This window comes from Macrosteles quadrilineatus, unplaced genomic scaffold (genome assembly GCF_028750875.1).
Source record: "Macrosteles quadrilineatus isolate MER2022 unplaced genomic scaffold, UCM_ALF_1.0 Scaffold_6__1_contigs__length_79288215, whole genome shotgun sequence".
In the NCBI taxonomy this organism is placed as follows: Eukaryota; Metazoa; Arthropoda; class Insecta; order Hemiptera; family Cicadellidae; genus Macrosteles; species Macrosteles quadrilineatus.
The window spans coordinates 16,634,704-16,706,792 of record NW_026542599.1 but is presented as its reverse complement, the minus strand read 5'-3'; the positions used below and the strand labels follow the sequence as shown (position 1 = coordinate 16,706,792).

The window sequence follows — 72,089 nt, the reverse complement described above, 5'->3', positions numbered from 1 at the left end:
GCTTGCCCTCCATGTGATTGCAAAACTATGTTACAACTAAGTACATAATTTACAGTTTCACATGACAAAATTAATATGCAGTATAAAAAAGGGAGCACCACGTTGGTGCGGTTGCAGCTATTTCCTTCCTAGAACCTGAGTTCAAATATCGTCAACTACTAACAGTATTGGATAGGTGGTCTCTTCTTGCCCGTTTTTTACTTAGGAGCCTCTATAAAATTCGTCTCAAGTAAATTTATTTATATTTGAGAATTTGCTTTACTAACATAAACGAAATAAAGAAGTAAGAATGAATTAAAAGAAAAAATTGAGTATGATACAGACTAATTTGCGACAGAAGCTGGAACAGAGAATGCGTTACATTGTTGTAGTGTACTATACTTAGTTATACCAAATATAAACATAGATTAAAACAGTTAGACCCTATGTCAATTCAATAAACCAAAAGTGAGACTTCGAAAGTAAACGGGCTGTCACAACAGCGTTGCTTAGTTTGGGACCCGAGAGAGAAAGTTTGTGTCAACTTTGGAGTAAAGACTTTATTGGATAAACTTGACATCTCAAATAGCTTTATGTGTATTGATATCACGTTTATTTTAACTCTGAAGATAATATCTGCTGGTTTGAATTGATCTGCTCCAAAGAGTGAAAGTTTTTCCAACATATAATAATATGTAAGCCTATTTGTTTGTATACATTTATCACGACCATTAAAAATATAATTTTACAATGCAGTTTTAATGAAAAACACTGAACAATGTTAGTGCTTTGTCAGGTCCCGATTTTGATTCAAAATTACGAATGAGTTTTAGGATTTTCCAAAGATTCATATCCCCAAAGTAAATCGACTGTTTTAGGTACCCTTAAATCGTCTTCCACAAAAAACATTAGTATTATGTTTATATATCTTCGTGGCAGTTTCTTGATTGAAGGTAATGTTGAGAAATATATTGTTTTAATTGGTTATTAAATCTAGTCTTTAAAATGCAAAACTGTTTGTGTGCGATTACAAAGTAAAATACAGCCCGGGATTGGCCGCGATAAGGCATGAAGCTAATTTAACACGGTGTTTACTTTAACCAAAGCATGCTGGTCCATGTTGTGGAGCTAGATTAGGTTTGGCTGTGTAAAAACGTAGTGTATACGTATGAGCGTGTAACTTTCATTCTTTAAACTATTACCACAACATGTATTGAACAACATTATCCTCAAGTAATCCTAAGGTGTCCGAGTCATCTATGATAACGGGAGTCAAAAAATGTTATTTTTACAATTCTTCTGGTTGTAATAAAATTAGAATTGTTCTCAATTCCTGTAAAAGGATTAATTACCGAAACAAATCAAACTTAGAAACAATTAAACATTGTACGGTTCAACTTTTGTGGAAATTAGACCTTTCGAACTAAATCACAGAAAAAATCAATTCTTTTTTAAATGTAACATTTTCATCATTGTTTTATTCTAGAAAACTTACATAAATCAACTGCCAAAATTATACAATTAAAATACAGCTGATTTTCAAATTTATAAAATATTAAGCATAAGTCCAGTCAAATATGAGCGTCGATCATAACTTCATCAGTCATTTTCACATACTCCCACCTTGAGGAACGTAAGGTAACTTGTTCCTCAACACAAGGTTTTTATTGGAGAAACCGTTTTGGTTGTTTAACCATCCGTCCACTTCTAGTCACAGTTTTCTTATCTATCACTTTATTATCCTTCTTCGTTTTGTTCTTAATTTTTTCATTTAGCAGGAACTCTTCTTTCTCACAATTTTGTATTTCAAGAGGGTAAATTTTTTGGATAGTCCGCAAAATTATTCCTGAATTCGTCTTGAGTTTTGCGAGACGAATTTTACCATCTCTACCCGGTATGAGTTCTTTTACGACTGCCAAAGGCCAATTTAGACGTCTTTTGTCGTCCGTCTCCACAATGACAACTTCTCCAGCTTGTATGCTTGGGAAATGAAATCATTCAGTTCACTTTCAGAGCTCACACTTGTTACACAATTGTCGACATAGAAACTATGCACGAGCTGTTCGACATAAGGCTTGGAATATCCATTTCCCCTTATAGCAAAACTTAAATGATAGTTAATAGTAGCTGCCAGTAAAAATGGACAGCAGGTCACACCAAAAACTACTCTTTTGTGTCTATAAATTTTGAGGTTTCCATCATCATCATACCACAAAAATCTTAGGAAATCTCTATCGGACTTAGACAAACTGATTTGCAAAAAAGCTTTCTTAATGTCAGAAATGACACCTATTTCTTTTAATCTGAAGCGAAACAGAATGGAAGGAATTAATTCAATCAAATTAGATCCCTTACTGAGACAGTCATTCAATGAAGGTTGATTATACTCCTTAGCGGATGCATCAAAGACAGGTCTTACCTTTGTTGTACTGTTTTCCTTGTAGACGGGCCGATGAGGCAAATAATGTCCCAACTTACCAAAGTCAGCGGTGTATGGGACTTCTTCAATTATACCTTCTTGTTCCCATTCTTTGAACGTGGCATCATAAACATCATATGTTTTCTTTTCCTGGAGTTTTTTCACTGTTGATTCAAGTCTCTTGACCGCTATGTTGACATTGGTCGGCAAGGGTGGATGCCCTTCTCTCCAAAGTAAAGGCACCTCATAACGTCCGTCATCGTTGATCTGAACAGATTTGTTGAAAAACTCTGTAGCTTCAACTTCTTCTTCAATCTTGTTCTTCCTTGAATTCGGATCTTCAATTCCAATGACATCTAATTCCCACAGCTGTGAGATTGGTTTGTCCTTCAGCAACATTGTATGAGTAGTCATGACGTTAGGGGAGTCTGTAGATACCACTGCTGTAGATGGAGTCTTTCCTAACAAGGTCCATCCTAACAAGGTTCTTACTGCAACGAGACCTGAACTCAAAATTATTCGCTCATCCATTAAAAGTTTTCCAGCGACATCTGCACCAATCAAAATATCAATTGGCCCTGAATGAGTATCAGAAATTGTTACCCCTATCTCCTGTAACTCCTTCATCCAATTCCCCAGTCCCGCAACTGGTAAAGCATTGCATATTTTTATTTTATCTAGAACTTCAAAATTGCAAGCGTAGTTGGTCTCTGGGTTACTAAGTCTGACTCTATAACAAGTGTGTTCTTCAACTTCACTACTAACCCCACCGAACAGTGAATGTTGTAGCCTCTCTTTTCGAATGGCTTTATACTTCATTTCTTTTGCAAGATTCTGAGATATATAGGATCGCTGCGATCCTGTGTCAATTAGCGCTCGCACGAACTTAACCTTATCATCGCTTTTGATGCATACACTTAGCGTTTGCAATAAGACCTCTGATCTCGTATTAGCAGACAATGAATTTTCAACTTGGGCTTCAGAGACTTTATTGCCACTGTCATCTTGCTTAGGCCTAACTCCCTGCCTACACATTAAAGGGACATGTCTTCCACCGCAAATGTTGCATTGCAATTTGGCTTTGCAATATTTGGCTAGATGTTTTGGTTTCAAACATAAATAGCAAAATCCCCTTTTCTTAAGAATATTTGACTTTTCATCATAGGAGAGTTTTCTAGCACTAAAGCAATTCTCACTACCATGTGAACCTTCACAAAATATACATTTCAGAGTTGATTTAGACGGTACATCAACTAAGTCTGAAGCGGATGGAATTCTAGAGTCATTAGTTGTACTAGGTGAATTTAAGTTTGGTCTTCCTACTGATTTACCCGTACTTTGTGTCAAATTTGATTTATTCCTAATAGAACCACTCCTATGCTGACTTACCGACTGACAAGATTCAAAGCCATCCATAGCTAGTCTTATTCTTTCTTCTGATTCAACTTCACCTTTTAGAAAGAGAACAAGGGACTCTAACTTTGTTTTAAGATCTATAGGTTTATCCCCTGAACTACAAAGTGATCTTTGCCATGCCCTAAGACGTTCCTCAGAGAGACATGACTCAACTAAGGGGTACAGTAAGGCTGCACACTTTTCAGTAGTTACACCCAAAGTATCTAAAGCTCTAAGTTGAGTTTCAATCCTATCATACAAAGTTGAAATGGGAATCTTTTCAATAGAGTTTTGAAAAGTTATTTTCAAAAGTTCCCTAACATAGATTTCCGTTTGTAAGTCTTCTCTCCCAAACCTAGACTTCAGACATTCAATTACTTTGGGGTAATTGTCAGCTATAGGTGGAAAACTAATGACTATTTCCCTAGCCCTAGATTTGGGTTCAGTAGCTTGAATAAGATATTGAAATTTATCTTCATCTTTAAGTTCAGAGTCTAAATGAATCTTTTGGAATTGGCTCCAAAAGTGTAGCCAATTTTTCAAATTTCCATCAAATTCAACAAACTCGATTTTAGGAAGTTTTATTCTAGCTTTTGAGGTATTCGGTTTACTTGAACATGATTTACTACAACTTGAAGCTACATCCTCATTAGATTTCAAAGTCAAACTGTCAAATTTAGCTTTTATCAGAAAGAACTTATTTAAATACTCATCCGATCCGCTGAGTTCTTCGGTGAGTTGCTCCTCCGGACAGTCTGATTCGAGAAGTTTTTCCAGTAGCTTATCATTGAGTTCATTAAGTTGGTCGTTCTTTTTCTCTAATAGTTTCATACTTGCTTCGATTTCAGGGTAATCATGGTCGTTGGAATTCAATCTGTCCAAGATACTTTGCGAAAGAGTTGTAAACGATCTCCGAATTACCGTTCTCTGTTTCTTAAGTCGATTTATTTCGATCATTTCTTGTCCTGTCACGGTCGCCATGTTTTACAATTCTTCTGGTTGTAATAAAATTAGAATTGTTCTCAATTCCTGTAAAAGGATTAATTACCGAAACAAATCAAACTTAGAAACAATTAAACATTGTACGGTTCAACTTTTGTGGAAATTAGACCTTTCGAACTAAATCACAGAAAAAATCAATTCTTTTTTAAATGTAACATTTTCATCATTGTTTTATTCTAGAAAACTTACAAAAAGTCAACATAAATCAACTGCCAAAATTATACAATTAAAATACAGCTGATTTTCAAATTTATAAAATATTAAGCATAAGTCCAGTCAAATATGAGCGTCGATCATAACTTCATCAGTCATTTTCACAGTTATTCTGAAATCCTAGCTGGACCAAAGAATCAATAAACTAGTCATAAAAGAGTAGGAGATATGATTCCAGCAGTATCTAAACATATGGTATTGGTTATGATAATAGCTGCAACAGATACGTCATCAAAACGCGTTACAGGACTTAAACTCCATCAGGCCTGAATGACCAAACTCATACCTGAGCTGTAATGTAGCACAAGAGCTCACAAAACTGTTCAAAACCGTAGTAGTAATCGTAAATCATGGTAAATACACAAGTTTATACTAGTCAAACGAAACATTGTTACATTTTAATACTTTCTAATAAACCCCCAAAAAGATTATTGACTTGTTAAAAACCAATATATCGATTGAATGAAGGTACAATACCATTTAATATACGTTACAGTTCACCATAGGAGAAATAAATTGTAGTTATACTAAAGAAAAAAAAACAATCTGAAAGGAAAACAAATCTCATTAAATAAACAAAATAATCACAAATTGGAAACACACGACACACAATCACATATAATTGCCTCCATGCGCCATTAAACCACAATAAGCAACCCGCAATGCTACATGATGGCATCATTATAACTTTTATTGTTGTACTTGAATAAGCTATTAGGAACATTATGCCTGCTGTTATCATAAGCTATGAGTACGTTTGCATTTAATTTAATTAGTACAGCTTGTAAAAAAAAAACTAAAATTATAATTATAAGTTCACTAGAAATGTAAGTTATTGATTTTTCTAGCACTAGCATACGATTAGTACCTGAGAGTAAATAAAATTCTTATTTTCACGATAATTATACTCTTTACGATTCCACAAGATATTACAGTTGTATTCGATCTTTTGCATTACAATTATTTTACAGCGATGTTATGTTAACGTAGAACGTATTACAGATTCTGAACTCGATTAGAGAAGTTATTAACATAGCTTTTTTGTATTCAAGCCAGAGAAAAGTCTGTTACATAAACATGATACGATAATCTCAACCCTTGCAATTTGTTGGGTGAAATGAGGTTTCTTTTCTCTTTTTAAGCACAAAACCCCTTTTTTACATTAAAATAATTTTAACGAAGGGATATTTAGTTTTCATTCTTGCAACACTGACCATACCAAATTAAAATACCCCCACCGCAGCAAACCTGCCGACTAAGCGAATTTCCATTTGTCTGAATTGATTTTCATTTAAATATATTTTAACAACATTAGGTTTAACGAGTACCTAGGTTCGCTGCTACAAGGAAACTAATAAAGTGTGTTTTTGAGTAAAATATTGATAGCTTAGAACAAAATAAATAAATTTGCCAAGATTGATCAAAATATATCCATAAACAAGCAAACTACAACATTTGACAATATTCTCCATAAGATTAACATGGGAATTTTAAATTTACAATTTTTTTAATTTTCTCCGTTACTAATAATCGAACAAAAATACTTTTATATACTAAATTATTTGTTTTTTTAAGCTCTTTAAAAAGGTCTAAAGAGAAATCGGGAAATTTTGTGTTTTGAGGGTCGAAAGTGAGAAAAACCAATTTTTACCCCATAAAACCCCCCGTAAAGCCCTGTTCCCATGGTTCGATCGTGCTGGTTCGCGAACTCATTCAAGTTTATCCCGCTTTACACCTTTAAACCAAATTTCATCAAAATCGGACAAAAATTACTCAAGTTATCGCGTTCACGGACGTATATATATATATATATATATATTAATAAATAATATGTAAAATAACATGAGTACCCTTTTTTTATATTCTTTTTTATTTAATAAATCACAACATGTTTCGTCTCTAAGGACATTTTCAAGTGTGTTAACCTAATTTCAAACAAAAATATTATGTTATGAATAAATACAGCTGATATTTATAAATAATTTATAAATATATATATATATATATATATGTCTATATATATATATATAAATTTGAATGAATGGTGTTTTTGGCCTCTGGGGACATCAAAATGAAAAAGTAAATCGGTCCCGGGTCTAGGTCTTACCGTGCCACCTACGGTAATAGCTACTTCCCTATAGGGAAATTCGCTAAAAACCATGTCATTCAAATAACAGAATTATCGTTTACAAACGGAACGCGTAAACAATTTTATCTATTCGACTTAACATAGTGATTTTTTTTTAGTTTTGCAGACAATATTCCTTTGCATTATAATCACAACTTTGAAATAAGTTGGGAAAGTATTATTTTCCACGTTAAATACGTCAACTATTCAAGGGAGCTAGAAAAACGTAAGGTTGAAGGAGTAAAGGGATTTTCTTCGTAATATTTGCAAGTTTTTTGTACATTCTATGGTTTTCTAACGTAAGTTAAAGTCATCATGAAATTGTTAAGTTTTTATTGAAAATATACGTCATTTAAATGACACTGTTGCAATATACATTATTTCGGTGTAATTTATATTTAATTTTTACTTCACCAATTGTTCAATTGTCGTGTCTTTGAACGTAGTGAGTTTTTCAATAAAAGAAAATTAATAAAACTGAGGAAAACGAATATTCCTTTTTTAAACAATAATTACATTTACAGTTAACGTAAAAAAAAGAATTGTGAGTAACTTAAAAACATTTATTTTTTTTTAATCAAATATTATTGCCTAAACACCCTCATACATTTCGTAGCCATAAAAGGCAACTCACCACATAATAATTAATTATAAGTTTACATTTTTGGCTAATCTTACATCCCTAGGAAATACGTATATTTGAGATTATCTCCATAAAAAAAACCCTCTACCAACATTTACATAAAATTATACTTTACGTGTGTTTCAGCTTGTAATATGAAACAATGGGCTACAACGTTGCTTCATTTATGTTTTTGGAGCTTCAGTACAACTTTACTGGTAGCATCACATTTTACAAACAAAATATACTTCTTTAAAACTTCTTAATATTTTAAGGTGGAACATATTTCCTAAATATTTCATATGATAAATAATATGTATATATTCCACAAATTTCACATTTTTTTTAAATTAACTATTTTTAACGTAAATAAGCCATCATACAAACTTAAAGGTAATATAATATTTCAAACAACATTTCTGTTTTATATCGTATTCAAACATGTAAAACAACTGTGTAAGTTTTTTAAGAACATGGATGGTTTTTTTATCATTATTATTTTATTTAAAACTGTTTTTTCTTTGTTGCTATATGGGTCGTCACGAAGCTTTTTAAAACATAATTGTATTAGATATGTTACTGTAATGTTGCTCAACCGTATTACTTTGATATTTTTGAAGTGCATTCTTATTATAGTTGTTCATTGTTATTTACTTTCATACCTTTAGTTACTCAAAGTAATTTACATAAATCATAATTTATTTAAATGACTCAATATAACTTATTTATAAAAAAAAGTTTGTTAAATTTCTATAATAGGTTGAATGAGCCAATATCCATATCGTCGAAGTGTCTTGTATTCAAATGATAAGGGAACGTAAAATAGAGAATTTTCTTCTCGAAATTAAATTAAAAACACCACTCCGGTTATTTCTCCAAAGCCATTTCCGTTTGCAACTTCCCCTAACAACCGTTGGTTGCAAAAAGATTTCGTATTGGAGGAGCAGCCTTTTAGAGGCAACTGGCTTATTTGTCTATATTTTTATTTTTATTTTTTTTTATATTACACACTCTGAAATTTAATTTTAAGAGTAGGGCCGTATGTTTGTTTGTTAAAGTTTAATTCTAAATAGGGAAAATATAAGATAAAACATGTTAAACTATGTCAATCGATTCTTATCTTTAGAAATAAAAGAAAGAAACCGTTGTTAATTATGTAAGGCCATAAATTTACTATAACGTAACCGTTTTGCCTTAATCCAACATTTATATTTTTTTAATTTATTATTTAAACTATAACGGTTTTTTTACAGATTTATATGCAAAGTAGTTACCCAATGTTTTATTATGATTATGTTAGTATCCATAATATACCAATCTTTTTTATTTATTATAATTGACTTTTAGAATTAAATTAAATGTATATTAATTTATTACTAACCATTACAAACAAAATTCACAAAGATGTACATTCAATGATATTTTCTGTAAAAGAAAGGTAACAAGCAATAACCATTCGAAATTATATATTCAATTTGTTATATATTAATGCTGTGTATGTGTTTATACCAATATACTATGAATACCAATACAAACTATAGGGCTTATTTAATGGGAAAAACATAATAAGAGCATTATTATTTTAATAGAAGGGTGAAATACTTAAAGGGTCAACTGTTAGTAGAGATTAACTGTCTTTTTGATTATTTCTTCTTTTAAAAGACCAAAGGCTACTTTTTATAAAACAGTTTATGGTGCCTGTCTTATAGGCTACTACAAAAACTGTGAAATTAGTGACGGATAAAGGAACCTTTTTGCTCATACTAAAAGCCATTTTGCTAGTACTTACTAATATACTATATTTTTAGGTTGAATATTATTTTTAACTTCAATGTTAAGACACTAAAAGAAATGTTCCAAATAAATTTACTAACCAAGATGTGTTGTTATTATATAAAAAAAATTCTAACAAACATTTAAAGAGATTTAATAAAATCGTATAGGCGGCTAAGTCCCACAAACTTACGCTTTTTACCTTAATTGCTTTCGGATACGGTATATTTAGTGCAAGTATTAGTGTATGTGCTATTTTAAGTCTACGTTCTCCAAATTATTATGTATCATTTTCACTAATCAATGCAACAGAAAACCGTAAAACGATATGCGAAAGAAATTTGAAATTGAAAATTAATAAATACTCCCAAATTATTAAAACTAGTAATCTTATAATTTAATTCCCAATTGTCATAAATTATTTTTCACCACACTATAATGTTTTTGGCTGTATTACATACGTTAATTGGTGGCTGAAAGTTACGTTTTGCTGACCATGCCAGTTGTCATCGTAATTTGGGGACCGAGCAGGTTTTTACAGGCTGGGGCCGCAAAATCAGCTGTCCGCTTACTTAAAACATGAATGCATTTTAAATACACAATCAAAATCCATAGCATTGCAATAGAATTGTGTTATTGTCACCGTTGCCTAGCAACTATTTATTTTTATTTTTGCTGATTCCTCAAATTATTTTTTCACATAAGTTGGAGTTGTGTTGACTATCAGTGTGCATTATTATAGTGGTGAATAGTGGTGATAGGGTAAAGTGTGGTGAAAAATAGCGTTCGTACCACGGACCGAAATGGTTTTACAGCTCTCGATCGACTTCGTCTTGAACTTAAAAACTATTTCGAGACGGCAAAACCTCATTTTTTGGCCCTAGATACGAAATATACTTTTACACACATTGTTGTCTAGAGATCCTCTCGATGAAAAGTCTACAAATCTCAACGAGAAAATTTGCGCATAATGTTTGACCATTGTGTATTGAAAAAAAATCATACTAAATTTTTATAATTATTTCACATTATTTTATCCTGTAAGTCTTTCAATCCATTTTCCAAGAGTATTTAGATTGATTATGAATTATTACATTTGTACATTTAAAAATTAATAGTCAACTGTTTCAAACCGTGTCTGTATGTGCTTTTTACAAAAACATTCATAACTCCCGGTTTGAGCTATAGCGTTGAAATTCAGTAAACATGTTTACGCCACACTACATTATTTTGACGAACTTCCCACGCAAGAATTTAGTCCAGAAAACAGCTGTTTGCCGCCAGCTTAATCAAATGGGGCTTCATTACGTACTAATGTACTGTAATGAGTTTTACCGGACACCAATCAGCTGATTATACTGTATTTGGGTGGCAATAAGAATAAGTGGTTATAAACAAAGACATAACCTCGCTTAGAGGTTATGACTAGTGACTTTTAGTCCTTTAGTTGGTGGTAATATATAAGGATTTGTATAGATTTAGTAGTATGACGTAAATTATCGTACATAACTCGTCCAAAATGTGTGTGCCGGACTCGTATGGTAATCCCGTAATCGACTTCGTCCCGCACGGGAACGAACGCGCTCGTCCGGTAAACACTTATTTTCAGGACTAGTAACGTAATATACTATTATCGTTATGCCCATGGTGGAAGTAAATATTTACTTAAATATTTAAATATTATATTTATATTATATTATTTAAATATTTACTTCCACCATTGTTATGCCCTCTACCGTTGTGTAAAATATGAATCAAAGATGCATTATTGTATCAAAATGGCGGCCATTTTTTAAAGATATATTTATTTTTAGATATTAAGCTTTGAAACAAAAAAAATAGCCGCCATTTTGAAACAGTAAAAATAGCCTCCATTTTGAAACAATAATACATTTTTTTATTAATATTTTACACAATGGTAGGGGGCGTAACGATAAACTTTTTTGGCTGAATTTCAACGCTATATCTCAAACCATCAAGGAGTTATCAATGTTTTTTGTAAAAAACACATACAGATGGACAGACGCTAAACGGTTTGAGGTAGGACACATATTGTATTGAGTTTTTTGTTGTTTTTACCCCCCAAATATCCGATAAAGTTTGTCCTAGTCGAAGCTGGACACCCTGTATATATATAATTAATATATTTTTCTAATTTTTACACAAAAAAGGTAATACGTTTTCAAAATAATTCAAGGGAGTAATGTAATCGCAATAATTATGGGTGAACACAACAAAACACTCTTGCAACAATTTACTGCCTCGTTTACCCCAAAAGCTTTTAATTGGAATTAATTAGAACTTAATTGGCGTATCAGTTTCTAAAAGCTTTAACCCCATCCAAACAAAACGTTCTGATAAAACTTAGTCTGAATAATAAAAAAAATCTTTAATAAATTGAAAACAAATACTAAAAGTTAAACATATATATATATATACATTATAGGCTACACTAAACGAGTCTTTTTCAAATCTATCGATGTAGTTTGCAAATTTGCAGACATAATGAATATTGAATTAATATTCAATTTATTTTCAACGCTAATTTTAAAATTTGCAGACATAATCAATGAATATTGGATTAATAGTCAATTGAATTTCAACGCTAACTTTTAAATTTGCAGACATAATTAATAAATATTGAATTGATAGTCGATTGAATTTAAACGCTAATTTTTGTAACACTTTTATTTCGTAACACTTAACGAAATGTTTCCTTTGTATTGTACTACGTACATACAAAGGACAGACATAATCAATGAATATTGAATTAATATTCAATATGATTTCAACGGTAATTTTTAAATTTGTAGACATAATTAATGAATATTGAATTGATAGTCGATTGAATTTAAACGCTAATTTTTGTAACACTTTTATTTCGTAACGCTTAATGAAATGTTTCCTTTGTATGCACGTAGTACAATCGGGTTTCCTAATCAATGCATTACCTAATCAACTATTATCAATTAACCATTGATTAATATACATACAAATGGAAATCAATTATACTTACAACTAAAAATCATCAGCCTTAATGCATTGCCTACCAGACATCACACTTTCTCTTAATGTGTGGTACAATATAAAATGTATGATTAACAAAAAAAATTTAAAGTCCTTCGATGTTATAGTTTGTACATTTTATTTGATGTTGTATATTTATTGTTACTGCGATCGTAGAAAAATAGACCTATTATTGTTGTTTTATTATTTCTGACAGTTTTGTCACGAAAAGCTGCCAACATTTTAAATTTACTATCAAACGAGGAATGTCAATAATCTAAATCTCTTAAACTGTATTTAACACTTCCACATTCATTTGATGTATTTTTTTACCCATGTCCAAAATTTATTTTAATTTCAAACCTTCCAATAAAATAGATTACTTTGCATTGATGTGTTTTAAACAAAACAAAAATAGTTTATTTTAACAATATTACTGGGAAAATACATTTCCCAGGAGAATTAGTGTTGGCAGGAGGAAAGTTAAAGTTTTATAGTTCCTCAGGGAAATGGTAACTCCTCTTGTTCAGAACTCCACGGAACCATACACTATGTAAAATGTTGACACAATTCCTCGGGACAGGTTTTTTGTAGATAAAAACGAAAAAAACATTGGAAGAAATATATACATGTCCTATGGTCTGAGAATAAAAAAGAAACATTTGCCTAAGGGTCGATTCACACACATCAGTCCAGTAATGGTTCAGTTTCATTTGCATCAACTGTCCGTCAGTAGGTTTCTGTCAGTGTTCCGTCACTTTATTTACAGTTATGTTACAGTGAGGCATTTGTTTTATTGAAACATAATATTGTATAATTTTGTCATCGTCCTTCTTCTTGATGATTGTTAAGACAAATGCACTAGTTTTTAATGTCGAACTATTTTTTAATGACACGTCCGTCAGGCGTCCGAACAACCCTGAAATATTAGTGGGAAGATATCTAAAATTTATTGACTTAGTGACTGACGGACCTGTGGCAAAACCATTCCGGGTGAGTGTAGAAAGCGCAAAAGAAACCATTGAAACTTTTTTTTACTGATACGTGACATAACCATAGAACACGTTTGAGTACGTTGATACAGGCTTAGTTTTAATCTGAATGCCACTGTCGGAATGATGGTGTTAATTCCCTTCTTGGGCAATAAAGATAATATCCGCATTAAGGTTTGCCAAGGTCCAGCCTGTGGACATGAATCCATTCGTTTACTTTGAGCATGTTTCCAGTAAAATGTAAGTTCTTTCATTTTAATACCCATGCATTAAACATGTCAAAAGGAGCCTGGAATTATTTGCCTACGCAGTGAGATCGTAGTCGTACGAAGAATTAGCGTTAGAACCGTACACTATTTTCTATTTCATGATTGGGCAATGGTAAGGCTCTCCTACTAAAAGAGTTCCCTATCCTTTAGAATTCCTGACTGGATAATCAAGATGTATTTGGAACAATTTAGTTATGACGTAAAATTAAGGTTTTATGAGCTAAATTAAATATTTCATGATTAAGTAAATATTTTACTAATCCAAAAAACTGAGGAACTTGAGGAAGAAATTGAGTAAATTATTTATGCATCTTTTTAATGACTAAAGCCTTGAAGTAAATTTTTAATTCAGGGTTAAGCTGTATTTTTTCCAAACAATTAAAGAGTTTGGGAAGCCGAGCGCCAATTTAGTTCTAATTAATGATAATTAAAAGACGTTAGGGGTAAACGGCGTAGTTAATTGTTGCAAACTTGTTTGTGATAGTTTGCTAGAGAAAATTTACTTATATAATTTAGAAATATTATCATCTGCATCGTTAATCTTAGCATTATTTAGGGAGGGGGGGGGAGCTGGTCTATTAGTAGTACGCGGGTATTTGGTCTGTGAGCTCCCGGGTTCACATCCCACCAAACCACCAATGGATTTTATAAGTGATAATGCCAAATAACTTAGGTCTAGCCTGAAGTAGTGTGAAAACAATTTCGGACTCGTGCCTAGCATCATAGGACAAATAATCTAGATATTAATTTTTCACCACACTACGGTGTTTTTAGCAGTTTTACAAACCCTTATTGGAGGCCAAAAGCTACGTATTACTGTATATGCCAGCTGTAATCGTCATTTTGGGGACCGAGCAGGTTGTTATTTACCGGGTTATTTTGTTATTATATCGGGTTATAGTTATGTTAGTTACCGGGATATTTCGATCGTACGTGATTTTTTCAAACGAAACAGAAAGTGTGCCATGTGGCCGCCATTACGGCGAGTCACACTTGTGGCGAAAACGAAGTCGCCATCGAGAGAATTTCACTTACCGATTTAACATTTTTTGGCCTCTGTTGTTTAAAAATATTACTTTACTTCTGAAAGATTATACTTATTTTTATGGGAGAGTGTGCAAAAAAACGTTGGGGAATTTATGAAATTGCATTTAACTTAGGGAGCTTGGGGCCCTACAATAAACTATCGAGTTTTTACGCCTCTGATATTTTTCATGTTGAAAATGAATTGGTCAATACTTTAACTAGCATAATATGATTGAATAGGTTTAGACTGAAATCGCTGAAATTTGTGTGTGTAATCAATAAAAAACACTCTGTTGACAGAATCACTTTGTTGTGAATTTTATTCTAAACTGAATCTTTGATATAAACAGTCGATGTTTTAATTAATGAATGTAATATTTATACCAGTTTATAATTTTATGTTTATAATGTAGTCCTATTTATACACATTAATCTAATACTTTTTTAACTGCAGTATTTATCAATAAAGTACAGAATATTTTGGCACTTTGAATGTCGATTGCAATATTGCTTAGTTAACATTACAAATGAAATTCTAAATCCTATAACAAAAGGTTATTAGAACATAAATAAACTTCCCAAAGCAATATTGAATGGCTGCGAGTTTAGTGCAAACGCAGACATTTCAGTTCCCGTATTGTTCCATTTTGTAAACGTAGCGTCGTACTCGTGAGAGCTCGTTGAAAACGTTTTGAATTCATACAAATTTCAAACTTTTTTCGTAAGGTTTTTAACATATATTTTGTGACAGTGAACTGTTATTTCCAAGATATAGTTTAACAATGTTAGGCAAATAATGCTAGTAGATGTACTTTAGGTTAAAATATGAAATATTCTAATTCATATTGTTATAACGTCTTTCGTTTCGTTTATTTTTTATTATTACAAAATATAATTTATTCTTGATTAATCGCACTGTTTACTTCTAAGAGTCTAAAACTATTCATAATTGGGTAATAAAAGCTAAAACTAAATTTGAATTAAATTTTGAATTTAAAGTCAATAGCTTTTTAATCAGATTTATTCTACAAGGTTACCTAGCAAAATTATATTATGTCATCATCTTGGGAATATTCAGTTATGCACATCCAGTGAAGATGACACCCTGTTAGGTACAGTTAAGGGGAGTTAAGCCTATCGAATTATCTACCGCTTGCACTAGTCTGGTATAATTGAACTCAACCTCAACCAGTTTAACATTATTGCTTGAAAATATTTGTTTTTTTTATTTAACTACTCTCCTTTTGGAACGATGTTTTTTCGTACATACTTTTAGATTCTACATTAATTTTGCGTATTTCTACTCCAGAGGTACTTATAAGTTTCATTGATGTTTTTTTTTCGGTTACATGTATAATCATTATATGTTACTCTACCAAAAAAAGTTATGTGTATAAGTTTGTTCGCAGAAAACTTAAAACTAGTGTTTTTTTATTATTATTATTATTTTTTTTTATTTTTTTTTATAAAACCCCTATATGTGTGGCTATAAAACGCAAAAACAACGAAAAATGTATCCCACCTATCTACTTTATTACACAACTATTCATTAAAGCAAACGATTATAGTATTATTAAAATATGGGAACCTTATAAGTCTATTTTTTACTCCAAAATAGCCATATCAAGTACTGTATCTAAGTAAAAACCCAAAAAAGAATGCTTGTTTATCAATCTAAAATTTAGTCACAATTATGTTTTGGCTGGTCGATTGATTTAAATTGAAACACTATTCATTGAAGGCTTCCTGGTACAGTTATATTTTATGAATGAAAATAACCTGGGACGTGGAATGAAAAATAAAACAGATGCCTAAAACTGACTTAATTGATTATTATTTGTGAGAAAAGAAATATGTTTTCCTTTACAGATCACGTAAATATTATACTTAAATATATTAGCAAATAATTTAAACTGCAATAGCAACACGTAGTTTATTTATGATGTCAATGAAGAACTTTATTTGATATGAAGAATATTTCTTTGGTGTCAACTCACAACGAAAAGGACGTTAACCTATTTGTATTGTTGAAGCCTTGTTTGCACAATTGTCAAGTGTTGTTGCTTAGAACCTAAAGTTTCACCTTTCTTAGAATATAAAGTTTTATCTCTGCAGCACTTCGAATACCATATTGTAATACCACTGAGGCAAGAACAAAAAAAATAATATTGTTAAATATTTGTTTATACTCTTCCTTGAGTTTTGAAATAAAAGTCACATACAAAGTGGATTGTATCATTCTTAACAAACAGTTAGATATTCAAACTTGAATAATCAATATTAGTTTGTTGATTGATGCATATTACTTTTACACCAAATCTAACTTTATATTTTGGAAAATCATTTTATCAGTTATACTGAAACATAGTTATACCAAATCTCTAAATACTACTCAATTTTCGGCAGTTCTTAAATTTTTAAAGTAGCTTTTGAAAAAAAAAAATTCATTCTTAGGCTATATTATTTTGTTTAAGGATATAAAATTTGTACAGAAAGATCCAAAAACAGACAAAACTATTTATTTTTAATTTTTCAATAAATTAACATGAATTATGAGACTAAATATGTTTACGTAATTTTATTTCGTCAACAATTACAAGTGCTGTCTTGCTGCTAATGGCTTGGATAAAACAAGGTTACTATTACAATTAAAACTAATGGTCTTTTGTAATTTATTGTGATACTTATTGGTTTCATTAAACTTTATTCTTGATATCGCCTTTTTTAGTTGCCACAAAATATAAATATTGAGCAGGTATTTGAAGGAGAACGCATTATTTAAAACTAGCTTCATATATTTTGAGATGAAACAAAAATATTCCAATTAAGTAAACTTAAAAGAAGAAATAGAATTGATTCTTTTACAGACGTTTTACCAGATATTCTTCACAACTAAATAGTGAAAACTGGCATAGTATGGAATCTTTACATATAAAAGTATTTAATTTCTACCTTCCTTTACGTTCTAGTGTTCAGGGAAGTTTTCTTTACATTTTCAAATACAGGAAGTATCTTTGACGGTCTCATTACTAATAATTATAGAGGTAAAACTTGTGAGCGTTTGATTGATCTCAACCAAAGCGTTTACCTATATTGGATTTTATATGTATGGTATTTTATTGTCTTTATTTTTTTAAATTATAATTTTACTCTTTTACTGGGCTGTAAGTTACGATTTTACAATTTATATCTTTAGAAAATTTTAAACAAGTTAAACTTTCTACAAGTTAAAAAGCTAATAATCTTTTATTGTAACAGTATACGCATGTTTTTTTTTCTCAGAAAAAACACTGCAGAATATAATTTCATTTTTTAATACTATACATAACCTGTCGATACCTTTTCATATAATATAGTATATTTTCATAGTATTTTACGACATGACCTGGAATCATATTCAATTAAAATTAGAAAGAATTTATGGAAATTGTCTTATAACAAAAAACAACTGTTTTCCAATAAGAAAATGTAAAGTTATTTTACTAAATGAATTAACTTCAAAAGTTTACTAAATATAAAGTAAAATGAACATAGCCTATTTCTAAGGGAGACTATTTTGAATATTTTCTGCAAACCCGAATCAAATAAAGTTAACCCGAGGGAGATATTCAGTGCAAACTCGATTATGGTAGTCAGCAACTTTGCAGCGAAACTGTTTCATATTGGCAATTCCGGTTTTTCATGTCCAAACATTTGTATACACACCTATTTAAATAACAATGTCACTTTAGTTTGACCATCGTACAACTAAGTAACTAGATATTTATATTTATTAAACAAAAACGATTCCTCCTTATTAATGTACGGGTACATGACATTAATTAATATGTTAATACTTATATATATATATATATATATATATATATATATATATATATATATGTCATATATGTTAATATGTGTGTTTTCTTGTTAATCAATATTTCTATTTTTTCCAATAAAGCTCTATACAACAAAGGAAACTTTTTAAATTTTTTATTATATATTGAACATTTATTCTGCATTTTATTAAATGCAAATCCTAAATAATAGTAGGCCTAACATCAAAAAAGACCACTTAACCCACCTTTACGTAGAAAAAAAAATACTTTATTTGGTAATTAGATTGTGTTTTAAAATAAATAACTTCGTATCTTAGCTTCTATGTATCGTAAACATTGTCATATGTGTATTTTTTTAAACGTCTATGTTAATAAAAGGTATTAGAACTCAACTATTTATTGTTGTTAATGTTTCACGTAGAAGTTATTGTCATCGTAGTTTATAATACATTTTTAAATGTTCAGGAGATATCTGTCATTGCTTATACTTTCAAAGTCTACATGCTTTTTCTGAAATCCAAATTAATATTAAATATTTTCTTGTTATTATCTGTTATCTGTTATGTTGTCTGTTTGTTGTTATTATACTTTGTTAATGTTATTGTTATTACGTTGCTATCTTGTTGTTATTACTTTTTGTTGCAATGATGTTTTCTTCAATGGTATATGCAGCTTCTCTTGTTATTTCAAATGCAATTTTTATCTTTCCATTCTACTCATGTGTTTAAATATATATTATTTTGTAAATGGTGTATCAGTTGGAATGAATAAATAAATAAATAAATAAACTATGGAAGATTTAAATATTAATAGGTAACCTACTCTAACGATACGATCTTTTGCCTACTTACATAATAAGAAAACTAATTAACAAAACAAAACAACCCTTAAAAACTATGTAGATACGTTACCAAGTTACAGCTGTTTGGTAATTAATAAAGCAGAAAATAAAGCTAAGTTAATATAGGATGAAATATGACTATGTGGTGTATTGCATGCGTTATCTTAAGGTGTGTACTAATGTTTTATTGGTTAATGATAGGAAAATAAATCAAAAATAATATATTTCATGCAATAGTGCGATTTAGTGCTATTGTAAATATGGAACTTAAACTATCCAAACATTAATATTCTTTAAAATAAGTGCATGGGAACAACAAATCATATTTATACAGGCACAGTTGTTAAATATTATTCATTTTTTGATACTATATTGAATACATTTTACACATCTCCAGCTCATTCGTACGAGATTTTATTTTAGATAGGGTATGATACTTATTAGGAAACATTTCTGATAAAGTGAATTGTTACTAAGCTTAAATTGCACATCACAGACTAAAAATAAGCAGAATCATTAATACCTAAATGGGTTTCAACATTTGTTAAGTACAAAATATTGAATTAACCTATGCTGCATTTGTTCATCACAACAGAAAATAGGTATAGTACATTACAAATTATGACATGATTGCATGAGATGAAACATTAATAGAATGCCATGAGTATTTGTAGACAAAAATAAATAAAATAACGGTATATGTCAGCGGTAAATAACGGCATGTTTTTGTTCGCTACAACCAATACGAAAATGGACGATAACATTTTTAAAATTATTACATTATTTTTTTACTATTTTAAATCATTCAAATAAAACATGTGCTTCATTCTGCCGATAAACATCTATGTACGAAAATTAGCCATTTTAAAAATTCATTACATCCTTCCACACACTCTGTTAATTCTTACTAACCAAAAGTAAGAAACAATTACTGTGCAATAATTACTCAAGGGGCAATTTTGTGGCAACAAAATTAAACGCGGCTGTCCCAACTTTACAATCTTACTTCTAATTAAAACTTAATGAACCTTAAATCCTAAGATATTAAGTGCATATTATATTAATGCTGCTTCATTTGAATTATTTATGTTAGGTAAACTAAAATGAATTTCTTTTTATTTAAATAAGATCGCGTAATTCTCATTTTTCAGTTATTTTATAAAAATGTTACTATCATAATCATAAACTGGCATTAATTAAATAAACAATTTTGAGTTTCAACTATTATAATATTAATTGGTGAGTCGGTGGCTCGTTCGGTAGCGTCACGGACTTCGGACTAAAAGGAAGAGATGTCGTGGGTTCGGATCCTGGTACCAGCCACTACTTTTTCAGTACGGTCCACCCTTAAACTGTAACGTATCCCCCCTTGCTTTGCCGGATACGTTCCAAAGGTCCGAAACCTACGGGGACTGTAAATGCAAAAAAAGGTGTAAAAGGTAAAAAAATGGCCACCAACTTTTTTTAGGTATTTTTCTATTAAATTATTAAATACGTACGCTACATGTAAATAGTTTTACATACAAAAAAAACTTAAATAATTGAGTGTATTTATGACAAATTCTAAAATATTATATAAAAAGAAACATTGAGTATGGACAGAGAATAGAAGAATGCAATTCAAGAATAATCGACCATGTACATCTTGACTGAAGTAGGCGTTGAACAATTTCCCACAGGACACATACAATTTAACTTTACCCCATCAAACAGTTTGTAGCTTTAGCTTTGTGAGGAATAATTGAAAGCATTCACTTCATAGCGAATAGTTTTCTTTGGTTAATTGAGGAAATATTATAATAAAAATATAAAATATAATCAATATAAAATATAATTTACCTTTTAACCAACTGGAAGATTTTAAAAGATTATTTGGCTCGTTCAACATTTCAAAACCTAAAGGAAAAATTCATAGGTTGCTTAATAAACATTTTCTTTTATTGAAACAGTTGAAATAAAATACATAAACACTGTTTTATATTTATGGTTTTGATTATTTACATATGTAACTTACAGACGTCAACACATTAAATAAAATTTTAAAGTAGTAAAATAACTAACAGTAGCCTATAGTTGTACAAAGCTGATATATTTGACATATATTTGATATAGATGTACAGTAGCTGATTGATACAGATTATTTAGTAAAATAATCCTCTAAAGTCAATATTGATAGCAAAATTAAAAACAAAAGATATTCCATTCTAGAGGTTAGCCTCCAGATTACGTTGAATATTTTAAATTGGTGTAAATACCTTATTCGTAGTAATCCTAGTTGTTGTACGTGTGGCAAATAATTTCTACTTTCTTCAAAGTCATTTTCAGGCGTGAAGGATGTCAAAAAGGGTGGTCACCTTCATATGAAGGTCGTCTTTACACACAAAATACATAAAAAACACGAAGACAGACATTAAAACGGTAAACACGGCACATTTAACACGATTAAAACGAATAAAATGGTATCTGTAGTAATGCTCTGTCACATAATTCCTTCCTACAGTTAGTTATCTTTTTATTATGGTGTATGTATGTGCTTCTACTGTATTGCTATTACCGTGCATTTCACTTACTTCCATACATAGATTAAGAACCATTATGTATACCTCTACTTTATGTCATTCTATTGTATCATACTGTATTATTTTATTTTATGTAATATCTCTTTAGTTTTTGTGTTTAATACTATACTATTACGTTTGTAACGTTTATTGTTTTGCATGGGATAGAACTTGTACTGTCCTTGAGGTGTTTTAAATTTTTTCCGTCGTTGAGAGAATATATTTCAAATACAGAAAAATGGTGGATCGATTTTTATCAAACGAGATAGGAAATCATCAAAACATTCTTTTTGATTATTAGAACTTTTTTTAAATATTGATATTTATTAGTACAAAGCTCACAAATTTATTAGGAGAATGTACATGTACTGCAATACCTTCTTCTAAATACAATTGCTGGCATTATGTTAGATCACCAGTGAATGTAAGTTTTTCTTATATTAATTGAATTCATTTTATTCCTGCAAACACATGAAAAAGAATACATTCCACTATTTTAAAAAGTGATCTTGGGTGATTCATAACATATTTTATCGACAGGTTGAGGTGAGGAGTTGTAGCATTTCCCTAAGGAACTATAAAACTCAAACTTTTCATTCGTAAACTACACTTTCCTTGAGAAATGTTCGTTACTCAGAAACGTTATTCAAATGAAATTTTTGCTGTCAAAATTATCAATTTTTTATTGAAATGATTATTTACCTTGAAGAATTTATAGTCACAGAAAAAAAATGGAGAACAGTTAGCAAATTAAGGGACTTAGTTGGACTAAGGAAGGTTTATTATATGTCAGGTAATATTATTTGATCAATACAGTTAATTTTTTAATGATTTTATTATTTCAAGTTATTGCAATATTCTTATAAAGGATACCATTATTTTACTTTCGTCATGGATGGAATGGTGTGAATTTTGGAAATATTGAATGTGAAATTATTTATCAACTGATACAAATATTTTTGAGTAGTTTTTTTTTTTTTTAGTTAAGAACATAGTTTATATGACACTTGGTTTCAACATAATTTTGAACGTTACACTATTTTAGTTGAATGAAAACATATACATGAAATAAATACGGTACACGAAAAATATTATGTAGAAGGGGAGTGGGAGAGGATTAAAAAGAGTTAATGGAAACTAAGTCGGCTAAGTGGCGTCGACAAAGTTTAATTTTGTTACCAGAAAGTTTTAGCAATAATTGCATCTTTATTGCCAACTAAGTTTCATATCTTAACAAAATAATCTGTTCCAAAATAATAGGAATGTACTCTGTTTTTACGAAGCACAAATATACAAGTTGCGTTATAAATTTTTTTGTAAGCTGAATTCCCTTTAAATAGAAAGATTTATTCAATTAATATAAAAAAAATATTGTATATGGAAAAAGCAGCCTGTGACCAACGCTTAAGACTTGTCATAAATATTAAACTTTAAGCATCCGTTTAGAATCAAGCTATTATTATTTTGCAATTAGTACTGATAATTTGTTTTTTTTACAGATTTATTAAAATTACCTACGAACACAACAAAAACATGGTCATAGTTTAGGTCCATGACAATAAATGGGTTGTTGCCAATATAAATGTTTAGTAAACTAAGTGGAAAATGTGGTAGTAATTTAACGTTACAATAAGTTGTTTAACATTTTCTCCTGGCTATGGTTGATAAATCATTATCAACCCTAGGGCTTGGTTGATTTTGGATTGTTGAAATGTCAATAGTTCATAATTTAGAGCGGTCATTTTGAGGGATTTAGTAATTACAATAACTTGATGTTTAACTTAACGTGTTTCCAGCCTCGGTAATGATAATAAACATGTCGTCGAACTACGTGAACGTATATTTAAAAGAAAAATCATATGGAAACATAAAAAATGGATTTCAGAGTATTATGTTTTTGAATTGCTTACAACTTTTGCTTTTGAAACCTGCAATATTTTTACGAACTGTCTAAATTATCAATTAGTGTTCGTTTGAAACAGGTAGCATAATCGTATATGCAATAATATTGTACAATATCATACAGTTTAAGCATATTATACTTCCAATCTATATATTTTAGTTGGACATTCACATACATTTTGATACGATATTCCAAATATGACTAAAATGGCTAATCATTGAAGTGATCATCGTAATTGTCATTTAGGTTTTAATACTAAGAAATATCACTTCCAATCCAAAAAAATTTAGAAACTCTGTTGAAAAAAAAAGTCAGAAAATCCATCAAATTTTGGTTAATTTTTGGCCCAAAAATATTAATTAATTTATTTAAGTTGATTTTAACTGTACAAATTGATTTAAAGGTCAAATAATATACTCCACATTCTTTTATTAAATCTAAAACTTATTTAGAAACGTATTTATTATGTTATATTGTTAAGTTATAAAGTTTGAGGGATCTTAGTTAGATTACATGCTTTCAGCATAGTATTATAAGATGATTTTTTAAATTAAAACAATCTTACACTATTTGGAGTTAATGATATCTTTCTAAAATGCAAATGTTAGTTGAATAACAGTAAACTAATTGTAAACAATAACACAAAAATTCGGACTAAACAAAACTTTACATAGTCTCTTCCCAAGAAAAGTTCTCAATATAATGCATTTTGGTGGGAATTAATCTCATTATTATTACAAAACAATAATATATTGATGATACGTGCAGCACAGGCAATCCCATATAATTGCCTCCATGCGCCATTAAACCACAATGAGCCACCCGCATTGCTACATGATGGCCTCATTATAACTTTGTTATTACACTAGAATACAATTTATGAATACTTAAAAGCTAGTTTAATATACATTGTTGGTAATTTTGTTCTTTGTTGGAAAATTTTTTAAACAAGTTTTATTGGTTCTCTGTCATCCAAGAATTACATTCTCTTGTTTTGGAGAGTTCTATAACTTGTTAAACCCAATGCAACTAAAATGCATTAAGTGGTAAAAGTAGCACTTTTTTGTGTTAGATTCACTTAATATATTTAGATATCTCTGAAATCTATTATAGTATTTAACATGAATCGAACTAATGTGAAATTTCAACTTTTAAAAGATTTACTTTAATAATTATCATATATTTTTAACTAACTTAAAACTAAATTAAAGTCTAGGTGACAGTTATATTAACAATTAAAGTGTGACAGTTTTTTGGCTATTACTTTTTTATTAACTGCTGTTAAATCATGCCTTTATTAAATAACATTTTATAGGTGTGAAACAAACATTGTCACCTATTTTTATATGATAATACTGTTGATTTGAAATTATTAATTGATTAACGTCAATTTAATTAGAAGAGGCTCTACATCTGTTAAAATTATAACATTTATAAGAAGTATTAAGATGTTTTGTTTTAGAAAATCCCAGAAAAGGAGGTGTTCTATCAATCTTCCAGCTGAAAAACTTCACTAATCGCTTACCTTTAACAGATCACGTTACCAATTTAATTTAATGATAAGGGAGGCGTTATAATGTTACAAATTTTACCAAGCCTTAGTTATTATAATTGGTTTGATTATGATTTATTGACATTAGAAATCGAAATGTTATGGCTATCACATTGTAAAATATGAATACGAATTAGGCTGTCAAATCTTTTTTAAAAGCATAATTGCTTGATCTGATCTAAGACAAGTCAAAATATCGTAGCTAAAATTCTCTATTAGGAATACCGTACCAAAAAAAAATGTGTAAAACAGTTCCGGGCTAGGACCTAGCGTGGTAGGATGTTAAGGTAGAATATAGATAAATAACATATAAAAAATCGCTAAAAATTTTAATGTAACTTTTGACAAATTTTCGTTGTACATTAATTTAATGTAACCAAATTTGTTATACGCATCATATAATACATTGGTATGACATAATTCGTGTTTATTAAAGTAAATAGGTGTGTTATTCATTTAGGAAAAATATATTATTTCAAAACTATGTGTTAGGCATACACTATATTAAACTAAATATTTTTTACACCCATTTATAGATAAAGAAAGTCTTATATGCAATACGCGTTTCTGGGCTAAGCCGAATAAAACTCTGGAACCCGCCACGCTAATTAAGTTGTAATTCATGATAATTAAAAGTTTTTAGGAGTAAACGAACCAGTTAACTGTTGAAAATTTGCTTGGCTTGTTTGCTAAAAATATCCTTGTTTATTTAAAACCCAAACCTTTGTTTATTTTTGTATTGACCAACGGCTGACGCCAATACATGTTAATGTTAATGAATGTGTGTGTTGAATGAATGTTAGTGTTTTAGTATGGTTTTGGATTAAACTGATTTACAAAACAATACAAAGAGTGTGACCAGGTTAATTGATTTTAAATGTAAAAGTAACCACAATTACTATTCGGGATATGATATATAATGTATATAAGGTTAATCTTAATTAAATATACTACAATATGAATACTGAACTTTTGCATAAAATCGCCACCCGGTCCAAAAAATTGTGATAATTGATCAACTTAATTTATCTGATTTCAAATGTATATCAAACTATCGAACTTTTGACCATTCTTAAACGCATACTTATAAAACATATTGTCAAAAAGTGATTGACTTACTTGTATTACCACACTCTTTTACTCTTAATATTTTAATTATATCCTTACTACAATCTTTATCTATACAATTCATATTTGGTCACATTTAGTGACCTCGTGTGATCAGGTTTGTGTTATTTACCCTAATATTTCGTAGATTACCAAATGAGGCCCCAATCCAATACATTTGGGCTTTACAAAGCTGTAAAATCTATACACTATCCTCCGTTCCATGCTGTCCATGTAATTTAGTTTGGCTACATCATATTCAAATGCAACAAGCACTACAATCACGGCACAACAAAACACAATTAATAGATAAAACACTTGAGCTACAATCATTGCACTATCTTAGATTCTTTCATTAGGCTGGTCAAGACTTCTTGATTAAATATACTTATAAAGAATAACATTTGTTCTGGATCCTTAAAATGTTCATAATACTTTGCATTAAACGTACTTTCATCAATCTAAATTGTTCGTCCTCAATATTAAATGTATTCCCTCCTTAGTATATTGTATTGTACAATTCTAATGTCTGCAATACAATTACGAATAGAGAAGTTTTATAGAAGTTGATAAGAGGCTAATAGAAAAGATAGTTAAGTCTTTAGATAATACATTTTCAACAGGGATGGATGACATACCAGTTACCATTGTTAAACATGCTTTTCCTCTTATATCAAAACCATTAACTCATATCATAAATTCCTCTTTAATTTGCGGTATCTTTCCTCATAAATTAAAAGTTGCCAAAATAGTACCAGTCTATAAAAAGGGGGACGAATATGATCCCACAAGCTATAGACCAATCTCGTTATTGCCTGTGTTTTAAAAAATTTATGAAAAAGTAGTATATAACCAGCTTTTAACCTTCCTTGAATCAAACAAATTGTTTGATCCCGAGCAACATGGCTTCCGACAGGGAAAATCTACGATAACTGCTGGTATCGATTTTATTTGAATCAATAATTGACTCCATTGACAGAAATGAGAAGGTAATTGGAATTTTTCTCGACTTTTCAAAAGCATTTGACTCTGTTTCACATAAGAAATTGATAGAAACTCTTCACGGCTTAAATATAAATAATAAAGAGTTTAAGTGGTTCAGTTCATACTTGCAAGGAAGGCAACAATGTGTCCAAATACAGCATAATTTCTGCCATCCAAATAATAAATACTCTTATACTCAAGATGTTTACTCTGAATACAAAAATATTAAATATGGTGTCCCCCAGGGATCTATTTTGGGCCCTCTTTTATTTCTTTGTTATATGAGGGGGTTCCCACTAGCTGTCGATGGAGGAAGTTCGGTGTGTCTTTATGCTGATGACACCAACATCACAGTTACAGGCAATTCCCAAGAGGAAGTCGAACTGAAATATTTTCTAAATCTTTTATCAATTAACGATTTCTCAAGTAGCAAAAATCTCCTAATAAATTACAGTAAATCAAATTTTATATCATTCTCCACAAAACAATCAAGATGTAAATTGAATCCGAATATTTACCTTGATAATTCAAACTTGAGTCAAGTGGAGTACACCAAATTTCTCGGATTGATATTGGATCAAAACCTAAATTGGGATAAGCATGTTGAGCATGTAATTGATAAAATGTCAAAAGGTAGAAATGCCCTGCGACAAATGTCAAGGGTGTGTGATATTGATACTTAAAAAACCATATACTTTGCATTAATAAATTCTCACATATCCTATGGTATAGCAATTTATGGAGTAACTACCCAGAAAAATTTGGATACAATTCTTCATCATCAAAAAAAAGCACTCCAAATTATTTTCAAAATTAAAAATAAACGCCAATCAATGAAACCATTCTTTTCTAAATTAGGTGTTATGACAGTCTATGACTTTTATATTTATGAAACTATATTTCATGTAAAAAAATTAAACCTCCAAACTAATAGTACAAACATTCGACACTATAAATTAAGGCATACTAGGCAGGTTGAACGACATAAATTAAAGTTTTTTGAGAAGAAATGTAGTTTCATTGGCATAAAATTCTTATTTAATTTACCTTAAGTTATAATAGAGGAAAAAAGTTTTGTTGTTTTTAAAAAAAGATTGAAAAATTATCTCCTTTCATTGTCTTTGTATTCTTTGGATGAATTTTGGAATTCAAGAGGAATCATAAATTGTATTTTAGAAAGATGATTTGATTTAATTTTGTTTTGTTTGATTCTTCTTAAGCTTAACATTTGTTTTGAAAAAGATGATGATTGTTTTAGCGATAAGTAGAGCATAATTCATCTTTATATTTATTTGGCGCTATTCATTGTATAAAAACTTGTACTGTGAATGAATAAAGATAATTTAAATTGAATTGAATTGAATTGAATAAACCATAAACGTTAAAATTGTTCACTTATGACCGTTTTAAAGAACCAAAAATAATCACTAACTAATGTCAATTCATATGTCTTCAATGTATAACTTTTTAATACGAAAAAGGCATATAACTATAAAACCATGTATCCCATCACATATATGATTTATGCATTTCATTACAAACCATAATAGCCTTTAATTGAATATTATGTCTAATTGTATTATATTAATCTTTATTGTATATATACGTAATATGGCTATAGCCTTGGAACTACAGTAGTTATTTTAATTCCAATGATAATCATATTATCATCTCCCAATACATTTGATATTGAGTCGAACTCTTATCTCACCTTAAACTCAGCGGAAAAGTCACATTAGAATGCTGTGAACAAAGACAATGCAACGTTAGACGTAGTTAAGATAAGGAATCGGGAATCGCTTAGGTCAAGATAAAGCTAACGTTTGCAAGTCTTAACTCCAAGACTGTTCGATTTAGGTTTCTTTTAAAGTTTGGTTTACAGTATCAATAGACATATATACATAACATATTTTCCCTTATCATTCTTGATATCTTTTTTTATAATTTTACCATTTTCTTTTTATAATTAGACTATTAGTAAAATTCTTAAATATTACTACCTTCGTCAAACCTAATGCCTGACTGTTGATGGTTAAATTTAATCAAATAAATAAGATTCTTCTCTGAATTTGTTACCATGATATGCTTACCGATATGTTAACATTCGGTAAAAAAATTGCCATCCCTTAATGAGGCATATAGTTCCAAAAGAAGGTATGTCCAATTTTTGTCGAAATTGAGGTGACAGCTGTTTATAATACACTGGAAACAGATCTACAAACCTGTCCAAATAGTTAGTGCCGAAAAAATATATATCCAGACCTTTTTTTCTGTTGAAAACTGCTGTTAGAATCAAATAAAGGTAAATCCATTGACAGTTCAAAAATTGTGAACACAAATAGATTAAGATTAATGTGTTTCCCAATATATTAATGAAAATAGGTTATAATTCTTGAAAACTAATAAAAAAATCGAAAACATGATAAAATGACTTATCTTAAGCTGCAGGATCAACCACATGCCACATTAACCATATTGCTAACAACTAAGGGAGAAAATTACTTTCTGTCTAGAAAGTAATTTTCTCCGACTGTGCCACAGTCTTGTGGCACAGTCAGTGAGTTTAGTAGCTCTTTCAACTATGTCTTTTAAAAATGCTCCTGACAACATCGTTGGAGTTATGCTCCATGAGGAGGGAACGTGGAACTGTGTAAAACAGTTCACCGAGGCCATACATCAGGCTAAGAATGTCGATCTTGATCGGCCTTAGTTTTCAGAGGAAATAAGAAGGAAAGCGCTAGTGGCATAGTTTAAAAGGCCTAGCCTGAAGTAATGTGCTTAATAGTTCTAGGTTAGTGTCCTAGGAGATTAGGTTTTTTATCCGGTGGTCTGAAGACATTGAGCCCGCGTTGGTCCGACACTACTGAGAGGCCATTGAGCATCTTAGTGTGTGTAAATGCATTTTTACCTCATCCCAACAAAGGAAATGTCCTTTAAATAAAAGATTGGCTACAACTGGTCTGTTCAGTTGGAATGTAAATCTCAACACACAAAAGTGAATGATAAAGCTGATTTTTAAAGTTGGTTTGTGGGTCATAAAGCTATATTTAAATTAGTGCTTAAATATATAGAAACAGAAGAAGTCCGAGAAATGTTTACTTGTTATGAATAAATTAAGTAATTTAGTAGTTATATTGGTTGTTATGAACAGTGTACAATTTAATTGTAGCTAGGTGAATCCCGTCGAAATCGACTGTTACTCTTGAGTTTTAGGTAAATTCAGTTAACTGCGATGGATAGAGTGAAGTTATTAAAATCTTAGGGAGGATAAACATAATTATGAGTAAGACGATTGTGTACCTTAAAAAACGTGGTTAATGAATTCGTCGAATTCAATATTTTCTGTCCTTTCATCAGCTTTAGGTTACCCAAAAGGCTTTTCAGGAGTCTTACAATTGTTTCTTGTTCATAACCTTTGTTCATGTTTTAGCCCCTTTCACTATATGAGAAAGGAGTTCATATAATTGGTCTGTCATCTGACGGAAAGAGTCAATCTTACCATATTACTAAAATAACTGGTTCCATCTGCTTTAAGAAAATCATTCAGATAGTATTTGGATTGTATAAAGGAATCGCCATCTTTGGTTATAAAAATACAGAATATTATCAGTGGGATGCATATTAAATCTGTGTTTTTTTTTATTGATAAACATATCTGATTCTCCAGAAAGCAGTAACATTCTTACTTCGATGGGGGTCTAAACATTTTTGATTCCTTCTCTTGCCACATCAACCAATGTACTTAACCTAAATGTACTTATTCGCAAATTGTTTAACTTCTAGCGTAGTTTTGTAAAATCGTTCCATGAGGTTGCTGTCAAACTTGAACTTTTGATTTTCGAAGATCAATAACTGCCTTGGCCGTATGGATCACATTAAGTTGTGCATGTATTTTGTGGATGGGATGGACCATATTTGTAGTGAATTTGTTCACAAATCTTAAACATTTGTGGAACCACATCCATAACCTAGTCCGGCTTTGTTGGGAACAAATTATGCAAAAGAGATGAGATGTGAAGGTACTGTTTTATTTAGTTAATACCTTAATTGTCTTTAATTCACCTACTTCACCAAAACCATAGATTAAACATACTCCATGCTAAATACTTGAACATAGCTCACATCCTCGACGTACTCCTCAACACTTGCATGGATTTTATTCTATGACACAATTTTCCTACCCGATCATCAAAAACTTCCATGCTAATAATCTCACAAACCTCTGACGTTCTTTCTTGAATGTAATGATAAATGAAAAAAGGCAAGCTCCAACCCCTACAATATATAATCTAACCCTATAAGGAATAATTATCTGTTCCTTTGAAATTGATATGTCCCAGTAATTTCATAATACAACATTTTATAAGTGCATTAAAGCATAGATTTTTGAACAAAAAAATTTAAACGTACCTATCATAAATTCATAATTTTATTCAAACTATAAAAAACTTGCCATGCAGTAGAAAATAAATTTTGAAACCGTTAGATAATAATGTAAACATTTCATTTTGACAGATTCAGTTAATGCTCATAACAGCTGGTTCATTAAAAGTAGTGTAAAATTATCCACATGGCCGTAATGTAAACAAATCTGATAAGGGAACTTTAAAAGCCTCTGGGGTGGAGCCCCAAGGGAATTTTCTTGTTTCTCTTTTGATGGCTCATCTACAAACCAAGACCTTTCTTTAGAGACCCATGCCAAGTTTCTACGCCCAGCCGTTCTCTGAAATTAGCTGTGACAAAAACCCGCTTTTCCTCCATAAGAATAACATGGGATGGGAATTTAAAAGCCACTGGGGCAGAGCCCCAAGGGAATTCACCACGTTTCTCTTTTGATGGCTCATCTACAGACCAAGAGCTCCTTCTTTAGACACCTCTACCGAGTTCTAAAGCCCAGCCGTTCTCTCAAGTTAGCTATCACAAAGAAAAATAAACGGTATCAGAATTCTGACACATACTTTCTCCCATAAGTTTGTCAACAACCTTTATCATGTGTAAGCGGTAAGAGTAAATATACGGAGATGGGATTTGTACAATTTTGTTCAGAATTTAATGGACTACATACTAAATTTTTATAAAAATCGTTCAGGCCATTTTTGTGAAAATCTGATTTTTCCGTTATTTTATGGGGTTTTTATGGGAAAATAACATAATTTACAATAACTTTTGAGCCATAATTTTTGCAGAAATGGGATTTGTACCATTTTGTTCAGATTATAAAAGATTATAACATACCAAATTTTTATCAAAATCTTTTGGGCCGTTTTTGGGAAAATCCTATTTTTCCGTTATTTTATGGGGTTTTATGGGAAAATCCCCATTAAAAATATTTTTTTTTTAAATATGAAAAAACTATCAAAACTTTAAGGACTATAAAATACTAAATTAAAAAAAACCGGATTTTTTTCTAAAATCCTATTTTTCGTTATTTTATGGGTTTTTTATGGGAAAATAACATAATTTACCATAACTTTTGAACCGTAATTTTTACAGAAATGGGATTTGTACTATTTTGTTCAGAATCTAAAGGGCTACAGCATACTAAATTTTTATCAAAATCGTTCGGGCCATTTTCGAGAAAATCCGATTTTTCCGGTTTTTTATGGGGTTTTATGGGAAAATCCCCATTAAAAGTCAAAATTTCAAAAAAATAAAAAAAAACGCCTGGAGATACTATGGATTAGAACCTGCATAACAAATTTCATCGAAATCGGACCACAGGTGTAGTCCCTAGCTCTGTACACATCCAGACACACAGACACACACACAGACACCTACCCACACACACACACACACAAACACAGACATCACTTCGAAAACCACTTTTTTGGGTCCAGGGGGACCCAAAACGAATATATCCACTCAAAACTCAAACTCGAAAATTTTGACGAAAACAATACTTTCTCCATATACTATGGTATAGGGGGAGAAAGTAACAGTTTCAAATTAATACACTGTGTTTTTTTTTTATTTGCATCTTTATTTATATAAAAACCGCAATAGATAGAAATATGCAGTTTGCGGGAATCATCTATTGACGTAGGGGCCCAATTGTTTTGGATTCAACGTTACATTCACACTCCCCCCCTTTCCCCCCCTTTCCCGGAACTTAATTTTTTTTTTAATAGTAAGGTACCCCTTGTGACATATCAAATGAAAGAGCATGAAAAAAGAAAATGTTTGGTGAAATTTATTTTTCATTTGATATGTCACAAGGGCGGGTACCTTGCTATTAAAAAACAAGTTATGGGTAGGGGAAAAGGGGGGGATTATCTCACAAATTCATGAGCCGATTTTAATTTTTTTTCACCTAAAATTTTCATAAACATGGGAAAAACCTGCCGAAAGTGGGGTAAAACACTATATTATATCTTCTTACAAACAATTCAGAGCTTTCAATTTTGGAGACGAACTTCCTGTTCCGACCAAGAACCAGAACATTTGTTTAAAGTTGGCATACATCAATACAATACTGTGTTGGCCTTTGTTTCTTTTTCAGCCCTTAAGAAATAAAAAAATGAACCAATTTTTTCGAGGGTGGGTTTTTAAGCGCCAGTTTCACGTATAAAACTGTTAACGATTGTCCGTCACCGCCAGGTTCATCACTATTAACTGGGATAATTTTTGTAAATAGAATGACACAACTTCAGCTTTGTAATTTATTTTAAGGTATAATATATTTTAAATACAGGGTGTTTGGTAGTCAGTGTCAAATATTTTAAGGCATCATTAAGCACGCAAATTGCGATAAAAATACGCAATTTGGATAGTTATATCTCACTCCTACTTCCGGCAACAGCCATTTCTTGATTTTTCCAAATTTCTTGACATTGCCTAATAAAATCTAATATTTCTCAACTTTTAACCTACATAATTATATTTTCAATTGCATTTGTAAAATCTTCATTAAATTGTCTATCAGAACAAGTATAGTATGGTACAGCTAAACCCATTTACAAGTTTGTAAATTCGACTTTAATAACAAATTTTGAAAAATCAATACAAAGGGCGCTTCAACTCGCTTAAGAACATTTTTATCCAATCATGGTAAAAACTGTCAAATAGTATAAAAAACATCTCCACATTTTAAGCTTCGAAATGATATGCAATATGTGATATGTTATGTCAGCCTAAGAGGAGAAATATTGCGTTAAACATAAAACTAATATTCTTTTCATTAACTTTACACACTAATAACACAAGTACGCATTTAGTGAAAGTTGTGTGCAAAAGGTATCTGTATTATTAAGTATACCCCAAGTAAACTTGTAAAATCTAATACTGTAGTATAGTACAGCCCAAACTAGTTGTAGTGCTTTGAATGCCAAGTAAAAGTAAGTATAATTACAGACGTCAATTGTGATTACGAAGATGCTGATCATTTTATGTAATTTAGATTATTTCTACCGAACAAATTTTCAAATACAAGGTAGGCCTAATATATTATTTATTGGAAACATACAAAAATTATGGATAAGCTTTACCTTAATAATCTTAAATACGGGTTATGTATGATGCATGTTCTTGATGCATAAACTGCACATGTAAATTATTTTATAAACAATTTATTTAATAGGACATACGTTTATTCGACAAACTAAATTGACAAACCTTTCTAGGTTTTTGCAGCACACCCTACCTGCAGTCTTGGATCACTTAGATTTTAGTCAAACTTAAATAGAAAGAATACAATTTTAAAACAGCACTCCTCTTTATTACACTAATGAGGTAAGTGACTTATTCATCTGGATTTTGTGACGAGGCAGACCCTTTGCATAGGCAGCCAAATTCCCTGATCTTATGCCTATTTTATTCCTTGTTTGGGCATTTCTTAATAGTGAAGTATGTACTAAAGATGTATACAGTGAATAGGACTTGAGGTAGCTGTATAATTGACAGTAGTTGTACAAAAGTTGAGAGGAACCCTTTCTTATAAGATTTACAGTTAAAACAATAAAGAAAAGCTTAAGAACACTTAAAGTCAGGTTGTTTTAACAACATATTTAAAATTCTTAAGGTGCAGCTTTTCCATGTGTCTTTTTGCTTTAAATTAAATCAAATAATATTACCGTGTATTTCAAAATTTATTCTGGAAAATAACTTTAGTTGCAAACATAATGTTAATTGTTTATTCTGTTAATTACCTCTGACTTATGCATTTATAAAATACTCCATACTAACCTGGTAATAAATAATTCAAAGCCCTTTGTACTTATTTGAATTTGTACTATGGTATTAAATATGTACTAAAATATTAGATTTTACAAGTTCACTTGGGGTATACTTAATTATACAGATACATTTTGCACTCAACTTTCACTAAATACGTACTTGTAATTAATGAGGGCAGTTAAAGAAAAAATTATTAATTTTAATATTTCTCCCCTTAGACTGACATAACATGTCACATATTGCATACCATTTTAAAGCTTAAAATGTGGAGATGTTTTTTATACTATTTGACAGTTTTTAACAAGACTTGGTAAAAAAAGTTTCTTAAGCGAGTTGTAGCGCCCTTTTTAAAGATTTTTCAAAATTTGTTATTTAAGTCAAATTATAAACTTTTGAATGGGTTTTGCTGTACCATATTATACGTGTTCTAATAAAAAAGAGATTCTAAAAATGCAATTGAAAATATCATTATGTAGGCTAAAAGTTGTAACGCTCGACTACGAAACTGACGTTGATGTTGGGTGATTAGGTTGGGTTGATTGATAGCACGTATCAATTACGTAAAAAATATTGCTCGAAAATATTTGGCATTGCAGATGTACTGCATGTACTGTAATGTTGTAGTTGTGGCAGCTTTAAAGTCGGCATGAACACAACACTGAGTAAGTAATATCTATTAAAACCAAATTCTTTTTATGCTTTTAGAATTTTATTTTACGTAAGGTCTGTTAACAGCTCCTTCCATTTTCTAAATGAGTTTTAACATTTATTTCAGGTATTAACGAAAGAGTCTCAGTATGTAGGTTTTCAAGTTAGTTTTGGAAATTTGATTCGTCTAATCTAAAGGTCACGGAAAGCGGTCTAAATTTGATTTTTATACACAAAAATAACACGTATTAAGACTATTGTTGTCATAGTGCAGCAAAAACAGTCGTTTTTAATTAATGCGTTGCGGGTCCAAATTATAAGTTTTGATTTCTAGGAAGTAAAAAGCGTTTCGAGCCCCTAGGAATTTTAACAGCCTTCATATAACTAGTTTTAGTAATTCAGAGTTAATAATTCTGGTCTTTATTAATGGTATTTTTTAAATATATAAAACAAGATTACCATGTATTGAGGTTATGGCACCTATTAACCTTGACTTCGTTGTGTTTTATGGTTAAGGTAGGTCCTTTTATGTTGAGGTTTCATCGTTTGTTATCAAAGTTTTCTCAAATTGAAAAAAAAATCCCTGTATACATACTGTGACTAGCACGAGCAGAATTTTCAGGTATTCAGTATGTCGCAAGGGCTTTATGTTCTTTAAAACTAGTTTGCATTTTTCGTTTTCTTTGGCTGACAAATGTCATATTACAATTATTACAATTATTTAATAAATTCCAGACATTTACAATTTTGATGGTTTTTCTTTAGGATTGCCTTATTTTTACATCAGTAGGTTACTAGGTCTGATACTGTTAAACATTTTGTCAGCCAGCAAATATGTCATTAGCGTATCTAATACAAACTGGTAAATGTTTACCAACCAAATTAACGGAATTTATCCAACAAATTTCACTGTTCCGATGTTTCCATAGTTCACTACAGAAAGATAATTAGATGGAAACTCCCATTTTTAGATTTGATGGTAATGATGAAAAGAATAAATAAACTTGATTTTGGCATCTACCGTAATAAAACACACATAGGCAGATATATTACCAACAACTCAAACCATCTAACATTCCAGGAAAGAGCTGACTAATCTGAATAACTCAAATATCTCCGCCGCAGCAAACCTGCAGACTAAGCGTATTTCAACTTGTCTGATTACATCATTAGGTTACTAAAATATTTCCATGAATAAGACATATTTATTCCCAATTTAAATAACATTAGATATAACGAGTGCTTAGATTTGCTGCTACATGGAAGGTAAAAAGGGTTTTTTGACCTTACGTCAATATTATAGGATGAAATAAATACATTTCCGAAATTTTATCAACACATATCCATAAACAAGTAATCTACAACAGTTTTTATTTTCTCCATAAGAATAACATGGGAATTTTAAATTACATTATTTTTGAATTATATCCGTTAAGCATACAACAGCGCTTCAATATACTAAATTATTTCTTTTTTTAAGCTCTACAAAATGGTCTAAAAATAAATTGCCAAATCTTTGTTTTTAGGGTCAAAAATGGGAAAACCCCATTTTTACCCCATAAAACCCCCCATAAACCCCCGTTACTATGGTTCGATTATGCTGGTTCGCGAACTCTTTCGAATAAACGTAGGTTTACGTGTTTGTAACAAATGTCATCAAAATCGGATCATGATTGCTCGAGTTATTGCGCTAACAGACATATACACACGTACACATATATATATATATATATACATATAAACATATAAACATATATATACATACAAACACACACACACACATATATATATATATATATATATATAGGTAGCCTATATATATGAATTTGAACGGATGGTTTTTTTTTGCCTCTAGGGACCTCGAAACGAAAAATTATATCGGTCCCGGGTTCAGGTCCTACCACGAGTACTACGGTAATAGCTTATTCCCTATATGGGGAATTGGCGAAAAGAAAGTTTTTAAGTTGTATGATAAGGCAAAATGAAGTCCCCCCTGACTAACTTTGTCTTATTTATTTTATTTATTTATTTATCAACGGCAAAACACCAATTTACTAAGATAATCAGGAGTTTGACAGCTTCAACAGTGAATGTTTGTGCTTATTACTGGTTAACAAAAATAAAAATAAAATCAATAACAATAATAGACAATGAAATGATTAACAATAATAAATGAAGAAATGAACAACAATAATAAATAATTAAATTAACAACAATACTAATGATTTGAGATAACAGATAATAAATATCGATAACAGAATCAGAATCTGAATCAGAATTAGAATCGTTTATTGCCACAATAATACAGATATGTTGTCTGTGGCAAAAGTCACTAAAACTAAAGAAATAAAATCAGAACCATAAAAATAAAGATACAAAATTCAAGAGGTACATACTATTTACATTTTAAAAACAAAGAGACACTGTAAAAATCCTCATCAATAAAATATTCCCTCAAATCATGCTTAAATTGTTTTTAAATCATTTTCACCCTTGATTGCATTCGGAAGAGGATTTAAAGGATGGATACACATTGAGAATGACTTTTTTTATGAAAAGTGGTACGGGATTTTGGAATAGGTAGATCAAAGTTCCTTCTAAGATTGAAGCTGTGTTGAGATGACTCGTGAATATGAAACATTGTTGAATTCTTTTTTAAGACGGACAAGGATTCAAAAATGAAAATTGATGTGAAGGTCAGCATATCAGTTCTACGAAAAACGGATCGTCAAGACTCTCTATATTTTAAGTTAAAGATCAATCTGATTGCTCGTTTTTGCAGTTTGAATATTTTCTTAGTTTAAAGCTTGTCGTTACCCCATACGGGCACACAATATTTAAGAAAAGGGTAAACAAGACCGTAATAAGATGTCAGAAGGACACGTCTGTCTTGATAACAGGAGAGCCTACGAAGAAGGAAAGCAATAGGACTAAGCCTATTGTAAACTTTGTCAATATGGCTGGAAAAATTTAGATTGTTGTCAATGATTACTCCTAAATATGTTACAAAAAAATAAATAAAATAAAAATGAAATAATATAATAACAAAATTAATAAATAATAAATAAATAATAAAATTAATAATAATAGTAAAATTAAATAAAATAAGTTAAATATGTTAGAAGATGAAACAATATTGATGTTGTCGACTGGTAAAACTAAAGGTTCAGATGTGCTTGACGAATTCTGCCGTATACGAAAGACTAAAAGTGACGTCAGATAGCCATTGGAAGACAAAATTACTATTAATAAATGTTTTGATCTCTAGCTGTGAATGCTTTGGACTAGACACAATGAGAAAAGTATCATCAGCAAACAGTTGTAACTTAGAATTGGACACTACAGGAGGCATTGATCATTGATCACTTGAGGAGGATCATTGATAAACATGAAGAAAAGGACGGGCCCAAGAACGGACCCCTGTGGCACAGCTGTACTTACAAAACACTCATTGGAAATCTTGCTACACAAACAACCTGAAGAATCGATGTAAGGGACTTTGACAACTTGTCTCCGTCCCTTAACATAGGAAGATATCCAATCTAAAGCTACTCCGCGGATCCCCAAACTTTCTAGCTTATTCAGGAGTAGGTTGTGATCAACAACATCAAAAGCTTTCGTAAAGTCAAGGAATAAACCGGAGACATGGTCCCTAGCATCGAGAGAGTTGGAAATTTTGGAGCAAAAACAAAGTGAAATTAAAAAATTGATCGTCTCGTTCCTCTGCTGCCACTCGCCTCACAGCCACCAAGCTGGAAGCGAAAAAGTCGACCTACGAACATATTTCGTTCCCGGAGCGCATCAGGCGTGGTATAGGGCAGAAGCGTAGATAGCTGGTCGACGCATAGTCTAGCTCAAACTAGCGTTGATGCCTGGTTCTTCTGGGAACTTGCAAATTGATCCTATCGAGAAGGAAAGGGCTGCTGATCTGGTTGTTTAACAGCTTGAAGAGGAAGGCAACATCAGTAACTCTTCTTTTACACTCCAAGCTTTGGAGACCATAAGCTACAGATATTGCATCGACTGGGAAGTCCATGAAATTGAACCCAGTGTGACAACCAATATGTCTCACGAAGCATCTCTGGACTGATTCAATATGATCGATTTGGCCAAAGAGGTAGGGCAACCAGGATCGTTGAGGAGTTGGCACTCAACCCATGTTTTGACGTTCGAGAGATCAATCCCGGCATGCGTGACGCCCTGGCAAATATATGAATAATGTGCGGTCCAAATTCAAACGATGCATCAATCACAAAGCCCAGGTCCTTGATGGTGTCACACCTTTCCACCCTGTTCCCGTCAAGGAAATAGTCGTCTTCCAAGTTTTTCTATTTTCTACTGAACGTTATACATTTCGTTTTAGCAGGATTTGCTGACATATCATTCACTAAACACGGAAGGAGCCTCCCTGAAGATTGCTGACCACATACCACAATCGGGCGTACCCTGGGCAACGTTATCTTTAACGGCTAATCCTTCCAACACCGGAACACCAAGCGAGAACCATGAATACCGGCAAACGGCTTTTATCAAAGCCAACTTTAATAACAACCTCAATCAATATTGAAGGGCTTTCACCGAACAAAGAAATTTTACTTTCGGACTTGTGTAAAAAACGAAATTGTGACATCCTGGTCATGCAAGGGACTCATAGAAGTATAACGGAGCATCGGCCAAAAATTAATGGCATGAAACTAATTCTAGAGAGACCACATGGAAAATACGGTAGTGCAATATTTACAAAGCTATATTTAACGATCCTCTCGGTGGCATTGACTTGTAATAGCGACATAGAAATTCTGACAGTGGAACTCCAGTCCTGTACAGTAACGTCTATCTACAAACCACCAAATGTGCCTTTCCGTTTTGCTGAACCTGGAAACTTTAGAGCAAAGAGGATTAAGTTTGTAATTGGAGATTTCAACTGCCACAGTACGACATGGGGCTACAGCCAAACTGATGAGAATGGTGAAGAACTTGAGTCATGGGCTGAAAGAAACGACCTAAATATCATACATGATCCAAAGTTGCCAGCATCTTTTAACAGTGGAAGGTGGAGGAAGGGGTACAATCCAGACAACACCCTTGTGAGTGACCTTGTTGCACAGCAAACAGTAAAGCTAGTTGAAGACCCTTTCCCTCGGACACAGCACAGAGCAATTACCTTTCTTGTCACCGTTGTGGTGAGTCCCCAATCTGCTCCTTTCAAAATACGTTTTAATTTCAAAAAAGCTAGATGGGACTTATTTACTGAAGAGCTAGACATGGGCGTTGCTAATCTGCCAAAGGGTTGGAATGCATATGAAGATTTTATAGCACTTGTCAAGAGTATATCCAGGAAACATATCCCGAGAGGGTGCCGTAGGGAATATATTTCTGGCCTGACAGGGGACTCTCGTCCCATCTTAGAGCGGTATAAAGAGCTTTATAATGAAGACCCTTTTTCTGACGATACATTTGAGGCGGGTGAAGAACTGCTTGCAACCCTGACCGAGTCAAGAAAGGAAAGATGGAGCTATTTGATAGGGGCACTAGACATGAAGCAAAACAGCAGTCGTGCCTGGAAACTGCTAAAAAATCTCAGTAACGACCCAACTGCTACGAAGAACCCGCTGACAAATGCTACGCCGGATCAGATTGCACATCAGCTACTCATTAATGGGAAACACCATTCAAAAAGTAAGAACATGAAGATCTAAAGGGAAGTCGAAGATGAGCAGCATTCTCTGGAGACCCCTTTTACAGCTGATGAACTCTACACTGCAATTCATCAATTGAAAAACAATAAGGCTGATGGACCTGATGAGATAAGAACAGAGAAAATTAAGAGCTTTGGTGCTGCGACAGTCATTTGGGTTTCGGACCTCATGAACGACTGCATTACATCCATGCAAATCCCAAAAAACATGGAGGAAGGCACGAGTAGTAGCCGTCCTGAAGCCGGGCAAGGAGCCAACTGATGCAAGAAACATCCGTCCTGTTTCCTTGTTGTGTCACCTATACAAAGCTTTGGAACGCATGGTGTAAAATCGAATTTCCACAACAGTAGATGCATCTTTAATACGAGAACAAGCTGGCTTCAGACCCGGAATATCCTGCACGAGCCAAGTCCTCAACCTAACAAACACATTGAGGTTGGCTTTGAGCGGAAACAGATTACGGGAGTTGCCTTCATTGACCTTGGCGCTGCTTACGAAACCATTAACCATAACAGGCTTGTATGTAAGACATACAAACTAACAAAAGACTATAAATTTACAGTGCTCATTCAATGTATTCTGCAAAACAGGCGCTTCTATGTCACTCTCCAAAATAAAAACAGCCACTGGAGAAACCAAAAGAGGTAGCGTTCCCCAAAATAGCGTATTGGCCCCTTTGCTGTATAATATTTACACTAATGATCAGCCTATACAGCGTAATACTAAGCAGTTTATCTATGCTGACGATACAGCGGTAGCAGCTCAAGAGCATACATTTGAGGAGGTGGAGAATACGTTGACAAAAACTCTAGAAAAACTAGGAAGCTACTATGATGAGAACCGTATTGCCTAACCCAACCGAAACCCAGGTATGCGCTTTCCACCTACGGAACAGAGAGGCAAAAAAGAAAGTTAAGAGTACTGTGGAGAGGGCAAGAACTCGAACATAATGACTATCCTCAATATCTAGGTGTGAAGCTGGAAAGAGCATTGACTTTTAAACAACACTGCCTTGCTACTAGGCAAAAAGTGTGCTCCCGAAATAATATCATTCGGAAACTTACCAACACATCCTGGGGAACACAACTACAGGTGCTACGCACTTCTGCTCTTGCTCTTAGCTTCTCAGCAGCAGAGTATGCAGCTCCAGTGTGGAGAAACTCTGCCCATGCAGGCAAACATAGCCATCAACGAAACTGCAAGGATCGTGTCAGGATAAGGAGAAACGTGACAGCCGCAGTAGAACGACAGAAGCAGGTGACCGACCACCGTCTATATGGGCACCAACAGCAGCCCTCTAGACTCCGGTCAAAAAAGAGTTTCCTCAAAACCACTGAGATACATTCAGTAACACCGGAAGTATTAAGGCTTAAGCTATGGAGACAGGAGGCTCAACAGCCACCAGTACAACTTAGAGAGGAACTCCCTGCAGGCTGTCACCTGCCTTACCCCACATGTAGGACCCTAAATAGATTACGAAGTGGGGTCTCGAGGTGCAAAGTAAACCTCATGAGGTGGGGGTACTATGAAGGAGAACCAAACTGCACATGTGGGGCCCCTCAGGACCATGAACATCTACTAGTTTGTCCAGATATGGACAGAACATGCTCCTGGCTCGATCTTAAGGAGGCAAATGACGAAGCCATATATGTAGCAGATGATTGGAAAGACAATATCTAACTGAGCTGGTGTTTCATCCGGACATGGAAAGTAAGTATTCACTAAACACCAACTAACGACGTTGTCGAGAGCTTCTTGAAGTAGTTGACAGTCAGCGTGAGAGTTGACATCCGCAAACAGCTTAGTGTCATCAGCGAAAAGTAGAAAAGGCGTATTTATGTTATCTTTAATGTCGTTGATGAAGATCGAGAACAAAAGTGGGCCAAGATGAGAGCCTTGCGGGACGCCAGAACTCGCGACGAAGCAAGCAGAGACGTGGGACTGGAAGACAACAGCCAGACGTCTATCAGAAAGACAGCTCTCAAACCATCGAAGCATCGTGACAACAACGCCATAGCCCTCCAGCTTAGCAAGAAGATGACGGTGACTAATCTTGTCAAAGGCTTTGCTGAAATCTATGTATATAGCATCAACTTGGCTTCGTCGGCTGAAGGAATCCATGACTTGGCACTAAAGCGAGAGTTGGCACATTTTGCATCGAAAACGTTTTATTTTAGTTATTTACCTTTTTGACATTGGTGTCGTTTGATGGGGAATTCATCATGCTAAATAACAGTTTAATTGAATAATTTTTTAACCATCCGTTTTTGAGTTATTAAATTATACAAATTAAAACAGCCACCATATTTTTTTTTCTAATCAAACCGACTTTATTTTTTTCTATAATAAGTCTGGTGTACGTTAACATGCTTAACAAGGTTAATATTCATCGGTTAAAAACTTTAAAATTAAAATATTTATTCATAAAAAAACAACTTGGTGGGTAGAACTATCTGACTTTCTCTATGGACACCCTGCATATGTAAATATTTTGATACATTTTGTCTTATGAATTGAACTTATGATGTTGAATAAACGTAATAATAACTGTTTTACTATGTTATTCAATTGTTGGTTTAATTATTTCAAAACATATACTATGCAATAAAAATATGCAATTTAATAAATGTACAAATGATATTGTGTTTCAGCATTTGTTTTGGTATTTCTTCTCGTTGACGCTTCCTATGCAGAGGTGCCTAGACAGGACGACGAAACAGACAATTTGCCTGAAAATCCTCAGAAACTAATACAATCATTCGTGGTAAGGTTTTTAATACCTAAGCACATTTTAGATTGCGGAAAATTGATTTTTTTTATAATGTACTAGCAGAGCACCCGTCCTTCATACGGGGTTGGTATCTATAAGTATAAAAGAGGATGTTTGTATATTTGGCAGTGATAAACTCAGACACCACTGAACCGATTGCCACGAAACTTGGTACATACGTGTAGAATTTCATGGAATAGGTTTATACACCATCAATTTCGTGATCCGTCCAATCGGCTCCGCCCCAGTGGCTCTGGATTTTCCCATGTTAACCTTATGAGAAATGGAATTAATGAATCTTAACAGCTGTTTCAATTAAACAAGTTGGTTCTGTTCTATGATATTCAATAGCATTAAAGTTACAAGGATTACCAACAGGGTGCAGCACTATTATTTCTTTTACATTTATGACAATTTGACAACAGCTAATTTGCCACTAAAAGGTGAGTGAGCATAGCGAACGAACTTCAACCTGGAGGCGAGTTAGCGTAGTGAACGAGCTAACCTGAAGGCAAGTGAGCGTAGCAAACGAGCTAACCTGAAGGCAAGTGAGCGCAGCGAACGAGCTCCAACCTAAAGGTGAGTGAGCGTATCGAACGAACTTCAACCAGGACGTGATTGAGCCATGCGAACGAGATCATCTTGAAAATGAAGAAGTTAAACGGGGCAAAGCCCGCGGGTTACAGCTAGTAGAGGATAATGCTGATTGTACTCAAGCTTTGAATTTGCAATGGGGGAGGACAGAGTTTGATAAATTTTGGTTCTTTAAATTTACGGTATGATATAGTATAACACATCTACTATAGCCATAATGTTCTACCACTGCACATATCACGAATTATTCATTAAATTAAAAACATAAACATAACTGTGAACAATCCTACTTTGACAGTTCTCATTGTGTATCACAGCTTTTTGTTGCTGCTTAGTTCAAAATAGCTGTTGTCATATATGCAAAAACAAAATAATAATAGTGCTGAACCCTTTTAGGATTTTTAATAACTTTTTAATGCTTTTGCATATTATAGAACCAACTCGCCTTTGGCTCGCCCCAAGCCCCCTTTTTTTGGTTGGGGGATTGTTGTAAAATCCTTGGGGAAAGTCTGTTACTGAGTAAGATAATACAATAAGAAGAAGTTTGTAAAATACTAAGCACTGTATTCAAATGCAACTGAAGTGTTTTTGATACAGATATACTAGGGGGGGGGGCTAAATATATTCGTTTTAACCTTGGCTTAATAAAGAAGACTAGTAACTGTGAAAGATTTAAAGTCTTTGCCACTATGAAAGGCAATGATTCAAGAACTGTTAGCGGTTTTTTTGGTACGGTGGGGTACACATAAACAAAATAAATTAAAAAAATTAAAAAAAATCCTTTATTAGGGATTAATAATAAAAAAAAAATAATTATTAGGATTATTAGGGAGCTAACTTCCTTTAGATAGGGGTTTTTTAATAGGAGGTTTATAATAAATAGATGGCTTTGAGTTATAGAAGTAAAAAAAAATATATAACTTTTTCAGATATCCGCCATGTTGGATTTTAGGGGGGGGGGGGGTTATGACTTGAAAATGGGACTTTTCAAAATATCACTGGTAAATTTTTGGTAACGTTGTACACTATTGTAAAGTTTTGAATCTCTAGTATGATTCCAAACAGTTTAGATCTGCATACCAAAGTTGGCCATTTTCAAGGTTATTCCCAATAAGAGTAACATGGGGGGAATTCAATAGTTCAGGTTTAATATTGTAAAAGTTCATTTTTTGAAAAGGGTGCAAGAACTAAAAGCGTGGGTAAACGTGATTTAGACCGATAGACCTGTCGTGGCTATAGGATAGCTATAAATTGATTTTGTATTGAATGATTTTGATTGGGAGGAAATTGATTTTGGAGGGGAGGAATCTTAGAGTTCCTGTTGAGCTGTCACAGATAAGGATCAAATGGGTTCCAGGAATTGGAACTTTCTCCAATCTAAGAGATGTAGTACTTTCTGAAATGAGATTTTGAAGTTCTTCTTCTGAATCTTTATGCATTTCTTCAGACTGGGAACAATACTAAAATGTCGTCAGTATAAGCATAACAAAAAGGACGTGAAAAACTTCACATCTATAAATCTTTGAAATGTCTGACCCGCGTTGCGCAAGCCAAAAGTCATTAATGGAAATTCAAACAACCCAAAAGGAGTGGTGGTTGCTGTTTTTTGGATGTCATCTTCGTGGACGGGAATTTAGTGGTAAGCCTTGGTCAAATAATGGCAGAGAAATGTGCATAGCCTGCTAAATTTAACGAGAAATCCTGAATATGTGGTACAAGGTATCTGTCAGGAACAATACGAGCATTGAAAGCGCGGTAATCACCCAAGGACGCCATCCATTTTCCCCTTTAGGCACCATGTATAAAGGCGAGGATCAGGGGCTATCAGAGGGTCGAGCAAAACCAAGCTTAACCATCTCCTGAAATTCTTTCCGGGTAGCTTTCTGTTGTGGAGGATGTAAGTGACGTGGTCGACAGTGAACAGGAGGACCAGGTGTAACATTTAAATGATAAACTGTCTTATGTTTCACAGCAAGAGGTAAGCCTGGAGGATGAATAACATCAGGGAATTCAGAAAAAAAACTTCTGCAAATGGGGAGGAGAAAGATATAACTTTAATACTAGTTTGATTGTTGTTAGAAACTATTCCCTTGGCATTCAATCCCGTTTTTTTGTCAACCAAACATTTAATCTTGCAATTAGGTAATAAGTGATAGTGTGAAAGGAAGTCTGAACCTAATATAGGTACTGAAACATCCGCTACCACTAGACTCCAAGGGAAATTACGTATAAGGTGTATTAAGGGTAAGAGGCATGGTACCATAAGTCTTTATTTCACTGTTATTGGCAGCACTTAGTGAATAGCTAGTAGGAAAACGTTTATATTTGATAAGGCATTTATGAAAACACGACACATCAGACCGAGTGTTGATAAGGAACCTAGTTCATGAATTTCTGTCCATCACAAAGAGACGGCATTGCAGATAAATCGTTAGTCCACAACAAGAAAATGCACCGTATTCAAACTAAAGCAACCACAAGGAATATTCGTGACAAAATATCTGCTTTTTAAGAATTTGTTTTTTAGACGAAAACCAATAGTCTGATTCCGATTTAACTTTTATTGAATATTTCAAGTTATGATATAGATATTGTTAGTTAATACTGTTAACTACAGTTAATAATGTTAGTTTAAAGTTCGATCACAGTTGCTCTATTTAATGCCCTATTTTCTTTAGTTTAATAATAGCAGCTATTTATGTTTTATTATTTTAGTTTTTGAGTAATCCTAAATCATCCAATTAAAAAAGGCTTTTAGTTACACATGCAATTAGATGTCCTATAAATAAATATATAAATATTAATATTTAAATACTTCCCATAGGTTATCTCTTTGTTTATAATATTATTTTTTAGGTTAAGTATAAGTAACTTTGCCTGAATAAATAAAGAATGATATTTAATTTGATTTCATTGCAATATGTGAGCATTTTTGTTAGTTAGCATTTACAAAATTGCTTACACAGCTTTTAGGCTGTGGATTTTTACAATTTCTTTTTTTACGGTACTCTTCCAATAATCTTAGGAACAAGGGTAACATTCTCTCTGACCTGAATTTTGTAAACTTTAGAAAAACATCCTCTCCCCCTGATTAAAAAAAATTTACTGTTGTTGTTTGCTTGTTTATGTATACTGTATATCTTTATAAAATATGGCCAACTATTTGATTTATCTCTTTACTATTACAAAACATTATAAAAAAATCACTTCTGTCCTTGTAGCACTTTTCTGTCCCTGTATGTAGACATAAATCTATCACCTTAAAGAATATTTTTGCTCTGACTGAATTTATTTCTGTTAATTTTTTTGTTCCCAAAGTCTAATGGAAACGGAGCTATTTTTACTCAAAGATTTTATTTTATAGTTTGTATTAATCTAAGATTAAATTATTGTAATTTGCAAACATGTAGCTATTAGACTTAAAACTTTTTTCCTTTTAGGTGTTTGTTGACGGAATAAGAAGCCCAAAAGAGAATATTTATGCAGATGAAAATGAATACAACAAAAAATGGTCAATTGAAAGAAACCAACTCACTGAGGTAGACCTACTAATGATTTTATTTGTATAAGTATTTAAAACGATAAAAACATACGTTCTTAATTTGTGGACGCATATCATATAAAAATTAATTCATGACTATCTGAAGTCTGTAAGGTACATTATCAACTTCGTAGTGGGGGTAGAGAGTTTTCTCACCATCAGCTGATTTGCTGATTTAAAAGTTTTACGGATGTTTGGTGACGACATGGAAAAACATGTGGTTGTTGAAGTTTTGTGGATAATTATCGTATGTCGTAACAAGTGCAGCAGGTGGTACCAGTATGCAGGTGTTACCAGCAGGTGGTAATAGATAGGGGATGAAACAGTTGTCTGTGCAGTAGTGTGTTTGAATAGCTAAAAGGTGTTCATTTTCAATTGTCTTATATGCATAAGACACATCAACCAACAACCACACCAACGTTTTACAACCAAAACACAGCTTACACGTAGACAATAGATCGAGTTAAATTCATATTGTCGACCAAAACCTTTATGTAAAAGTGTTGTTATATGTTCAGTGCCCGTGGCTGATTGGACAGAGGAAATTTTGTTCAGGGCCGACCGCCCCGCCACTCAACCTACACGGAGCTGTAGATAAAAGTGGATAATAATAACATTTCGCGTTTGGACTTAATGGCGTTAGGGGGTTTGACTATATAATATGTTTGTTGAAGATATATAATATGTAAGTTACTTCAGATTTGCCACTCTTGTACATTATGTCTCCTGCGGAAAATATTTCCCAAACCACTTTTTTGACCCCTTATTGGAAAACATTGTTTTTGAAGCTGATTAAGAGGAAAAAGACATAGATTTGGAGGAAGAATCTTTATCTAGAGAAGAATTGGAATTGGATGGTGGGGATGATTTAGAATTACATAATTTGGAAGTATTGACAGATGAAGGGTTAGATGAAGAAGAAAGAAGTGTCCTACTTGTTGAAGATTCATCAACTACTGACGAGGTATTATGGTGGGGGAAACTTGATGAGCTAAGGGAAACACCTACAACAAGTCATATAATGTTTAGTGCGATGATGTAGAGGACGTTTGTTTGACTCTGACTCTAACTCATACGTATCCATTGATAGTGAATAATGTACAAAAATTATAATGAGTGGGTTTTAGTTTGTTTTGCAAATCATCAATATCCAAAACAAATACACTAAATTTTCTATTTCTATGTTTTGGAACTTTGGAATATTTAATTTCTCCCAATATATACAATAAATTTTCTTTTTTCAAATTTAAAAACCTGATAGTGATAAGATTCTAAAGACACAAAAAATTAGAGGTTTCCAAAATTTTTAAATATGTGTGAGCAATTTGTTTTTACCCTGGCATATAATGTGTAAAAGACATGTAACTGAATTAAATAAATTGTTTACACATTTTTTTACAATGACCTTAACCTACTTAAATGAATTAGACAATTTCATAGTTCAACAAAAAGAACAGTTTTTATCAATTTCCCCTACTACTATAAAGTAAAGTGGGGAGGGGTTACCCCCACCTCTAAATGAAGGTATAAAATAGGTTTGATATCACGCATTAAACATTCTTATTTTTTGAACTTGCAAATGCAAGTAAGATCAAGATGAATGGACAAATGATTAGACATAATGAAAGAAAAAGAAGGAGGGTACTGAAGCTTAACGAAACGTTTGAAGTATAAAAACTAAAGTATAAAAACTATACTTCAAGCTAAAAAAGGAACGTCTAAAATTCAAATTCTAAACTTAACAGTTGAGAGAATAAGATTTTTAGAAAAGAAAGTTGATGAAGCAAGAATGAGGAATGTGGGAGAAATGAAAGAAGCTAGTGCTATAATTAATAGATACATTGGAAAATTAAAAGAAAAGGAAGATGATGATGAAAAATGCTGTCGAACATGATAAAGTTAATAAATAATGAGATCGAAGAGTGAATTCTGTCGGACCTGATGGAGTTATTTAATAGTGAAATTGACTGGTGAATCAGCTAAAAAACCACACAGACTTGTTATTATTCACCCAAGGTAATATACATAATTGTGTTTATATTAAGAATTTTAACAGAATTCTTTCATTACACGTGTCAAAAAGAAAAGAAAGTAAAACAATTTGTAAAAGATATTTTTGTTGTGTAAATAACCCTTTGAGAAGTGGAGGTTCTGAATGGTTATTGGAGCATAAAAGGTTATGCAACAAACATGATGAAGTAAAGTTTATCTTGCCACCACGTGATAGAGCATTTGTAAAGTTTAATAACGCCATTCATCAATATAGAATCCCTATTGTTATGTATGCTTATTTTGAATTTACACTACTACCGTTGGACCATCAAGAGGAGGAACAAGTACCAGTTACATTTCCTCAACAGTTTCTGCCTACTGAAGTCAACGCTTTCCAAAGAATATTTACAAGATTGTGGACTGACAGCTGAACCAAAAGTGTGTCTTGAAAAAGATAAAGCTAAACACTTTGTTGACGAGCTTCACAATATAGCTAAAAAAGTATAGGCAATTTATATACAGGTAAAACCTATGACATTTATGTCACCCGTTGAAGTTGAAGATTACTATTTATCAACATCATGTTATCTTTGCAATAAATCATTTACAGCAGATAATCATAAAGTGCACGACCACGACAATCTGACTGGAAGCTACACAGGTGCTGCGTGTAATGCCTGCATCTTAAACTATAAAATTCCTTTTGATTTTTATAAGAAATTGGATTAAAACTCATTGAAAATGGAAATACTAGATATAACAAAAGAACCAACATTCGACGAGACTTATGGAAAAAGGAGTATCACACGCACAACCTCTACACTTCGTGAAAATTTAATAATAGTGATGAAATTAGAATTCCTATACAACAAACGAACTTCCATGCACGTTCCGACGCATGTGCATGTGCATGTGCATGTGCATGTGAACGACTTCCGTGCAAAAGTTATCTATATATTGAAGGAAGAGTAATAAAAAGATGGGACGCTGGAACCACCGTTTCTTTTATCAATTCCAATCTTCGTTCTTTTTTTCATCCAATGGCATTTTTATTTGATGAAATTAGTTATGAAATATCTGGAGTAACGGTAGATTTTACAACGAAAGTATGTTTAAAAGGCACATTAAAAGGATTAGCATCTTTGACACAAAACTAAAAGAATTTGTTAAGAATTAGAAGATGAGTTGCTCCCGATAAGACACAATAACCCCTGACTCAGCAGGAAACTTTGATTTCTACATACCATTGAAATTATGTCTAGGCTTTTCTGAAGATTACAGTAGAGTTATAATAAATGTGAAACAGGAGTTAGTGTTATTAAGATCATCAAATGATAAGGATACTATTTGCGCAGCAGCTGGAACCACTAACGCAAATTTAGACTGAAATCTAACTTTGGACAATATTGTTTGGAGAGTACCACATGTGCGATTAAATGACGAACATAGAACAACACTGTTGAGACAACTGAAATCAGATAGAGATATTGTAATACCATTCAGAAGTTGGAAATTTCATGGATATCCAGTTTTGCCTAAAACACAAAGGCATAGATGAATTGTAACAACATCTACTCATTTGGAAAAAGCAAGATATGTAATATGTGCACTACAAACCAAAAAAGGAATAATATACTAGCTAATGCCAGTCATTTCGATCCTTGCAAACTAACAAATTGTAAAGTGTTTCTTAATTCAAAACTATTCCCTTACGACAACTTTAATATTTCACTAAGAAGAACGGTACTACGGGAAAACAACTACTACGGGAAAACAAACACCCCAATACTGTCTCCCGAGCAGAATGAATCAAAAGCTCCAATAACTGTAAAAGATTGTTCAAAACAAAACGAATCTGTAAAGTTTTTAAGTTTGGATATAAAGATAGAAATGGAGTTTGAAGAGAACGTTCCTGATATAACATCTGTCAATCGTTTAATTTTGCATGATAAAATTGTAACGTACACACCATTGATGGGATGAGTCAAAACAGTGTTGTAAATGAGTTTCACCACAACCACCAGTCGGCTATAAAAGGAGGAGCTTTGCACACCACCAATCAGTCTTTCCTCGTTCGTTGAATGGGTAACATCCTATACTACATCATAAGTAAAATGAATTTTCCATCAGTCGTACAAAAGCATACAGATGAAGCAGCATTATTGGAACAAGAAAAAAATTAAGAAATCATACATGAAATAGAAGAGTCTTTAAAGTTACGAAAACAAGAAGATAAAGAAGACAAGGAAGAAAAAGAATAAAAAAAAACAAAAAAATGGCACTAAGAAAAGATTTCGTAGTATTCTGTGTGGCCTTGATGGTACGTACCACATTACCTATGGGGATATTTTGAACTTGTAAATTGTATAAAAGTACCAAATTTTAGATATAAACAACTACGAAACCAACGGTGGTTGAATCAAATAAACTCAACGTAGATAGCTTTGTTGAGATAAAGTTTCTTTTTACTTATATGTACTGATGCAAGTTGTCCTGTAAAATAGTTCTCCGCTTGAAGTTTGGTTGTGCTAATTACTCGTCAACCTGTTTATTCTTGGTTGCCAACCAGATGTTCTAAAAATGCTCATATCTCTATACATTGTTTTTTTTAACAATGCCTTGGTCTTTTCCATGTGAATGCCTACAAAGTTCTCACTATACACAGTTCGATCAATTAAGTTTGGCTTTGAAATCAATTTTCCCACCTCTTTTGGATCTGACACTAATCTAATACCTAGCCTATTCCGAACCGGTTTAATTGTCTTCCTATATATCTCATTAGACATCAATTTGTAAAAATCTTTCTAAGATTGTTGCATGCATTTTTTCTGTGTCTAGATCAACGTAGAATGAACACAATGTTTTGACTTTTAATTCTATTCTTACATCATACCACATACATCACCCTCTAATGACGTATTCCATAATAATAACACTGCATAGATGTAGTGGTAGCTTCCTTCTTTTAAAACACGTACAAATGACCTTGAACAATGAATAATACATTGAAAAGTCATAACACAACATACGTCACACTTGGAACGACATACGCTAATTATCTACAAAACGTCACCAATCACATGTTTTCCCATGTCGTCACCAAACATCCGTTAGACATTAAAATCTACAAATCGGCTGATGGCAAGAAAACCCTCTACCCGCACTACTCAACTTTTACCTTATTCCTGTGTTCAGACTTTTTCGGGGCTTTCATAACTCTCTTTTTACTTGAACACTCGAAGCGTTTCACTACATTTATTTTATCTCAAGACTATTTACATAAATATATACAATCGTATTTTGCTCACGTATCCTAGAGAAGAGACCAGGGCAATTTGTTAGGCAGTCCTTTGACGTATGAGTTGATCGGCTCCGAACCCCTCTGTCCTGTCTTGTCGTCCTTGGTCCACGTTGTCCTCTCGACTCGGCTCCTTTCAGTCCTCAAATGGTATCGTCTCTTGAAGTGCACAAAGACCCAATAAATTAAATACCCAAAGATAAATAAATTAATGTTATACATTTTGTAAAATGGTTACACCGTAAATATATAAATACATTATATTACATGAGAGTCAGTAATTATTTTCTTACTACGTCTGTTCTACGGGTTAAAATAGAAAGTCTACTTATAGTTAGTGCTGGCAAATGTCTTTGTTTAGTACATATTGATCATCAACACATTTAACAATGTAAACCTAAGCATTACACGTTTAATACAGTATTTAATTACGTAAATTTTTTGTAACAAATGAATGATTTATGTTATTTGACGATACAGACATCCTTAGTTTTTATATTGGTATACGTTTTAGGGTGGCAAAGCATTGATGGAACGCGTGGGACGTAGCTTGCAGACTAGGTACAAAAGTAACATCATCTACAACACTGGTTTTATCAAAGCTACTTCAAACGGTAGACCCACGGCAAAAGCATCTGTGGATTCAGTACTCCATGGCATTTACGAGGTTCCGGACGGATTCAAGTGGAGAATTAAGGATATTAAAATTGAAGAATTATATATTGAGTCTTGGACACGCTTCCGGGGCAATTCTGATGTTGGTATTTATTTAATTAATTTTCTAATGCCTCTTAAGGTCTTGTTTAGGTATTTGGGATTTAATGATTTCTTTTCTGTAGCCTAAATTTGCTGTGGTCAAAATGTTGAAGGAACTTTACTCACTGTTATGAATCATAGACAAATAATAACTATGATTAAGATTCAAAAACAATTTTAAAATTAGTCTTTAGAACATGTTTAGTTGATCTTGTATACTTTATATTGTTTACACAAAATATTGTTATATAAATTCGTTGGCCATGATTGATGAAGAATTGTCACATATTTTTTTTAGCTTTTCGAAACGAACCAGGAAGATACAACATGCAAACAGTACACACTATTGAGAGATAAAATAATACAAGGTGAGATGAAAAAACTATCAACCGAGCAAAAAAGTGCAATAAAGGAGGTCATTGATCAGAGTACAAAAAGTGAAGTCGCAGTTAAGCCTATAGAAACACTGGATGATGTATTTGATCTATGGGATAATTTTCAAATGATGGTGAGTTATATTTCACAGAATAAGACAATCGATCATACTTATAAATTGGGTGGATACAAATTACTATATTTATGATCAAAAAGTTATGTAGGTAACAAAAATACATCTAAAGTCGGGACCACATAAGTTTTTATCGTATTGAAAAGAATATAGTATTTCTGTAATAGTATTAAAGAAAATGTTTGCAAGTGCAGCAGCATATATTTAACCTGTTGTCCTATGTCATTGTGTTGTACTGTGTAATTTTATAATTTTGTTAGTTAGAAGGCAGCATTTCATACTTAACCTTGGCGGAGTTGGCCTTTTTCGGAAAATTGTAGGCTACATACTTATTCAGTGGCAGGTAGGACTGAGTCAGGTTGTGAGCAAATAGGCTAAAGTCCGAGCATGCTAGTCTTGTTTCTGCTCAAAATTAAGACAAGCAGTAGTTATGTAACTGTAATGTCATATGCATACTCCTTTTAAAGCAAACCCAAAACAAGTTTTCTCTCCGTTCAATTCCTGACTTAAACCTTATTAGTGAGATAGATTTTTTAAATAATTTTTAATTGTTTCTGCAGTGTGTTTATTAAATTCTGGTCAAAGGCTTCACAACCTGGCGCAGTGATTCAGGTGTTAGGCGACTCTTTTGCTAAAAGATTCATGTCGTTTTTAAATCGCCCTGCGTCAAATTCACAATCTTCAGGTCTTTGCTGCAGTTATGGCGTAGGATATATCCTACGCAGAATAGGATACTCTACTCTATAGAATAGGATATCCTACCGAATATACTCATGAGCAAAAGTTCACACAGTTAAAACATTCATAAAAAAAACTTTAGAAGAAAAAAGATAAATGTAAATTACATAAAAAGGGCCTAAGTTAAATAACTACAATTCAAATTAAACCTAACTTAAAATAAAATTAAAAACCTAAATAAATCGATGATATAAAACAACATAAACAATTATAAATAAATAATTTTTGCTAAATAAAAACAACAAAAACATATCCTTAAAGGTCAAACCTGTAAAATATAGTATTTAATATAAGTAAGTTCTTATTTAGTATTTCGTTTTCAAACGAGTATTTTTAGTAGTTTGCTAAATGTGAATATAATCTTAGTTTGTAAAGTGTATTAATCTTATAGAATTTCATATTAGGATTGTGTATTAAGTTTTGTGAACTGGACTTTGGCCAAATGGCAAAGATGTAGATTAATAACATTTATGAATACCCATATTTTATGTAAAAGGGTTTAATTAATTAAGATCAAGTCATTTTACATTTTTATTATAACTATTTCTTTTAAACTTATATATGTGTTCAATTCTCTTTTAATAGTGGGGCCCAAAAATAATTAATTTCTTTAATTCATGTGTTATCTGAATATTTGATTATATATATATATATATTGTGTTTTAAAGGGTTATAAATTATACTTAATAGTAATATACAATGTAGATAGTCATTCATGGTGTCAGTTCAATCAGTTCCTGAGTATTCTCACATATGCCAAGCGAGTATACTGAGCTTAGTTGTCGTTTTCATATTTTTCACATTTAACGGAAAATCAAAAAAACCACAAGTTTACAAAATATAATAAAGGCCAATTTCCACTGAAGTCAATATTGCAATCAACTAAAACCAAACCTGCAACCAGCCAAACAATAGCAACCACTGCAAGGTCTCATATCTTCAGCAACCATCACCTCTGTAAATTGCCATCTTCAGCTACCACCATCTTCAGTTATATTCAACCTCAACAGCTCAACATGAACCGTCACCAGCAATTACCATCTTCAGTTATACTCAACTTCAGCAACTAGCTTCTTCAACATGAACCATCTCCACCAACTACCGTCTTCAGTTATTCTCAACTTCAGCAGCTACTAAAGCAACTACCATCTTCAGTTATACTCACTTTCAGCAACTAGCTTCTTCAACATGAACCATCTCCAGCAACTACCGTCTTCAGATATCCTCTACTTCAGCAGCTACTCCAGCAACTACCTACCATCTTCAGTTATACTTAACTTCAGCAACTAGCTTCTCCAGCATGAACCGGCCTCAGCATCCTTCAATTGATAATTGAATAAATCGGCAATAACTCCAACTTCAGTTTTATGCAGCATTTTGAGATAAATCGTACATGACGACTCACATATTACCACTTCTATAAATTCACGGCAAAAAACATATGTAGGCCTAAATTGTGCGTGTAGTTATCCCCCTCTCCTTTGTTGGGTCAACAATCCAGTCAATTTGTGTAGTTAATTTGTCCATACCACTCTTCCATTAACTTATTCCACAGACATGCTGAACCAATTCAAGTGGTATCACCCAGTCACATAGAATCCCTACATTAATGTTACAATCGTCTGATTCCAATATATTACAATATAATACATATATTTACACTTATACTGACTCAAAAGACGGCAAACGTACGAAAAGATAAGTCGTGATCGAATTGGATTGGACAATCCAATCATAATTAGACCCAATATGCGAAAGACGAGGACCTCAATGGTCACGTTTCTACTTATAAACTTACTTGTATAGCCTTTAGTACTGCTCCTTAACTTAAACAACGCATACAATGCTAATCAAGTCATTATTTATATTTATGTTACCAGAAATATAATACACGTGCGTTTTTAATAATATTGTAGGGCCTATCAGATTTATTTAAACATTTTTAGGATATTTCCTCCAAGAAAAAAAAAACAAATACTTACGTTGATATATTTGTTAGTTATTAAGGTGAAACCTCACAAAAAAACTAAAAAGAGGAACTAAGCTTTACGTTATGCAGGCCTTATAAATTGGATTGCCAAACATTTTAAAACAAAGGAACAATTGCAACAGATTAGTATCCTTGTAATACTGAATAAGGGTATTATCACTAATTCCAACTTGTTATATCATATCATACTTTTGAGAGTAATATATTAGATAAGAGGATAAGAATAGAGAATAAGATAAGACATATTATTAACAAAGATACTTAGCAAAATAAAACTAAACGTTACCCAATAAAAGTTATTTAAGCATAGATATAATGTGGATTAAGTTTGCCACATAACTGTGTAGAAGGCGTTTTCTATTTATCTCTTTTATCCGTGCAGAAACTCAACAAAAAGGAGCTGCCAAAATGGGTTGTTCCACTTATGCCGAAGATAGAGAAACTCGTTCATCACCGGCTGTTCACGAGGGTGTATCCTCACCTTCAGTACTATACAGGTACCGTATGAAATCTAAATACCCTCGCCACAGCAAACCTGCAGAATAAGCGAATTTCAACTTGTCTGATTACATTTTTTACTAAAATATTTCCTGAAATAAATAAGGTATTGGTCTAGACTATACCTTCGCCGGGGATGAGTCGTAGCAATAATTTCGGCCGTGTCGTCAATGTTAAATGTCCGTGTTTTGTGTTTGTGACCATAATGTGTGCATGTTTTTTACGCCTTTTGACGACCTTCGCAAGAAAAAAAAAGTGTTTTGACATCCTGATCGGCCTGAAGAAGATCCCTATTGAGAATTGAAACCGGTTGCCGTGAGCAACATTTTTGATAACTTTTATACAGGTATTTAAACCACTTTATTGAAATATTGGTTATCCGGAGGCTAAATCACAATGTTATTAATTAACTTTAATGGTAGTAATCGATCACGCCACTAGGTCTTATTCAAATAAGGGAATTATATCAAAAGAGCAAGATAGTTCATTCTATTTTCAAAACACTGTGGACTATGATTTAGTTAAAAGCAATAAGAAAGTTAAAACTGTGATTTTTTTATTAATGTTTTATTACAAATTATGGAAATTATAGTTACAACATATTTAATGAAAAAATAGCGTCTATTGTAAGTAATTTCATTTGTATGTTATGTAATTATGGTAGAATAAATTATTATTTAATTGTTTTCATTATTTCATTATTTAATTTTTTTATTATTTCATTATTTAATTATTTAATTATTTAATTATTTAATTATTTAATTATTTCATTATTTCATTATTTCATTGTTTCATTATTTTATTTTTTCATTATTTCATTATTTCATTATTTCATTATTTTATTATTTCATTATTTCATTATTTCATTATTTTATTATTTCATTATTTTATTATTTCATTATTTCATTATTTCATTATTTCATTATTTCATTATTTCATTATTTCATTATTTCATTATTTCATTATTTCATTATTTCATTATTTCATTATTTCATTATTTCATTATTTCATTATTTCATTATTTCATTATTTCATTATTTCATTATTTCATTATTTCATTATTTCATTATTTCATTATTTCATTATTTCATTATTTCATTATTTCATTATTTCATTATTCCATTATTCCATTATTCCATTATTTTATTATATCATCATTTCATCATTTAGTCATTTAATCGTTTAATCGTTTCATCGTTTCATCGTTTCATCGTTTCATCTTTTCATCGTTTCATCGTTTCATAGTTTCATCGTTTTATCGTTTCGTCGTTTTACTGTTTCATCGTGTCATCGTTTCATCGTTTCATAGTTTCATCGTTTTATCGTTTCATCAATAATAATTAGGTACATTATTATTTTATTTTTTCAATTTTTCATTATTTCATTATTTCATTACTTCAGGTGAAATTATAAAACACTGACATATAATTGTTTCAGGACAATTATTATATGAGATACTAAACTACATGGCTAAGCAATATAACGACTGGAAGGACAGTTATGATGCTAATGAAAACGGCGGAAATTTGTTTGGATCCGTACCACAAAACGATGTCATACATCTCCACGGCTCTGACGACGTGACCGTAACTGCGATGGTATGGGCGTTAACTAAAGATACTGAATACATGGCCTCTCCTGGCGACACATTGATTTTTGAAGTCAGTGTACCAAAAATGAACATAGAGGTAATAGAAGGAATTTGTTAACTTTTATAGAAATAAGTATCGAAAGGTTATAATATACGAGAAGCTTAGTATTTACGCTTTAGGGGAAATTTTAATCGCAGATTTAGCATTTATTTAACTAATTTATAGCCAGCAAATGATAAAGATATTGTCACAATCAGGTTGAAAAGGACTGTTTACAAATTTTCTTTCGAAACTACATTGGTAGAATGAAAATTATTTAAACTGGTAATTTTTTGTCAGTATTTGTATTAGGTAAACCCCCTGTGGAGTGTGGAATCAATGCATTCACAGCTTTGTCTTTGTAGTCTTGCTTTGAAAGGGGTTCAGGTATACACTGAGAGTGTAACGAAATTTGGCGAAACATAAGTAAGTAATAACATAATTACCTTCAATACATCGAAATTATTGATACCATTGTTTAAAAAATAACCGCTATTTTCCTAAATGGCAGAGAATTTGAACATAAAAAACATTGTATCGTCTTATTAGCATGTAGATGTAATTTTAAGACTAATTTACTTTACACAATTTCACTCTAAACTTACTCGTTTAGGAGCTACATAATGCAGAATGTACATCGCAAGTAAGTTTTTCTTAGTTGTCTAACGTTTAGACTGACCGTCGCCGTGTCCAACCCCTCCCCTCCTACCATCGCTTTGTTGTTGTCAACTGCATTGTCTTCAGTTAATGTTTCTATAAAAGAGGCTGTTTTTTAAACTATGTCTGACCCAAACGAAATATTTTCCGTTGAGAATGTGTTGGGGAATTTCTTGCCGGGGCCTTGAAAATCTCATATTCTTCAATAGTAACCAGAAAACGATATTATTTAACAACATTTTATGGGTGGTTTTGTCAACATTTGAGACATCTTAGTTATTAATAATCACATTATCAACAAAGGTTTTTTTATTTTTGCATGCAGCATTCAGTTTGTAGATGGATGGTTTTTGTTAGAATTCACATCAATATTAGATTAAATTCTATGTAAGTTGGTAAAAGCTTTAAAAACGTTAAAACAGATAGCTATTACTTTCTTCACACTTTATTTTCAATTTGAACACAACAATAAGCATTTAAATCATAACTTAATCTTAGCAATGTGTAATGGTCAAATTTTGTTAGGGGTAATTTTTGTATTTTATATTCGCAAAAGATTCGAGCGCGGCGGTCACACCACGACGGCAACAATGATCCACTTGGTCAGTGTCTTACATAGTTTGAGATTTGGCCACCGTGACCTCGGGGCGCTGACGTAGCGGTGGTGGGGAGGAGCCGAGACCGGTGGACAGTAGAGCATTAAACATTAGGACAGTCGATGGCGAGCCGAGCGCATGTTCACCAAACACCCTCTTCCGAGACCATACAGCGGACCTGCAAACAGCCTGCGGGTATAAGGCGTGGATGCGACCGAGCGATATAAAAACAATAATGTTAACATAAATCGCTATCGTCAGACGTAAGCACTGTTAGTAGGGGTGGCCCCAATTGGGGGCAAAACCACCCCTAGAGTGGTAGTAGATACAGTAAATTAACTCTTAACTGTTAGGACTAGTTTTCTAGGGTTATTAGATACTGTGTAGGGGTGGTAGACACTACTCTTAGCCGTTAGGGGTAGTTTTTTCGTTAAATCATGTGACTTTCTCACCGAGATTGTATTGCATACTATCTGTATCTGTATCATAACCTTACTTGTATATGTATGCTTTCGTGCTAGCTGTTCTCACCAACTGACGTAATTATACGTAGGTACCTTTGTTTACTGAATTAGTTATTAAACTATTTCTGTTTATTCATTCATGGCTAAAAAGTGTGACAAGGTATCGAACCCAGGTCTTCTAGATGAAGGTCCGAAGCCTTATCCATTGGGCTACGACGCAAGTTACAGGTACAGTGTTTATAGTGGTAAATAACAATCTCAGCTGATTATGTAAATAACTTCACTACGTATTGTGTACGCAACCCGCCAACTCTTGCCAATGATGTAACCTTATTTGTATAAGTAGGTATTTATTGTGTATTATAAGATTAGCTTTAAGCAGGGGCATTACAGGTGACGGTTCCTACGACGCCAGTTACGGGTTTATAGTGGTATAAGCCTCTACAAAATAACTTAGTGCTGTGGGAGTAGAGACTGATAATGCAGGCACTTTACTTGTATATGTAGTTCGTCTGCTTTCTTGCTAACTGATTTAACCTCATTTTATGTACTGTGTATGTAGGTTTTATGCTTTCCCGCCAACTAACGTTACCTTACTTGTGTGTATAGGAGCTACCAGCTGATCACGTGACCAAGATCGTACTGCATACGCAACTGTTACCTCACTCTACGTACTGTATACGTATCCCGTCAATTAATTCAATCTCCCGCCAGTTGTATTCCCGCCAAGTAACATAACCTCATTGTTCGTATTGTGTACGCATCCCGCCATAACCTAACGTGGACTGTTTGTCCTATTATTGTATTAGAGGTGGCTGTGCTTATACCCTATATTGGAAATTCGCTAAAATGTCACTATATGGGGCCGTGCCACTCAGACGACGGAAATAGGTGTATCGCTCTTATTCAGAATGTCATGTTCTCTCCTGGAGCCAAACCAAGGTGTATTTCCCCCATGACGGTAAAAGACATTTTCAATTGGATGCTCCAGATTTGTAATGACGACAGGAGTGGGTATTGCTTTTGGACTTATAGCTAAGCAAACAACAAGCGGTAGTACCGAAACAGTCTAGGAGCCAAGAATATATGTCTCCGTAATTCACTGATAATAATATTGCATGTACTAATTTAGGTTACCAGCTGAACTAAGGAAGTCAGCTGTCCTAGATCCTTTTAGTGAACGCTATGGAACCCTTACTTTCGTAATTTCGCCTTTTCTTGTTTTTTAGTCTAGCCTAGAATGTGTTGATACACTGCGTAGTTCCAGTCATGATATCACCATTACCTTGCAGCATAATTTTGTTACAGTTGTTCCTGTACTCTCCATTGAACCCAGAACACAGGTCAAAGTTCAAAGAATTAAAGCTGAAGAAATTTTGTAATGAGCTGCCATGTAACGTTGATGATGTAATAAGTAAATTGAGGTCCAACGGATTGTATCTTAATCAGGAAGAATGGGAAAAAATGTGTCAAGGCAACTTCCTCGACAAGACTAAATCAAAATTGTGTGGTGTATTGGGCTTTTAAATAAAATTTCCAAGACGAATGTTATAACTTATTTCACACAGTATTCAGCTAAACATCGTAAGATCTTATAAGGTCCATTTAGTTTGAAATTCTCTTTGTTGTTGCAAGGATTAATTTAACCTTGACCATTTTTTTTTAAATTTAGATCTATTTTCGCTTATTGGTAGGTTTGATCAAAAGTTTAATTGATGAAATATGTTTTACAGCCAGATATTTCCATGTTTTTAACTAGTATTAGAGCTATAAAAATATTTATCTTTTTCTATACAGGATGGATAATCCCAAGCAGGCTAGGCAAAATCGTAGTATACATACAAAAAAATGTTTAATGCGTTCAGTTATCTTTTTTACTCAGGTTGGTGGTAATTAACTAAAAGCCTCATAAAAAAATAAAAATAAACTCAAAGTAAATAACATCTTTGAATAAAAAATCAATATTTAATTCAAAGTTGTTATGCAATTTCAGATTCATTGGTTCAGTAATCTATTCAATAACGCAAATTTTAATTCAAAATTTTAATTTAACAATCTGACGCATTTGAGATTTAGTATTGATTACCAAAAATACATGTTCCATTGTTTTTTTTTTACTAATTTATACTACATAGAATATCGCAAAAAATAATAGTGTGATTTTCATACCACTATTCTACTACTAGATTCTTCATACCAGAATAACTCGAATATGTGTAGTAATCATTTTAGTCACCCTTCTTTTATTCCGACAATGCTATATTAAGTTAGACTAGGAAGGAACTAACTATTTTAAACTAGGTATAAAATGCAGTTTTCTGCTCGCAATATTAAGTGGAGCTAGCATATTAATCCAATATTTTTCCAAAGTTTATGCTACATATGTTTCTAGTAAATAAATGATATCTATACTTCCAGTATCTAAAGTCAATGGAACATCTTGTTCAAATAAATGAGAAATCCACTTGCAGTATCCAAAGTCAATGGTATATTGGTTCACATAAAAATGGATTGTCTATTTGCAGTATCCAAAGTCAATTATAAATCTTGTTCACATAAATTAATTGTCTACTTGCAGTAACCAATGTTTCCAATGTTTTCAACGTTTCACATGTTTCTTTTAAATTAAGTTCATTTTAGATGTTGGCCACCGAATTGTCAGATAATATTAAAAAGGTTTAAATACATTATATCAAGAAATCCATTTAATTGCAGTCGCAACTAGTTTAAACTCCTGTTTTGAGCCATCAAGAGGTGATTTGAAGTAAGTAAAACATTTTGTCTTTAAATTGATAAGGTGTGATTTGTATATAGAGTTACCAATAATTGAAATTGTACGATGTTGCCTATGAAACCTTTTCTTGCAGTTCTGGCCTTGAACTGTCTATAATGACGCATTTATTTTACTCTCAAGACATATGGAAGTATTCAATTAATAACATGTAAATTCAAAGGACATCAATGTATTGAAAGTTAAATTTGAAAATGTCTCTACATAAAGTCCAATGCAAGCGTGCGTGCCAAGTCCGTATTGTAGGTATCAACCTCAACTATATGTAGTGAAATGGTATATTTTAATCCTTAACTAAAAGAATTAAGAATTGGGTTTTTGTTTAGGGAAGAAGTGTAAATAAGAAATCGTATTTTTTACTTCAGACCAATGGACAAAAAACTGTGAATGCTATGTAGCTTGTAACTTTGACAGTCTTTAGTGTTATGACATAGTTTGGTTAATATCACATGCATTTACAGTGATGTGACATTTAGTATTAAGGGACATCGTTTTACCTCTATGATATTTAGAGGAATTAGCATACAAATGTTACTTACAATACATATTCATATGCTGTAAATTGTTATAGGAAGTAAAATATAAATACTAAAAATAAAGAGAGGGTACATCCCAACAATAATAACGTTTAATTTTATTCACGACAACATCCATAAGTGGTTCATTTAATTATATTGACGAGAGGGGATTCCAAAAGTGGGGGGATAAGGTGGAAGATTTATAGAATTATTTTTGTGATGGACCATTTATTTTTGTAGCAACTCTGAAGCTGATGATGGTGTTTAACATCGAAACATGTCCTAATTTACCGAATTTGTTGAGCTGTGATTGGATTACGTAAGTAATTTAGTCTTACATAATACCCAACAGGCCAGGGGCTACAAACATGAATTTCATAGATTAAAGGTAAAAATACTGTGTAATATTAACGTTAGGGCCTATAGCACCTTTTAGGACAATCAATGTGTACAGTACAAGTTTTTGATGTCAAATAAACAGGAAACTAATGCATAAACCTTTGTATATAACATAGTTATGGTAATTTTGTTATACTCATTTTTATTAGCTTAACTATCCTTTTTTGTATCCATATTGTAATTTTTTTTCGTTTCATTACAAAAACTTTTTATAATGCGTGTTATTATAAAGTTAAAGACATATTTTGTTTTGAAAATTTGAACCAAGAATTATAAACCGTTTATATTCGACATACCGATTTAACACTTTTTACTCTCTGTTGCGTTGAAATATTATTTATTTTTTCGAAAGATTATAGTTATTTTTAACGGAGGGTGTGCATTAAAAAGAAAATTGGGGAATTTATGAAATGATTCATTGATATACACAGTCGATATTTTAATAAACGCATGTAATATTTACACCAGTTTTGTCATACATATAAAACTTTGAGCATCCACTTAGAATCAAGCTATTATTATTTGTTAGTTAGTACTGATGATTAGTTTTAAACAGATTTATAAAAATTAATTACGCACACAACAAAAACCTGGTCAAAGTTAGTTAAGGTCTATGACAATAAATGGGTTTTTGCCAATAGAACTAAATAGTAAATTTAGTGGAAAATGTGATGGTGATTTGTCAATTCCACAAATTATTTCCCATTTTACTCTAACTTAGGTAATTAAATCATTATTTCCCTAGGGCTTCAAATTTTCGTTGATTGAATAAACTTATTTCAAAAAACGCATATTATCGCCAAGTTAGTTAGTATAGTTTAGTTTGTGATTAACTAGTTCAAAATTTAGAGTGGTAATTTTGTAAGAATTAAAAATTACAATAACTAAAGTACGGTAATGATAATAAACATGTCGTCGAACGACGCGAACGTATATTTAAAAGAAGAGTCTCATGGAAACATATTAAATGAGTTTTATTATGTTTATGTTTTTGATTTACTTACAACTTTTGTATGGATAAACCTGCTATATTTGTACGAATTCTCCAAATTATGAAGTAGTGTTTGTTCGCAACAGGTTGAAAGCATAATCTTATAGCCTAAGCAATAATATTGCACCGTATTATACAGTTTTAGCATTAACATACTTCCAATTTATATTTTCAGTTGAACCTTTACATCAGTTTTGATAGGATATCCCCAATTATAATAAGAGTAGTGATTAATCGTTGAAGTAATTATCGTATTTAATTTAATCCTAAGAAATATTGCCTCCCATCCATAGAAGTTTAGAAACTCTGGTGTTTGTTAAAGAAAATAAGTAACGTTTAGAGGAAAATTATTTCAATAAAAAATTTTCTGAAATTGTAAAATGCAATTTACGATTAATGCCTCTCGATAATACACTTTTTTGACTTTACGGTATCCTTTTAAAATGTTATTATGCATTTAGTTTACTCTTTTTTCATTTGGTTAAATTACAGTAAACCAATAGTAAACAATTACACAAAAATTTGCACTAAACGAAACTTTACATAGTCTTTTTCCGAAAAAAATTTCAATATAATGTATTTTGGTGGAAATAAATCTCATTATTATTACAAAACAATAATACTGTATATTGATGATACGTGCAGCACAGGCAATCACATATAATTGCCTCCATGCACCATTAAACCACAATAAGCAACCCGCATTGCTACATGATGGCATCATTATAACTTTATTATTACACTAAAACACAATTTATGAATACTTAAAAGCTAGTTTAATATACATTGTTGGTAATTTTGGTCTTTGTTTGACATATTTATAAACACATTTTATTGGTTCTCAGTCATCCAAGAATTACATTCTCCTGTTTTGGATGGTTCTAAAATTGGTTAAACCCAATGCAATTAAAATGCATTGAGTGGTAAAAGTAACATTTTTGTGTTAGATTCACTTTATATATTAAGATATCATTGAAATATATCATATTATTTAACGTGAATCGATCTAATGTGAAATTGCAACTTTTAAAAGATTTACTTTAATAATAATCATAATATTCTTGACTAACTTAAAACTAAATTAAAGTCTAGGTGACAGTTATATTAACAATTAAAGTGAGACAGTTTTTTGGTTATTAATTTTTTTATTAACTGCTGTTTAATCCTCCCTTTATTTAAATAACATTTTATAGGTGTTGCAAAACAAAAAGAAAACCTAAAATAAATTGTCACCTACTTTTATATCATAATACTGTACTGTTGATTTAAAATTGTTAATTAAATATCGTCAATTTAATTGGCAGAGGCTCTACATGCGTTAAAGTTATAACCTTTATTACGAGTATTAAGATGATTTATGTTAGAAAATCCCTGAAAAGGGAAGCCTTCGATCAATCTTTAAGCTGAAAAACTTTACTAATCGCTTACCTTTTACAGATCGCGTTACCAATTTAATTTAATGATAAAGGAGGCGTTATAATGTTACAAATTGTACCAAGCCTTGGTAATTAAAATAGGCTTGATAATTATTTATTGACAGTAGGAATCAAATGTAATGGCCATCACATCGTATCATTTTGAATTAGATTTAGGCTGACACATCTTTTTTAAACTCATAACTGCTTGATATGATCTAAGATAGGTTAAATAGCGTAGCTTATAAGTTTTCTATCAGGAATACTGTACCTGAAGTAATGTGTAAAACAGTTCTGGGCTAGAACCTAGCGTCCTAAGATGTAAAGGTAGATTAGAGATACAAATAAAAAAGTAAAAAGTAAATCACTGGAAATTTTAATGAAACTTTTGAAAATGCACAAACTAACATACAACACATAACACAAACACACATTCCTTCATTATAACCAAAATTGTTATAAACATAAAAAAAAACATTGGCGATTCATCATTCCTGTTTATTTAATATTAAAAAACTGTATTATTAAATAAGAAAAAAATAGTTTTTAAAACTATGTGTTAGGCCAACACTAAATTAAAATAAACATTTTTTAAACCTATTTAATGGCAAAGTAAGTCTTATATATAATACGCGTTTCTAGGCTAAGCCGAATAAAACTTTCGAATCCGCCACGCTAATTAAGTTGTAATTAATGACAATTAAAAGTTTTTAGGAGTAAATGAACCAGTTAACTGTTAACATTCCTTTGGCTTGGTTGCTAAAAATATCCTTGTTTATTTAAAACCAGTGTTTTAGTATGGTTTTGGACTAAACTGATTTACAAAACAATACAAAGAGTGTGACCAGGTTAATTTATTTAAAATGTAAAAGTAACCACAATTAATATTTGGGATATGATATAGAATGTATATAAGGTTAATTTTAATTAAATATACTACAATATGAATACTGAACTTGTTCATGCAATCGCCACCCGGTCCATAAAAATTGTGATAATTGGTCGACTTAATTTATCTCATTTCAAATGTATATCAAACTATCAAACTTTTGACCATCCCTAAATACATACTTTGAAAACATAATGTTAAAAAGCTATTGACTTACTTGTATTACCGCACTCTTTTACTTTTACTATTTAATTTTGTCCATACTAAACTATTTATCTACGAAATTCATATTTAGTAACCTCGTGTGATCAGGTTTGTGTTATTTACCCTGGCATTTTGTAGATTACCAAAATAGGCCCCAATCCAATACATTTGCGCTTTCAAAGCCGTAAAATCTATACACTATCCTCCGATCCATGCTGTCCATGTAATTTAGTTTGGCTACATCATATTCAAATGCAACAAGCACTTCAACAAGGCACAACAAAACACAATTAATAGATAAAACATATGAGATACAATCGTTGAACTATCGTAGATTCTTTCACTAGGCTAGTCAAGACTCATCGATTAAATATACTTATAAAGAATAACATTTGTTCTGAATCCTTATAATTTTTCTAATACTTTACATTAAACGTACTTTCATCAATCTAAATTGTTTATTCGTCCTCAATATTAAATTTATTCCCTCCTTAGTATGTATATTGTTCAATTCTAATATCTCCAATACAATTACGAATAAACCATAAACGTTAAAATTGTTCACTTATGACCGTTTTAAAGAACCAACAATAATCACTAACTAATGTCAATTCTTATGTCATAAATATATAACTTTTAATACGAAAAAGTCATATAACTATAAAACCATGTATCCAATCATGCATTTAATATAAACCATAATAGCCTTTAATTACATGTTATGTCTATTTGTATTATATAAATGTTGATCCCATATCAAATATGTAATATGAGTATAGCCCTGGAACTAGTAATGTTAATTCCAATAACAATCCAATTATCATCTGCAAATACATTTGATATTGAGTCGAACTCTTATCTCACCTTAAACTCAGCGGAAAAGTAACATTAGAATGCTATGAACAAAGACAATGCAACGTTAGACGTAGTTAAGATAAGGAATCGGGAATCGCTTAGGTCAAGATAAAGCTAACGTTTGCAAGTCTTAACTCCGAGACTCTGTTCGATTTAGTTTTCTTTTAAAGTTTGGTTTACGGTATCAATTGACATATATAAATAAAAAATTATCTCTTATTCTTGTTGATATCTTTTTTTATAATTTTACCAATTTCTTTTTATTATTATTAGTAAAGTTCTTAAATAATATTGCTACCTTCGTCAAACCTAATGCCTGACTGTTGATAGTTAAATTAAGTCAAATAAATAAGATTCTTCTCTGAATTTGTTACCATGATATGCTTACCGGTACGTTAAGATCCGGTAAAAAATTACCATCCCTTAAAGTTCAATCCCTGGTTTATAAAGGGCGAAGGGATGATTCTGACTGTCACCTTAACACAAAAATTGTGAACACAAATAGATTAAGATTAATGCGTTTCCCAATATATTTATAAAAATGGGTTATAATTATTGAAAAACTAATAAAAAAATCGAAAACGTGTGAAAAATGGACGTTGGCAAAAAAAGTAAGAGAGTAAAAGTACACCTAAGAATTTGAGAATATTATTTTTGTCGCCAGCAGTTAAATTATTCTGTTTATGCTCAATAATTTATTTTAGCTTTAAAGTTCACGGATTCCGATTTCAGAACAGTTAAGTCTATAAACCTGATACACACCACGAAAGGGACACAAAAAGCCTTTTTATATTTCTAGCAGATTGTGTACCTATCACATTGGTGACGTCACATATGTCACGTGAATCTAGAGACAGGTTCTTGTTTGTCCGGAAATTAAACTCTCCGTTACGAAAATGTCTCTAAAAGCTTTTAGGAGATAAAGGGACTTTAAAGGTTTGACTTTTAGGGACGTTTTAACCATATTAAATTATAGTATATTTCATCACTGGGGCGTAAAGTGACTCTATTCGGCCCGAGCTCAAGTTTTACGATGGATACAAAGCCGAGGTCGGAAAATGAGGGTGAAAAAAACATTTTTCGCCTGTGTGATGAATTATATTTGTCGCCAGCACTATTATTCATACAATTTAAGCTACTAAGCGAAAATTTATTTTATCTACTCTCAAAATGACTTCCAATTTCTTTTAAAATTTGACAATTCAAACAAACAACTGTTTTAGTAAATGATTAAATTATTTATTCCATTACGATTGTGTAAGTGTATTTTATACAATCGATATATCGACCAATTGACAAGAAGACAACATTACACAATCGATACACACTTTCAATGCTTGCGATAGCTTATATGCAACTGGGACGGCTCCCAGTATCTTTGTATCCTAGTATCAGTCTACCTGTAATCCATTCTAATCAATTGTGGATATTCATAGGCTTGCACTGTGGTTGCGATATTCCCTGAAGTGGATTAATGTCCGCACTAGTGAGCACTGCAAATATCCGCATTGCTATCCTGATAGTTAGAACAATTCGTAAATACAAGGCAAAAATGCGGTGTAATACGAATATGACTTCAAGATCGCGCCACTAATTCTACACTCATCTCCATTGATACATGGCTTAAAACACCTACATTCATATGGTCACCATTTTAAATAAAGTAATAGAGTATTATAAGTTTTAAGGATCCTGATATTTGGGTAATGTAAGTGTACACGAGTTGTTATACAGTATTTTATAAAACATCATTGATACGTTAATATTTCTTACACTGATACAAATCATTTAATAAAATAGGAAGGTATACACTAATAACCAATCCGGGGAATAAAATTAACTACATTTATATATTTAACATGTTAGAGTGTTTTAGGGGAGATAA

At 32.0% G+C, this 72,089-nt stretch overlaps 1 protein-coding gene across 1 annotated transcript; it reads left to right on the top strand.

Annotated features, from left to right (window-relative positions):
- The first annotated feature begins 36,360 nt into the window (after positions 1 to 36,360).
- On the top strand, positions 36,361 to 63,669 carry LOC128996657 (uncharacterized). The gene is made up of 8 exons (XM_054422086.1): positions 36,361 to 36,424; positions 44,761 to 44,873; positions 48,914 to 49,012; positions 54,819 to 55,061; positions 55,359 to 55,568; positions 58,679 to 58,793; positions 60,232 to 60,482; positions 63,451 to 63,669. The coding sequence occupies exons 1-8, from the start codon at positions 36,409 to 36,411 to the stop codon at positions 63,667 to 63,669; spliced, it is 1,266 nt and encodes a 421-aa protein (XP_054278061.1). The 5' UTR covers positions 36,361 to 36,408.
- The last annotated feature ends 8,420 nt before the right edge of the window (positions 63,670 to 72,089 follow it).

Excerpts from the sequence above, each read along its gene's own strand:
- LOC128996657 (XM_054422086.1), top strand. Across the intron at positions 55,062-55,358 it reads GCTTCCGGGGCAATTCTGAT|CTTTTCGAAACGAACCAGGA; the intron begins GTTGGTATTTAT and ends TATTTTTTTTAG. Across the intron at positions 60,483-63,450 it reads TACCAAAAATGAACATAGAG|TTGTTCCTGTACTCTCCATT; the intron begins GTAATAGAAGGA and ends ATTTTGTTACAG.